At 50.9% G+C, this 71,567-nt stretch overlaps 1 pseudogene; it reads right to left on the reverse strand.

Annotated features, from left to right (window-relative positions):
- Positions 1 to 434: 434 nt before the first annotated feature.
- Positions 435 to 51,642, reverse strand: LOC147412355 (axonemal central pair apparatus protein HYDIN-like; annotated as a pseudogene).
- Between the last annotated feature and the right edge of the window lie 19,925 nt (positions 51,643 to 71,567).

Consider the following 71,567-nt stretch of genomic DNA (forward strand, 5'->3'; position numbering starts at 1 on the left):
CGCGCTTCGGCCACGCGGCAGCGGCGCGGCCCGAGCGGGAGGGGGCGGCGAGCGCGAGGGACCGCCCCGCGGCACAGCGCTGCCACGGCGCATGCGCAACGGCCGCGCCGCAGCCGCGGCCGTCGGCGCTTTGGTGTCCGGGCGGCAGCGTCGCCTTAATGACTCTTTCTCCTTAATGACTCTTTCTCCGTGATGAATGACCCCATCCGAGCGCCCGGCCGGGCGGGAACGGCCGCTGCCTCAGCCCCGCCGGAGCCGCCGAGTCCCGGCCCCGCTCGCAGCCCGGGCAGCGGCGGTCCCGGCCCTGCCCCGCACGGCCCCGCGGGGCCGGAGCGCTCCGGCCCTTCGCCTTCGGCCGCTGGGAGACCTGAGGCTCGCTCCTGCCCGTGCCCCCGCCCCGCTCCCTGGGGAGGAGCAGCCGCGCAGAGAACCCCTCACACGGGTTTGTTCCCCCCGGAGCGAGCCCCGGGGGTCGCTGTGTCGGTCTGCAGGCGGCATCGGGGCTGGGGGAGGGAGAGCAGCGGCTCAGCACACGCTGGGGGGGGGAAGGCAGCCCCGGCGGCGTGCTGAAGGCGGGAGAGGAGGGGCTGCTTTCTGGGAGGGGGGCCGCGGTGTTGAGCAGGAACCAGCGCCCCCAGGCCGGCCAGACGCGAGGGGCTGACCCGCCGCGGGGCGAGACGCCGGTGACCCTCGGGCTCTGTGGGGGCGGCTGCGCCTTCCCTCGCCTCTGCGCCGCCTGTGCTCTGCTCTGCCGCCCTGCGCGCACACGAGGCTGCACTCGCACAGGGGACACTGCGCCACGGCACTCACCCCACCGAGGGGCAAAGGGATGAGCCGTGAAGCAGGGAAGGGAAAGAGGCGGCTGGTAGATGAGGTGTCCTCAGCTGGTGCCCGCAGAGCCCTGGAGGCTTCCTCTCAGCTCTGTGCCCCTGCTCTCCTTGCCCCTCCTGCCAGCAAGCGTCGCAGTTGCACTTTGCTGCCTGCAACACGCAATGCTTGGTGGGCTGGACGGGCTGCCCTGCCCATGTGTCGGGTGAGCAGCTCGCTTCCCTTGGCTGCCTGATGCACCTCCTTAAAACAATCGCTTCAACGCTCAGTTTCTTTATTTCAGACCCCTCTGAGTATCCCCTGGCCTGCAAGCCGTTTTCAGCAAGCAACACAGCTGAAACACAGCGCCGGTGTGCGGAAAAATCCTTGCACCAGCGGTCAGTGTTCACAAAGGAGACAGAGGAGTCCTGTAAAATAAACTTTATTCGAATAAAGGGAGAGTCCACTGGGCAGATCCCGTGGGCTCTCTCAAAGTTGCTGGGGTCGAAGCCCCCTTTCTATCCTAATTTCCCGGCCACATAGGACCCTCTCCCGTTCCCCATTGGCTAAGGTACTAGGAAGGCACAGACTTCCCGACCCGCCTACTACATATACTACATTTTTACCCCTTAACGTGTACCCCCCCTTTGCATCATGCATCGTATGTTTCATTATCATGTCATTATGCATCTCCTGGGTGGAGAAGATAATATTAATAAGTCTATTAAGCCTGCGCACTGTTTCCTAAAGTTGAAAAGTTCCAACTTCCCTTGAAATTTTTGAGGAAAATTTTTTTTTTTTAATGATTTTTCTCTTGCAAGTTGTTTTATCTAACAGAGCTTTGTAGTCTGGTTCTTGGTTTCCGTTGAGATTCACTAATTGCTGAGATATATGGCACCTTTTGTTTTAGGAGGCCTGCTGATTACTTCATAAACACATGGCTCCTCTGGATAAACAGTGCCATGTACTTGCAAAAACACTCTCCTCCTTATCTATTCATTGTTTAGGTCTGTGGTATCTTGTACCAGACCGGGTAAATGGTACTATATTTTTGTAAAGACACTCTCATAATCCTACCACTGGTAAAAATCTGTCATCTCGCTCTGATGTCAAAAGACTTTTCTAAGTTGAACCCCTAACCGTTTCAGCATCAAGACTACGAGGCGAGAAATACGCTTCTTCTCGAAGCAGCAGGACACCTGCCAAGTCGCTGGGCACGGTGACACGTGGCTGCTGGTGACAGACACCTTCTTCTCGTGCAGAGCCCTGGGCAGTGCAGAACGGACCTCAGCGTCCCCTGCACCAGGTGCCCAGGGACCAGCGTCTCGGTCTGACGTCTCTGCAGCAGCCTGTGCTCCCAGCCCCTTGCCCTGGAGAAGGCGGCTGCCTGTAGCAGCAGCAGAACCGCTGCTGCCCAAAGGGGAAGGGAATGGCTTGGGGTAAAGCTCTCCAGGCTGTCTGGCCCCCGGGCAGTCGATGGCCTCGGCAGCCCGTACGCAGGGCAAAGCTACAGCCTGAGAAGGAGTCACAGGGTGTAGCAGTTTCTGCAACAGCCACACTGCCCTGCCCAGCTGGGCAGAGCCAGAGGCGAGAGAGAGAGGCTGCCGGGTGCCTCGAGGGGCAGAATTGCAGCAGACTGTGCCGTGGCTGTTCTGCTCTTTGTCTTTGGCAGAGTTACCTTCCCAGAGGCTGGCAGACAGGTATGCTTGCACGGCACGAGTACTGCTCTTAGGGCACAGAAGGCACGATAAAGCAGCGATGAAGAACAAGGCTGGGCTGTCGGGATGGTGGGAATAACATGGAGAGCCTAAAGCGTGAACCAGGCAGGGCTTGCGAGTAACCTGGTGTTGGGGTTTAACCCCAGCCGGCAACTAAGCACCACACAACCGCTCACTCACTGCCCCTCACCCAGGTAGGGTGGAGGCAGGAATCAGAAGGGCAAAAGTGAGAAAACTCATGGGTTAAGATAAAAACAGTTTAATAATTAAAAAGAAATAATGACAGCAACAATAATAACTCGTAAGGAAAAGAAGAAAAAAAAAACAGAGAAAAATAAAGCCCAAGACAGACAAGCGATACAGATGGAAACAACTGCTCAGCACCAACTGACCGATGCCCGGCCAGTCCCCAAGCAGCAGCCCCCTGCCAACCTCCCCCCTAGTTTTACCACCAAACGGTCTGGAACCCCTTGGGTCATGCGGGGTCAGCTGTCCCCACCTTCGGTGCACCCCCAGCGGTGATCCCCGTGGCTCTCTCCAAGCACCGTCCGGCAGGAGCAGGGATGGAGCCCGCAGCCCACTGCGCCCCAACCCCGACAGAGCCCAGCACCGCCCAGGGGTGCCCACAGAGCCCCGCACGGGACACCCTCGCACACACAAGGCAACGTGGAAAGACACATCGAGCAGCTCCAGGCAGAGACTCACAGTTCAACAGCCCGTTGACCCCTGATGAGCACCAAAGCAGCAGCGATCAGCGCTTTGGGGAAGGAAGCTCTGGTCATTTTTAACCCATATATGATGACAAGATTCAGCTCCCTGCTGGGCTGCAGGTATTCCCTGGTTGCAGAACAGCACCTCTAACTGCACCTCGAGCTAAAAGGGCAGCAGCTCTGCTGAAATAAGGTTATAGCCCACGTGGCACTTGCCGATGGCGTGATTCCCTCCCCAGCAGTTTCTAAAGACAAACCATTTGGGGACCAACGTGGCAAATGATTCAAGCAAAGCAGTCCAAACTCAGCTCTGTTCCTTCCTAAAACAAGCTGTTCATAGTCTGACCAACATCTGTCAGTAAAAAGTAAATGGTTTCACATTTTCAAACATTCCCAGGTGACTCAGGTTACATTCCCTGGTGTAAATCACAGCAGGCACTCACAGTAACTCTGTTTGTATTCCTCAAGCACATGGATGGACACACTCCAACCGTGCCTACCTGGCACCGTGCCTATTTGCAAGTGTTCCCCCCACAGTCAAACAAGGCAGATGTTTTACAGCAACCTGGCTGCTTCATTCCCAGCTGGGAAGTCGGTGCCTTCAATGACGTGCTCCCAAATCAATATTTCTCTTTAGCTTTGGAGCTAATTATTTAAGGCTGGTTTTCATATCTGGATTAGAGGCCCTGCTCTTCCTAACCTGAGAAGTCCCACCTGAGTTGTCCTTCCTGCAGCTGCACACAAGAACAAGGCTTGGCCCCGGTGAGGGACCGGGAGTACATTACTGCTTAATTAACAGGCAGAGCAGAAGAGGGAGCTCTCGTAACATGCACAGCGCTAACGAGCCAGCAAAGGGGCTCTGCCAAACCCTCTGGAGCAGAGGCTCCTCTCCTGCCAGATGCTCAGGACCCTCAACTGCTACTCTCTGCAGCAGAGTCAGGTGACTCAGCCTCCGCTGGAAGAACGAGCACCTGCAGGCTCAGGTCCAGCAAAGCCAATTTAGGTGGAGCTGGGTAATTAAAAACTGAAAACTGATTCGGCATTCACGGTTCCAAAAACCTGAATTGGTTCCAAACAAAGAAATAAGAGTAAAGTAAACAGGCAGCTGGCAAACAAGTGGAATTTTCCCCAGAGGAAATGAATTCCACACAGGCTTCGCTGTAATGTCCTTGTTTCTCTGTTATTACAATTATATGCATTGTTAGATTTTCCCTTTAGTTTGGAATTAAACCCTCATCTAATTTACCAGGAGATGACAGCAGCCTCCAAACAGAGCTTACAGCCCTGCTCCTCCTTCCCTGCCCATCTCCCTCCACCTGCTTTTGCAGACCTTCCTCTGCATTTCAGGGGCTGTTCTTGAAGGTGCCATGCATCAAGGGCCACACTAAAGCCTGCTTGTTACTTGGTAAGACCCAGCTGTGCATGGGCTACCCCAGGTCTTCTCCCCCAAGCCCTCCTCGTAGCCACAGCTAATCTCCAGCTCCCAACAGGTCGTCTCCTCTGAGCCAAATCCCAATTCCCTAAACAAAACTCTTTATTGATGATCTCTGTTATTTGTAATAGCAGCACCTCAATGCACAATAGTTAACTTTGCTGGGTTTCCTGGGGCATTATGGAAAAACCATTTGCTACTGTAATTAAAACTGCCCAGACTAGACTTTCGTACTATGGAGAGAGGCCACAGTGGGAGGAACTGCTAGAAATGTGTTTATAGATGTGCCCCAGCACGACTGCCAGATTGCTCTTGGGCTTGGAAACCACAGAGCAGCTCTGGATGGCCCTGGGGATTCCCAGGAATGTTCAGACAAGTGCTCCCACCAACATCTACAGTTGTACCTACAGCCGCAGCAGAACCTGCCCTTTCGCTGTCAAACACTAAGTAGCAGCTTTGTGAACGTGGTGTGCAGTTCGACAGACAAAAACTCACTTCACCGAGGTGGTGTTTGCCTCAGGCCACAAAGGTCTGAGAAAGCAGCTTTCCACACCAGCTTTCCTTCCCAGGGAACCAGCACAGAGGCTACAGCAAAGCAGCAGCACGAGACTGGGACAGCAGCACATCATTCTGGTGGCAGTGCCTGTGTAGGCTCTTAGCATGAGGTGACAACACACAGGGTTGGTAGGGAAGGACACGAGGTCATGTTCTACATCTGCGTGTCCAAGTGCCTAAGCACAGCTTTGTAGCTCCAGAGACTGAACAGGACTCTGGGTTATGGGCTACGTGAGAAGTGTTGGCAGTGTTTCACAGTCCCAGCTTGGCTGGAGAACGTTGTCTCCTTCTGAGAGTCACACCCGTGGAGATCACCTCTCCCCCGAGCACCTAGCCTGACCACAGCCCGTAGGTATTATTTCCTCAAGGGAGAGCTGAAGGTGATGTGTCACACCGCAGGCAAACAGCCTTGGGCTTTGCAAGTTACAAACACGAGATCGGGAAGGAGAAGAGCTTCAAGGAGAGGGCAAAGGTGCACGTACCTCATCTGGCTCACGTGGCCGTCTGTCAGGAACAACCAGCGGTACCGGACGAGAAGCGGGCTGCAGTTGGTCATCTCGACGTAACGCACATCTTCAGTGTCATTCAAGATGCAGCCAAAGTCCAGGGCCGTGGTCTGGATACGGAGATTCGGGAAGCAGACTTCTCCCCGAACGGTGACCAGCTCCTCATGAGGATGCTCAAGGAACTTGATCTTCAGAACCTTCTCTACTACCCGGCTACTCAAGTCTTCTTCATAAGCAGGGTTAAACCTGATAGAGAGATGAAGTTCCTCCCCTATCTCCAGCTTGATGGGCTGCAAGGAGATGAAGAGTATTAATCACCAGGGTGATGAAGTCTCAGGGTCTGATAGCACAAAACATGCCAATGTTCAAAGGGTGACCCCCAGCTCAGGTTTCTCAGTTCATCCCTCATTTTCTTCCCAGAGTGCGCCTGACTGCAAGCACCACGAGACTCTGGTCTGAGACTCTCTCAGGCTCACGTCACTGTGCTCTGCACCAATACAAGAGGGAAATAAATATTGTTCTCCTGAATTCTGGACCCACAGAAGCTACACACTAAATACACAACCAGATCAGCGCTCTGGCACGCCAGGGCCTTTTGCCCGGCCTCTAGAGGAACTCCTTCACCTCACAGCACAAATGACACAGCGTCGCTGCCTCGCCCTTGCAGAGGCTACTCACTGGCACGGCACAGAAGTGGCGGCCATGCCTACAACAACCCGTGTTTAGCAGAGTCCATGTCCAACAGCTTCTACCAACCACGGGGCAGGTGCCAGGCAGCAGCTGGAGAAGCGTCCTCAGCCTCCTGGAAAGCAGGGCTGCCCTTGGAGAGCAAGCTGCTCTGGAGGTTATCTGAGACGGCTGCTGCAGAGCTGGGATGGTTTCCAGCAGACACCTTTACTACATGCCTTGCCCAGACCTCGCTGTCTCTTCCCTTCTCCTCGTGTCTCAGAGCCAGGACGTCTCTTCCCAAGTCAGGTATATTCTGTTTCCTTCGCTGGCTCATTTCAAACCTGATTTAGTTCAGGCCAGTCTACTGCTGACTCTAAGGAATAAATTTGTCTGCTAGAGGACCTCCCCACACAAACGCACCACCACCTTCCTCCCTCTGCAACCCGCCCCCAGCAGGAAGGTCTGTGGCTGCTCACCTGAACGTCTGCAGGGAGGGGCTGCTGGTCCACATCGCAGATTAAGAAGGGTTGCCCTAAGGCCAGGACAATGCTGACTGGCAGGGAGCAGACGTTTTTTAAAGAGAGAGGCTTGTACTGAAGAGTCAGGACATCACTGGGTTGCTACAGAAACAGAAGACAAGGAAAAAATAACCTGAAGTGCCCACGGATCTCCTTCCCCTTCCAATGCATTTCAAATTTTTCAACCCCCAAAGTGCATACATCTCTATTTACTATTTTTATTAGTTTCTACCCTTCAAGAAAGTTCTTCTCTAAGTATATCGGATGTTTTTCATATTCAGAAACCACAGCATCCCCCAGGGGACAGGGAAACAGTCTTGGGTACGGATGAGGGAACAGGACCCTGAGAGGCGGCAGCTGCCTGAACAAGATCAAAACCAGAAAGTGAACCCAGACCCTTTGTCTCCAGTTTTGTATGCTCTCTTGGGCAGAAAGGCACAAGATGATCTTCACTCACAGACAGTCATTTCTTACAACCTTATCGGTTCCAGTAGCCTCATAAAAGCAGTGATGCCAGTCAGAGGAGAAAAGCAAGCAGGATTTGGCCCGTAGCAGAGAGCCTGCAGTAGCCCAAGGTTGGCTTTGAACACTTCAAGGCACATACAGCCAGCTAGAAACCTCAACAGTCCGCTTGCAACGTGTCTCCTGCTGCCCCTGCTACAGCGACAAGGTGTCTGTAGCCTCAAAGCTACCTCAGCCTAAGCTATTTCTTCCTGTTTATGCATTGCTCTGGGCTTCCTGCACGGTTTATATAAACTAAACTGTGTTTGGGAAACCAGTTCTGGATGTCCTGATATCAAACAGCTGCAGTGTCATAGCACTTGAAAAATCGGAGCGTGTGGCATCAAGCAGACCACAGGCAGACATTAGGGGGTGCTGAAAAGCTTCTAACTAAAATCTGAACTGCCTGCTCACAGGAATTTGTGCTTCTCTGGAAGCCTGGGAACCAGAGGACAGACCTGAAAACACAGAAACTAAATAATGAAATATCTTCTCTTTTTTGACACCTCATGGGAGAGGAAAAGATGATGCAGGAGTCAGGATCAGAAGAACAAAGGGCATCTGCTTTGCATTGGTGTCATCATCACTGCAGCTGAAGGACATCTGCAGGTCCTTTGAAGAAAGTAAGGCTTGGGGAAACGCAGAGCCAGCATCCATACCAACAGCAGAGAAGGCAAAGAGGGACAAGAGATGACAGTTTTTCCTCATCAGACTGAGGCGTTGACAGGAATCTCAGTCTGTCTCAGCTTCCCTACAGGATCGGTGTTAAGACATCACCGTGCCTCCGAGGATCCTCAAAAACCTCCCTTTTATACTGAGTACAGAAACTGGTGGCTCTCTAGAAGTGGCCCTGATCCCCCCCATGATCCCTGAGCAGCTGTCATCTCAGTTTTACTTTGGTGAAGTCAAAAAAAACAGTCCCATCTCTGAAAACAACCTCACTTACTTTACAAAGCACCTCAGAAAGGGCAGGAGGGGGTTGAGCATCGCGCAGCTGCAGCGATCTGCTCTCCCACCTGCAGCCCCAGCATTCGAGGTAGCTGTGCAAAGCCCACGCTGTTCTCCTGGGTCCCCACACCTCACCTGGGTCCCTCACCCCGTGCCCTTGGCTCAGCAGCTCAATTCTGTTTCCACATCAAGAAGGGCAGAATAGAGCTACTGAGACTGTCCCTGACCCCAGAGGAGCAAAAGGATGATCTCAGACCAACAGCCAAAGCCCCGCGGACTTGGAGAAGCTGCTTAACTCCCTCCTTTGAACACCAGCACACACGCCCCACCGGCTTCCAGTCCTCAGCCACGCTACTGAATGCCAGGATGCAACCCAGAGACTTACCTTCTCCATCCGGAAAGTGATTTCTCTGGAGGACAGTTGCAGAACGGGAGCAACAAACTCACACGTGACATCCACTTGCATTATCTGTGCCTTCCCTGCCTCGCTCCCCACGACGGTGTGACACAGCAGCCGCTCCTTCACCACCTGCATGCAAGAGTCACACGTCACCCAGAGGGTCCAGAAAACACCCTGCATTTGCTGGCCACCCAACCACGGGCCGTGCTCCTGCCACACAGTTACAGTCCCTGGTCTCCTCAATCGCCCCCTTTTCTCTCCGTGCCGCGTCCTGTTTATTCTGACCCCAAAGGCCCGCAATGCTACACCCCAACAGCCACAAACGGCACTCGCGAGTCACGTGCTGCCTACAGCTGTAATAACCCCTGCCCCAAAGGATTATTGGTTTGGTTTGTCCTGTTGCCAAGCATAAGGCTTACAGAAAGCTGTAGGAACTAGTTAGAAAAAAGTATGGAACTATATTAAGAGAAAGAAGTGATAGAAGGGCCAACGGCAGCAAACGCTCCTTGGAAGCCAAGTGGAAAGCATCCTTGGGAAAAAAAAATAAATCAAATAGCCAGCCAGCCTTTAGGTAAAGGGATCGCTCATTCCTAGGATGAGCTGTGCCCTCCTAGAGCTGGTTTTAAAAGAAATCTCCCCAGGAAAGACATGCCTTGCACTTCACGTGAAAACCCTCTGCTTAAGTGGCATGCTTCAAGACTTTTTCCTGAGTTCGCATGGTTTCACTGCCTCAAAATTCCTCCCTTCATTTCTCACTCTTCCCTCTGGTACAACACCACAACCCAACTCCTCCTCAGAGCCTACAGACTTGAAAATCATCACGTGCAATGCAGGGGGCTGGGCTTCTGGCCAACCTGAAGAGTATTAAGTTCTCAAGACCTCAGGAAGGTGGAAAGCCTGCTCCCATGGTCTTGGCTTTGACTGCAGGAGCCAGGTAGCCACAGCTGAGCTCACAGATCCCCTTTTGGCCTTCCAGGCAAGACACCCTCACCAGTGCCCTCATCACTAGTTTCTTTCTGGAACCTTTTTCCCCTCTTCAGCAAAACCTCTGGGCTCAGAACTGCACAGGGACAGTCCCGCTGCAGGCACCCAGGGGAGTAATCAAGTCTGCCTCAAGCTACTGCTGAGGGAACCCTTTAAGACACCTTTCAAAACACCAGAATCAGCAGGAGCTTAACACAGATTTATTCTGCATTTGCTTAAAACACCTGTGCCCAGTGGTCCTGAAGCCAGGGAACGCACACCAGGGTCAGCTGGCAGCTTCTGCGCAGAGCTGGGTTTCCCCTGGGAAGAAGGGCATCCAGGGACCCTGCTGAAATGTTCCCCCCTGAGCTGCCACCCGAGGGTGCTGCAAGACCCGACTGCCCTTGGGACACTGGGGCAGGCTCTTACGGAAATATTGACCAAAGTCAAACTCTCAGTTATAATGATCCCTGGGAACAGTTTCCCACGTGGACGAACGTCACTCCGATCACGAGAGCTGACACCCTGTGTTCGTTTTTCTCCTCCAGGACTCAGCGCTAGACAAGCCCTCTGCCCATGTTTGTCTACAGAGGAAAAATGATGCTGCTCCCAGACACTCCCTCCCTTCGCAGGTGCTTTTACTCACTGCTCCCCCAGACACATTACTTGGCAGTTTTTCATTTACTTTCTGCCTGTATTCATCATCTCAGTGAACTTATTTTCTCTGCCCTCCCTTCCTGCCTCAGCACACGACACCTTGTAACCCCCCATTTGCCCCTGAAGCAGCAACACTTCCTTCGGCCTATATTTTGGTATCAGCAAATTGGGTTTATGGTAGCTATGGCAACACGAAAAAGCCTTAGCAACTGACAGTGGCCAGCAAGGAAAGCCACTGGGGCTGCCACGGTAACTTGTGGCCTTAAAACAGTTTCTTGAAAGCACCTGCTCATTTTCGCAGGCAAATGTCAAGGGGCTGCAGAAGAAGTCCCAGGGGAGGTGATCTGACGGGGAAGGGACAGCCCTCGTGGGGGACCTCACCTGGGGAGTGCTGGAGGAGCCTTCCAGCATCATCTCCACACTCTTGCCCGGCCTCAGCTCTGCCCTCAGCGGTCGAAGCTTAAACACAGGGCAGGCAGGCTGGGGCCTCTGGGAGGAGCTGCTGCCCTTGGCCTTACTGCTGGCAGGGGGGCGATCACGCTGCCGAAACGGGGCAAAACCTTCCGTTGTCCAGTAGAGCAGGTGGGTGCGTCGCCCTTTGTTCGTTACCTTGAAGCGGTAACGGCAGGGATCCAGGCTAGGAGAGAAGCAGAGATGGAAAACATCACGGGAGCTGCTGTCTCCCAGCGGTCGCCCCGCTGCAGCGCCCCGACAGCGTTCTCTGACGGCACACTCAGCAATAAAACCACCTCCGAAAAGGCTGACCCAGATCAAAGCTTCAGCAAACGTCAGACCTTGGCTGCCCCTAAGTTTATCACCATCCAGCAGCTGGTCTCTCTGCATACAGCAAGAAAAAGCTTCCTCAAGATCACCACCTCAGTTGCTGTGGACAGAGCATCACCAGCCTTTGCTGCTCAATTATCAGAGCATTTCTCCAAGGTGCTTCCTGCAACTCTCACTGCATCGGATGCTCAGCTGGCCTTGTCCTGCCTGCAAGGAGATGGAGCAACAGCTTCACTGCCATCTCACCTTCCCCTGGGGAGCTGCTGCCTCAGGTGGCTTCCTCTGAAGATGCTATTGGGAAGCTGCAGGGTGTATGGACTCATCTGGTGATCTGGGCACCACTGGCCTCGCTGGTGAGGCCCCTGCCCTGGCACCCATGTTAGCCCCCTCATCCCCCCACCCCTTAGGGAGCACCCAGCTCTCATCGCCCCCAACACAGCACCCTTTGCCTGAACGGTGCAGCTGTTTTTGTGTTTTAGGAAGACAAACGCACTGTGAGAACACATGATCAACAGAAACTTCCCCAACACGAACACAGCAGCAGGACCGGGTCTAGCTGCTGAGGGGGAATGGAGTGACAACAAGGGATGAATAACTGGAGCCGATGTAAGCCAAAATGGATATTCAATGGAAATTGATTCCTTAAGGTAGAGAAACACTAACTGCAGGCTAGTCTGGAGCAATTCTTTTACCCTCCATAAATCTGAGAATGGCCAGGAAATGTTCCTGCAACAGTGACTGTTTTTTTTCGAAAGGTACGGAATATGTGGCTGACAAAACGCATGTCTGCCACAAGCAGCTAAATACAAACACAGAAGTGACAGCATAGAACAAACTTGTCCTTGAAACAGACTGGTGAAAATGATGTGCACCAGCTCAGTATGAAATGGTTTATGTTGCGGGCAGCAACAGCTAAAAGCTTGGAGAAGCTTTGGGTAGATGCAGAATTGGTGGCTCTGGGAAAGCCCAACTCGTCTGAGGTGTTACCTGGGTCCCATCTCAGCTCACCCAGTGGCAGCTCCACAGCCAACAGCGATGGCAACAGCTCCAAACCAAGTATGCAGGCAAAGACATGAAGGGTAGCAGAAGACAATGGCACCGATCCCATTGACATTGTCCCCTCTGTTGTGTAGCCAATTTGTGGCTGCACAGAGCACAAGCACCACCCTCCCTGCAACGTCCCTGCTTATGTGGATGGCTTGTGGGTGCACATTTATCCCCCCCGCCCCAAATCTATCCTAAATGCTTAAGGTAGGATTAACCTCCCCTTTCTACCCCAAAATTTCAGTATCAGAGCACTGTGGACCCTCTTTGCAGCCAGGGAAAGGAACAGACACTGACAAGACCATTCTTCTCATCCCAACAGGTCTCCAACACAAGGCAAACAGCACTTTGAAAAGCCTTATTTTTCTCTCATTTATAAGAACGTGCCCACCTTCAGACACAGGCATTAAGAGCAGGGAATCCCCTCCTTCGAGCTAAGCTCTTTCAATTAACACTCCCAATTTATCCCACCCAACCTCAGCGGGCTTCTCCCCCTCTCCCTTTCAGAGCTGCTCCTGCAGCCGCCTCGCCTGCCCGTGCCTCGGGCTGCTGCTGCGGAGCAGACGGCCAGGAAAGCCGGCAGGAGAAAGGAGGGAAGAGCGACTACGTCTGATAAAGAGCAGCCTGGCAGGGGAGCTGGGAAAGAGGAGTGAACTGAAGCATAATGCAGGGCAAAGAAATTCTGCTGCTCCTCCAGGACTGCTGGGCAGAAGGGAAACAAAACAGCACCATTCATTTAGCTGAGGGGTTGCTAACAAGCTACCGCCAAGGTTTGCTGTTGTGGCGAGACGATACTGCATAGCGAACGGAAAAGCAAGCAATGCTATTGCAAAGGGAAAGAGGTTTATACTTGTAATGTAGCATTTTCCAGCCGGAGGCTTCTGGGACCTGCTGTTTTCCTCCAAATTTTTGTTTGGTAGAGTGAGAAAATAAATGGTTTATAACTGAAAACAATTCAGTGACAATTGAGCAACTGCTTTCCATTTGGATGGCTTTTGAGGGTATCTAAGAACTTTCAAGTGGCCATAAAATGTCTCTAAAGGAATCCCTGGGGCTTCAGTGAAACAGAGCCAGGACCTTGAGCACTAAAGAACCAGCCTGAAGGACCACAGCCAAACTCCTCCTTGCTGAGCCCACGGGAGGAGTGGGAGCTGAGAGATACCCTACCTGAAGTGAGGTCCCAAGTTGAGCTCCGGAGCAAATCATTCGTTGGTGACGATCGTGGTGCCGATGCCAACAGCCCGGACAGGGATGACGTAGGTACAGCTGTTCTCGATGTACACGTTCACCTCGTCCTCGAACTTCTCAGTGTCGTCCAAGTTTCCTATGACAGCCACAGACACCTCGGCCTCGGGGGGGATCACTCCTTTACTGGGCTCAATCCTCCAGCACGAGTATTTGCCAGACTGTAAGACAGGGCAAACACTAACTTAGGATGGAACCCAGGAAGCCTGGGGGAGGGCAGGAAAAGGAAAGACTAAAGATTCGAAGGTAAAAACCACAACGGCTTAATTTCCCTAAATCTAAGCTACGGTGTCTGGAAACAGCAGCTATGCAGGAGCTTATACAACCTCTACTTTACCCTCCTTTAACAGACTCACTTCACTGACCCAGTTTTGCCCAAGCCAAGGGATGCTCATCCTCCAAGAAAGTTATTCCCCCTCCAGCCTCTCTTTTGGAGTGTGTGCCAAGAGAAGCTGCTTTCTCTCTCCTGGCTTCCCGACAACAGTGTCCGCATTTGGAAAATTCAGCTCTAAGTGGTTACAGCAGGGCAGTAAAGCCATAAGCACAAAGAAAACTGCAAGACATGTTCTGTGGACATGACCCCAGCTTCCCAAGCCCTCTCCTCCTCTGGTTTCTCTTGCACCTCCCTCTGTAAATGGGGCAATAAGGGTGCTGGACCCCCAGACCATCTAAAACCACAGTCACAGGGAGCAAGCTTGCTCGCAGAAGAGAAGCTGCATGTAACGCTCCTTGTCCAGCACGAAACACACTGGGGTGTAGATGTACGCCTTCCAAGTGTCCATCACTGTGTTGGTGGTACCTGCACCCCACAGTTCAGTGCTGGGTTTGGGACGACAGGCACTACTCACCCACAACTCTGCAGTATTGTAACAGAAGGGGTTTTTCCTTTTTTTTTTTTTTTTTTACTAGAAACCAACGCTGTGCTTGGAGGCCTGACACAAGCCAAGCAAGGCTAGATCCAGGTGAAGTCCGCTCGAGTTTCCATCTGTCAGGCTGGCAGCACTGAGCTTTAACAGGCCACCAGCCAGCCCGGGGGAGAGAAGCATCAGAAAACCAAGCAGCACTCCAACGTCACGGGAAGCATTTTAAATAACCCCCTCAGAACGACCTCTGCTAACAAGGGTAAGACGAGCTGGAGGCCAGGGAAGCAACAACCTGGTGAGCACTCAGGGTCCCCGCAGTGTGTGTAGGTGCCTGAGCTACGGCATCTCCTTAGGCTGGATGTGCCCAGCACGGAGAGCAGGTCAGGCCTGCACGCCTGCATCCCAGGATGGAGCACGCCAAAGGCATCAAAAGGATTCAGGCGCTGGCCAAACTAATAAACTCAGCTCCGTTTAATTTGTCCTCTAGAGCTGCAAAAGAAAGTCTTAGGTAAGAATGGGATGGAGGAAGGCAGTTGGCACAGGGTGAACACTCACTGACCACACAGGATCCCACCAACCCTCTTCTGCTGTCGCTGCATCCCGCCCGTAGCTGATCGCCAGGCCTCGGAGGCAGCCACTGCGCTGCCATCGGCCCAGGGCCACCCAGCCAACACGTTCCTACCGAGCCGCTGGGCGGGAGGTTCTCACTGACATCAATGTACAACTCTTCCTCTGATTCAGGCGGGCACAGGGTAGCTCGCTTGAAAAGGAGACCTGGCAGCTCTGCTCCAGAGGTGAAGTGGCAAGTCTGCTCTCTGACAAAGCTCATTTATCAAAGCTTGGCCACAAGCTGGGCAGTAAGTTGTACCCAAGAAGCTATTACTGAGGAATAATGACAGGCTGTCTCGATGGAGCCAGACTCTGAACCTCCCAGAGTGGCCCAGCGCAGACCCAGCAGGCCCTGCCAGGCCAACAGCCCGCTCCGGAGGAGCACCATTTGCATCGTGTCCTCATTCTTTCAGGTAGCATTTGGTGTGGGTCCAAGGGGCAGCACAGGGCATCGCTGAACAGGAGACCTGACAGGACAAAAGGCTCTGCCGGGCTAGATTCACTCGGGTTTCTAGGTCAGCTTCTGCCTACATCCATCCAGGCTGTGTCCCAGAGACAAGAAATCTCTCAGGGTCACACTAAAAAAATTCCTCCACTTTGAAGACCACGCTCTAACTTCTGATAACATCCCTGCTACTTGCTTAGCCTTGAATGCTCCGGAAAATGATGCAATAGCTGTAGGCACTGGATAGACAAAGACGGTGGCTATTTTTGCCCCTGTAGGGGCTTGCACTACTGGACATCAGAGTCCCTGAGTTCTAGGCAAGCGTTGGGATCAATCACTCAATCAAGAAGTTCAATGCTGAGATCATTAGCTTCTCCCAGGCCAGATTTCCAGTGTGAAGAAGAGCTGCCAACATTTGGTTATAACCAGCGTGCATCTGAGAGATGGCTGGATGGCTGCCCTGAGGGATGACTGAGGAGCCACCGCACTCCGTTCTCCTGACGATACTGCAGCCCAGTTCATTAAAGGGATCCGGTCATTCTGGCCTTGCGCAAGTGAACGAGGAAGCAGAACTCAATATCAAAAATGCAGCTGTGCTGTACCAAGGCCCAGCTCTAGCAAGACAGCATTCACACCTCATCAGGCTGACCCATCGCTCCTCGCAGAGGTTGCACACGAAGGGGAAATAAAGCCCCCTCCTACCTCAGCTGTGCACAGAGCCTTGTCCCAGCAGGCCCAAGGTGGGGGACCTCGTGTTCTTCCTTTCAAAGCTACTCTTTACCACACAGGCTGCCAGTGACAGAAGACAGCCCAAAAGTACCCCAAGCCCCAGGAGGAGGTGGAGATCAGAGCCTGAGGCTGGCTAGATGCTCCCACCAACAACCAGCCTCCTCCTGGCACCTCAGCACCAGCATCTCCCTGGCAAAAGCACAGGCACCACTTTGGTTTAGCCTCTGCCCCAGAGCACCAGCAAGGGGATGTTCTACTGAAATCAAGAGACATGGCCTCTAAAGCCAGCAGAAAAGACAAAAATTGACACTGCTGCCACTGACAGCAGAGCCTAATTTGTCACGCTTGGTTCAGCTAAGAGACCGCCGAGTGAGGGGACGAGGCTTGTCTCCATTTGTGTCCCCTGTCCATAGCTCCAGATCCCACCTGCTCTCCCCATTGGGCTGGGGAGACCAGTGCCACCACTCTGCACATCGGGGTTCTCCAGCCAGGACACAGCTTGGCCGGCTGCGGCCAAGCACAACGGTTAATAACCAAACTCCTCCTGCTTTTCCCCTGGGAAAAGCACTTAGCGGAGTCACTCTTGCTTGCAGGAGCCTAATTGCCTTCAAGACTTCCACCCTTCTTCAGTTCAGCTGGCCAGTGGGTGCAGCACAGTACGACAAGTTCAGTTGCCCTAGACAAGCAGAATAACAATTTCTTTGATTACTGAAATACAGCAATTTTGAAAGGGCATGAACAGCTCCTTCATGTTGACCTACTCCTCCAGACTTTTCTACCCAAGAAAAAACCAAATCCTCCCCTTGCTGGATCCAGACGATTCTCTAATGGGGCTGCCTGGCAGCTGGGAAAGCAACCTGACAAGGACAAGCACATCAGACACAGGATTCAGAGGATGACATGGGATGACACACTGGTCCCAAGGGTCGCAGACCCGCAGACACCCTGGCAAGCAGGGATAAGCCAACACAGGCCTCAGGTATCAAGTCCTTCAAACTCCTCTTCAAACCCAAAAAGCCCCATCTCAGCACACAGCTTTGGAGGTTCCTTACTTATTTCCTTCTGGTGGCAGAGATGCTCAGTGCTGCTCCCTGCAACTCGTCCAACAGAGAGGACAGGGGGATGGGAAAGCCTGTGCACGAGGGGTACTCCAGGTAATCCCATGTCGCTATCCCAAACTGAAGTTATCCACCAAAACCATCTCTGCTTGCTCAGATAATGCTCGGAACAGCAATTTGCACATGACAGTTAAGGATATCACCGAGGTGGCAGCGTGGCCATCTGCATTCCAGCATTTGCCTTTGGACAAGACACCAGCCCTCTACTTGCCCTGTTGCTGCCCCTTCATTTAATCTCACTCAGTTTGTCAAGCTGCCAGTCAGTGTGCTGTAACATTGCTGATCCAACATCACTGTGAAAATTTCAGTCAACAGCTCTATCTTTCAAGTGGGGACCGTGATCTCTAAGCCTGACTGCAAACAGCCACAGTTTCCAGATGAGCCATCAAACGGGAGCTGGGGAAATCCCACCTCACCATCCTGCAGGGATCTCCAAGCAGGAAATCAAAGCAGAGGCTTTGGCATCTTAGAGAGCACAAGACTTGGGTGCAGGGGCACAAGTGAATGAAGGATGCCCAAGCCACCCACCAGCTAGGCTAAGGGGCAGCCGGAGCCAGTTCTGCTCTCGGATGTACGTGTGCAAGTCACCCTGACACCCCACTGCATCTCAAATTTGAGTTCTAAAATTATCCAGTCCTCTCTTCTTTCCATCAATAATCTGCCAGGCAGCCTAAGGCAGCGGCAAAAGGGCAAAACTTCAACTGAGGCACCAAAACAGCACCAAAGCAGGCAGCTGCTGAGGGCAGGGGAGTAGCTGGAGCACACTTCACCTCCACAGTGCTGCTCCCGCCCGGCAGGCTCAGCGTCACCGTGTTGAGGCGTCTGAAGAGCCCTCGTTGAAACAACTGATCGAGCAGCTTCTCGGGACCTGCCTGCTTGAACATCTCCATGACAGCAGCAGCTGTCCTGAGAAGCGGAGATGCTCACCAGGGGGTAACTCAACCCTGGGGAGTCAGCAGCAGGGACTATGGAGCAGCAGAGCCCATCTTACTGCAGGGAGAGAAACCATCCCCGAACCACTCCTATTATTGTTCTGCTTGTCGATTAGGCACAATATTGGCGGAGCTTGCAGTGAAGTAGGACAGGATTTATTGCTCAATCCCATACAATAGGGCCCTGAGGCAATGGAGAGGCACACCTACTCCTGCCAGCCCCCCCGGGTACACTGCAAGCTGCCCAGGGGAGGGAGGGAAGGCATCACCCCAGGACAGCAGTACCTCAACAGCTCTGCCTGTCAGTGCCTGGTACAAGCATGCAAAACTCAGCATTTATACACCAGCACCACCCATCCGAGGTGGCCTGCTCTCTGCAGAGATGGAAAGTGCATTTTCATTGTGGAGTCAAAGAAAGCTGCCCTGGGAATCCCCCACTTGGAGGTTACATTTATCCCCCAAACAGCTGGAAAAGCAGCAAGAGGGAAATTCAGCCCCTTCCTCCTTGGCCCAGGAGGCTGAGCCCAGACTCTCACACACTGCCTGATGCTTTATCCACAGACACAGCCAAGCCTGCCGTGCCAGGGCTGGGTTTACCAGCTCCACAAGTCCAACCCACCTAGCACGGAGAACAAATCTCTCCCGAGCCCTGTTTGCAAGCCCCTCACAGCAGGGAGCACATCCCACCCAGCCTCAGCACACGAGCCGTTCCTGGCTGCAGCAGCCTTGCTCTCCCTGCCAGGGGAGCAACCCAAGCTCTTTCTGCTAGGCAGCTTGGCACACGAGGCAGCCTCCAGGAATTAAACAGCCTTTTTCTGCAGCCGGTCTCCAGAGAGGCTCTGCCACACGACGGAGTCCGCAGGCTGAAAGTACACAACCTTGAAAGTGTATTTTTCTGCAACAACCCAGCTGGTTTGACCCCCAGTAGGTGTGAAACTCGCCTCGCCAGGAGCAGTTTGAGGACAGACCTCACACCCTCGTTTCTACCACTAACAGCAGTTTGACACAAAGTGAATGCAGATGCAAGAGGCAAACCGTAGGGAAATCCGTGCTCTTTCAGGAGCAAAGGGGCACAGGGTTCTCTTGAGCTCAGAGCTCCAAACCCCACGACTCTCACAGCTAAATACCTTCCACAAAATAAAGGGAGAACTTGTAAAAATGATCCAGACTCTTTTCTGCTCAAAAATCTACACAAACTCTACTTAACTGAGGGGCGCCCCAGCTAAAACTGCCCCAGAGCCAGGCTCCTCGTGCCGCATTGCGACGGAATAGCTTGCCTTCTCTCTCAGACAGCAATATGGAAATGTTGCATGTAAAAATCAAGTCACAGGCTGCTACAGACCAGTCATTTTCATTGGAAAACAGCCCCACAGCTACTTACCATCTCTGCCCGGAAGGACGCAGGGATGACAGTCTGATTGGAGAGGCGGAGAGTTCGAGAAGCATCTTGTAGAACTTGGATACTGCCGAAATTTATCTTACTCGGATGCATGTAGACAACCGGTCCTTCTCCAATGCTCACTAGATGGATTTTCTGCTCCAAGAAGCAGGTGGGAAAGATAAAAAAAAACAACAGCAAACGTTTAAAAAGACTAGACAGCTCTAAGGGTACTCCTAGGCTGGGGATAACTACATCTGTTTGGAGTTTTCAGTGTTGTAAGACTGAAACAGAAGGCCTGGAGCAAGTGTGGAAACTGGAGTGATCCCATCTGAAAGTCACAAGCTCCCGTTACCAGAGGATAAAGAAACCCTGTTCCCCACGCTGCCTTCTTCACACCTCTCCCACACTGTTACCTTCAGGAAAGCTCAAATCCAGCCTTGCACAAAACATCCCCTCAGCATGGTTTCTTACACAGCGCTTGCTTTAGCGGCGTTCGGGGAGGTCCCTGGGTGCTCCTGAACAAAAGCCCCAACGAAGCAGCAGTCGCTGTTCATCTAATGACACAGCAGAGTACGAGACCCAGGGACTGTGCTGGGTTTCACACTGGGCTTCTTATGGCATCTCACATATCCACCATTACATGCTGTGACACTTAGATCACCACCGAAGAGGACACCATCCTTCCTCTTCTCTAGGCATTAGCTGTTGCTTACGCCATGAATCCCTCCTCCTCTCACCCACACCAGCCATATCAAGTTCTTGTTTTCCCTGGAAGAAGCCCTCTACACTTCATGCCCCACCAAGATGAGTCACACAAAGGCACACTTTTCCCCTCGCACTCACCAGTGGGGATCCTTCACTCCCAAACACTGCGATACGAGCGATGGTGTCCTGCTTCCCCGTCACCTGGGCTTCCAGTGTGAACGGGACCTCCACCGAGCTGTGAGGCTGGATGATCCCACACGGCACAGGGCTGCAGTACCGCACAGCAGCGTCCTCCTTGCGTTTCTGCAAGGGACAGAAGCAAATGCAACTTCAGAGGGATTTCTGAGGAAACTTTAGACTCCTTAACATCTACCACATTGGCAACTCACACACATTTTTAAAAATCCCTAGGAGAAACGCAGAAAGGCACAGCCCAACACAACATGCAAGACTTGCATGGGCTTAGCACCCTCAGGGCGTTCAAAAGCTGCTGCATCCACAACCACCCACTCCTGTGCTGGCAGCCTCCTTGCAGCAGCTTTTCACAACCCTCTAAGTTCTCCTGCATGAAAGCATCCCAAAGACCAGAATATCAACTGCTTCCTGAAGTTTATATTCAGGTAGGCTCCTATTTAACTGCTTCCTAAAGATTATACTCAGGTAGGTTCCTGTTCTCAGCAAACCTTTAGGTTTGAATATAAACTAGCAAGGTCTTATCCAAACCACTTTTTTTCCTTAATAAACCCCTCGATAACCTTTGAGGGCAGGAGGCGGACGCGATGCCAAACCTGAGGAAGAACCCTGTAGCAGCCTGGAAGATCGCTGTCGTTCACAAGGGTCAGCGTCTGCTGGCAAGGGACTTTCAGTAGGCACTGTTCAAACGGCACGACGGGGATGAGCGCTCGCAGCAGAGGTACCACGCATCTAGGCAAAGAGATGGCTGAAAGGGAATTGGGCACACTGAGAGAATGTAGAATGTTCACTCCCCAGATAGCGTGAAACGGAGCCTAACACATTTGTCACTGTCAAATAGACCTTTAATACCCCTACAGTGATAAATCACCTTTGACTTCGTTTTACTCAACAACCTCTTGTAAAGGAGGGGCAAACCCTGAGACTCAGCATCACAGAGGCTGCCAAGGGGCCAGGCAGAGCACGGTGCCCTGTCCCACAGCTGTCCGACCAGCTCTGCCCCTCCTCTGCCCTAGGAGGCTTGCAAGGACCCTCCCAAGGGTCCCAGCAAGGCACGACCTCTGGAGAAGCCTTCCCACCGAGGACCAGGGCTCGCCAAGACTCAAGGACACAAGACTCCAGTAAAAAGACTCCCTCCTCTCCCACACCACTGTTGCCCTGCCTGAAAGCTCAGCCATTTGCCCCAGCGATGGAGGGCACAGGCCACCACCTGCCTCATGCAGCGGGTGATCATCCTCTCCCAGCTCCTACAGCTACCTTGGCCCTTCACCCCCACGGGTCCGTGCGCTGTCTGTGCCCACTTGCTCTTGTTCTACAAAACTGCAGCCCAGGCGCTGACTGGATGACTCTGCCTGGGCGAGGGAACAGCACCAGGGAACTGCACCCCTCTTGTCATTAAACTGACACCCACTGCAGCCCAACAGGACTGAGTCTGGCTGCAGCAAGAACAACTTCTGGCTGAAGTCTGAGAACATTGATGCTCAAAAGAAACCTGAGCTCACTCACCTTCCACATCAAGGACTGCTTTCCCCTTCATAAGATCTTGCCTTTATTTTTCCCTCACCAGTCCTGCCATAAGCCCCTTTCCCATTTGCATGTGTCTTCACCAACCGAACCAGACACCAACTTTCAGCAGGCTGCTCGCTGCATCCCAAACAAATGTTGTATTTCGGTCACAGCCCAGCACAAGCCCACCACTTGCAGGGAGGAGAGGTGGCCCTCTGGAAATTTGTTACACCTCAAGCACCAAAACCAAGGCCAATAATGAGTATAATTACTGTTCCCTCTCAAAAAAGGCTCAGGGCCGTGCCTGTCCGCTGAGCACGGGTGCTTCTCCACACGGGCTGCTTTCAAAGCCCTGCTGTTCTCGTACCCAGCTGGGCAGAACTCGCTCATTGAGCAACACTTCTCATTTGGAGCTGGAGCCAACAAACCAGGTGCGAGGCAACGTGCTGGTGATGGATGCACAAGGAGAGACGAGGAGCTGCAAGGAAAGCGCTGATACCTGGCTGTGAGGAGCAGCGCCGACACCTCCTTGCCCACACCATCCACGTCCACCACCAGTGCCAGCTCGTAGCTCCTCACGGTGTTGGAACACAGGGTGACCTGGTGGAAGAGAAGAGCATCAAACACTTCATGACTCCCAAAAGCCATTATCCAAGGGTGGTGCCCTCCGGTTCTCGTTCCATGGTAAGGAAAGGGACAATTTTGCCTTAATTCTGCTGCTGGCCCACGGGTAGAACACTGCCTCTGGGAGGAACAAAAGGCTTCTGACAACATCTTCTGTGTTAAATACACCTTGCAGTTAGCAGGACACATGCAAGCCAAATTAAAGCACAGTTAGACTAACGCTCTACCCACCACCGTATTAAAATCAAGGGATGAGTTTTTAATCTCAACTCCAACAGCAAAAAAACAGAGGAAATCTGTTGACTTCAACAGAATGAGTTCAGCTTTACAGCGGGAAGCAGAGGGCAAAATGGGGCCCAGCAAAAGTCCACAAACAGCAGGAAAACACAGAAGATGTGCCACTCATGGCTGCCAGAGCTTTTGTAGTCCCCGTTGGAGATCGCCGCAGTGAACACAACTCATTCTGCACAACAGGAGAGGAGAAATAAGACCGGGAAGAAAAGCAAACTGCTTTATACAATGACATCTCTTTTTTTTAACAGCCACCTTCTGTCCTCATCCTTCCTCTGCCCACTCTAAATCAAAGAAATTGCTCCAAGCAGCTCTCAAACACATGAATGGCTTCTGTACTTGATCACAGGGTGCACGGTCTTCAGCTTATGATTTTGGAAACAAAACGTTTCTCCTTCAGAAAAGCCCCACAGTAACCCAGCTAACAAAAGCCCAACGCTACTGCAGGGATATCACGCGTGTTATGCTCCAAGCCAGCATCACCAAAGCCCTCCCATACATCCATGAAGCTTCAGCTCCACCTGCTGAAGCACGTACGGCCGGACTCTTCCCCTACCTGGATATCCAGGTGTCCCTGGGAGCGGAGGGTCCCTCTGCAGGGCGTTATGGTAAATTCCGTCGGCTTGACATGACTTTGGGCTCCTCTTCTCCAGGATGACCGAGTGTTGTCCACCACTTGAACAAAACTGCTGACACTGGGCTCTCCTGAGCCATCCCCAGGAATGCGAAGGTTGAAGGTCACGGGTACCGAGGACGTGTTAGTGAGGCGACATGACAAGGTACAAGGAAAACCTGGGAAAATAACACAAATATGAATTTATCCGCCAGTTATCCCATGATTCCTGGTGTCAATATTCTGTTATGATCAAACTGCACTTGGAGTTCAGCTCTTTTGGATCTGAATTACAGCTGATGGAGAAGCTAAGCGAGGAACTGGTCGTCACTTAAGTTCCCTTTTACGCTGATCACGGATTGCTTCATTGGAAATGCCCTCTCTTAGCGACGTTGAACACCAGTTTTTCTCTCTCTGACTGTGAGGAGCACTCTCACCAAAACTAGCACTAGTTATTTCTCATGTAGGAGTCTGCACCCAGACAGACTATTTCTTCTGAAAATTCAACCCATAACATTCCCTATTAACTCCACAAACACTCCTCCCACAGTTTTCAACGTATAAAAGGAGTGTATTGTCATCGAGGAGAAGCTACAGTAAGAGAAAGGAAAGATGAAATTGGGAACTACAGCATGATGCAAAGCAATCTGAGGCAGCTTCTCTAGGCAGGATCCTTAAGGCACCTCCTGGTGTAATAGGTAGCATATTGTGCTTTGTTCATTAAACCTGTATGGGAAGGTATGGATGGAAGATTTCTGTGCCCGCAAGGCTTGATAGCCCAACTGAAGGACATCCGGCAAAGTAAACAGGACCCACAGCTGAGGGGGTTGAGTAATCACATTCTTGCATAAGTCCACCCACAGGGCAACGAGGAAGACCTTCAGCCTTCATCCTTACGATCACCAGGAGGCAGAGAAAGACCCCCCAGCAACAGAAGGAACATGCGCAGAGTATCGACCTGATTGCGACATCGCGAATGCAGGAAATGAGACTGTATATAATGTGCTTACACGAGGCGGGAAGTTGCGAGCCGTTGGCAGAGCGCAGACTCCCCGGCTGCCCAGCGCTGCCTTTGCTCTTGTTCGCTTGCTAATATAATAAAATTCGCATTGGATTTTGACACTTTAAATTGTCCGTGTCTCTACCTATCACAATTTGGTGCCGTGACTCAGATCGCGACTAGATTGTGGCCTGCGGCTGCATTGGGGAGGCGCCCCGCCAGCCGGCGGCCCCTGCAGCCCTCAGGTCGCTTCTGTCTCGACCGACGAACCTAAATTGAACACTGAGCAAAGGAGAACCGGTAACCCTGTAATCTTTGTGCACGAAGCTCTGAACGAAGACGCAGGACGCGTGAGTATAGGCCGGGAATCCGTTCGGTTTGGGTTGGGTATCCTGGGGCACGGTGTATGAGACGTCCTGCCAGGGCGAAGTGAGTGCGGACCCTCTAGTAGTGCGTTTCTCGTAGCCCGCGAGGGAGCAAGCCACAAACGAGGGGAGCGGTTGGGGTGTGTGTGTGAGTGCCTCAGAAGATGGGACAAAGGAAAAGCAAGCCCTTTGAGCCCATGGGAGAGGGGCCCCATGTGAAATTGCCCCAAATACCGCCCGATAGTCCCCTAGGGCTGATGTTGAAACACTGGGATAACTTTCCCTCTAGGCAGGGAAAGGATAAGGTAAAAATGATCCATTATTGCATAGAGGTCTGGGGCGGAAAACAGATTCGAGGAGACCATCTGTATTGGCCTGGTTTTGGATCATTTGAGGATTGGATATGTCAGGCGCTAAACATTTATGTTAACTCAAAGGAACCATTTAATTTGGAAGAAAGTGAATATGCCAGTCTGTGGATGGTGGCCGACACTAGGGTAAATTTATACCCTTTAAAAGAAAAGGGGGGTGGCTACCGAGGGAGGAAGAATAGAGAGGAAGAATTAATAAAGCTTTCAAGGAATATCAAGAAGCAGATGAGTCGCCCACTAAATGGTTAGAGAGACTACGAAAGAGTCTCCAAATGTATTCCAGTCTGAATGTAGACACTCAGGAGGGGCAGGCCCTGCTGAAAATGCAATTTGTAGCAAACGCATGGGAAGATATTAAAAGAAAAATTGAGAAGACAGATGATTGGCAGAACAGAGGTTTGGACGGGCTATTGAGGGAGGCACAGAAGGTGTTTGTCAGAAGGAAAGACGAGAGGTTTAAGAAGCAGGCAAAGGTGATGGTAGCAGTGGCTCGGGAAGGACAACGTGGAGGTGGGATTAGATCGACTCACAAAACGGACCCAAGACCCGGGGTGGAAGGAACAAGGAGAAAGGACGTAGGGTGTTATTATTGTGGGAGGAAGGGTCATATGAGAAGGGAATGCAGAAAGCAGCTGCAGGATGAGAAAATATTCAAGGAGGATTAGGGGTGTCAGGGGCTCTATTTGCTGGGGGCTAGACGTAAGACCGAGCCCTTGATAAAAATTAAAGTAAGTCCCCAGCAACAGGAAATCGAGTTCCTTGTGGACTCCGGGGCCGAAAGGTCCACAGTACAAGAATTACCCCGGGGATGTCACTTGTCCCCGGAGACAATGCAAGTCATTGGAGCAAAAGGAGAGCCTTTCGGGGTTCCAGTAATAAAAGACGTTGTTTTTGAAATGGAATCTAAATTTGGGGTGGGATCCCTATTGTTGGTCCCAGAAGCAGATTATAACCTATTGGGACGAGGTATGATCATCACACTGGGCATTAATTTGGAAGTTACAAATAATGAGATGCAAGTAAAATTATGTCCCCTTAGGAGTGAGGATGAAGTAAAAATTAACCCCGAGGTTTGGTACACTCCGGAGACAGTGGGCAAATTAGATATCCCACCCTTCACTGTAACTATCAAGGATCCGGAAATTCCAATAAAAATAAACCAATACCCAATCTCACGAGAAGGCAGGATGGGGTTGAAACCAGAGATTGAAAGATTAATTAAACCAAGGCTACTGGAACCATGCATGTCTCCCTTCAATACACCCATCTTACCCGTAAAGAAAACTGATGGGTCCTATAGATTAGTCCATGACCTACGGGAAATTAACAAAAGAACACTTGCAAGGTTCCCAGTTGTGGCAAATCCGTATATTTTACTCAGCCAGCTGGGACCTGAAAGTAAAGAGACCTTACTAACCCCATAGTGGGATATCCTGGTTTACTTACTACAGAAACCTCCATACGAACAGCTGAAAGAGGGTGGACTCACGCCAGCCGAATCAAAGGACCCGTAAAGAATCAACAGTGGCAAGTGACCAGTGTACCCGGGGACCTAAAAATAAAATTTCAAAGGACCTGAATGAACACCTTTAAAATTGAATATAGTGAGAATCCAATTCTGACTGAAGATGGGCATGTAGATGCTGAAATCAAGTGTGGTATATTAACTGTTACCCATTCGTGTGCTTTGTGTGTAAGGTGTGTCGGGAACGGTGGTGGGCCCATTGCCGAAACGGAAGACCCCAAAGAGTGTCTGCCGGATCTGCTGGGAGTGGGAAAGGGAACTCACAGAATTGGCATTAAAATTAAAAGAATCACAGGGAGAGATTATTCTTGAATCAGAGGAATGGTGGGAGATATTTGCTAAAGGAATTCGGCCCGAAAATTATTGTTACCATTCGAATGAACCAATTCCTTTTGTCGCTGAAATAGTAAGAGGGCAGTGCCGGAAGTTCCTGAAAGGGGTGAAGTGCAACGCACCCCAAGTTAAAGATACCAACTGGAGTTCATACATCCTGAGGCAAGCTGCTAAAGTAAGCACTAGCCCTCCTGAAGAATACCCCTGCTGCCGAGAAGACGGTACCCCTCGTGGCTCGAAGCAACCGAGTCGACGAGCGAGGCAGAGGAGTAAAAAAACTGTGGAGGAATGAACCCAACGATTGGGACCGTAAAGCAGTGCTTGAGATCCTGCCTCAAGGATGGTAGCGAAAAGGCGAAGCCCTGGAGTGCAAACGACAAAAATCGGGGACGGGTATCAAATCGGGGTAGGAATAAGCAATTGGTATATTACAAAAACCACCACTTTTCCCGATACGTATTTATAGGGGCAATCTGGGTAGTATTATGCATCCCTGTTTGTGAGCCGTACGCGCATGAACCTTTTAAATGGACCCTGTTTAGATGGGAAGACCAAGCTGTAGTACAGACAAAAATAGTCTCTGGACCTCCCAGTTTTACTCCCACATTGTGCCAACTCGTGCCAATACAACCATGCTTAAACCTGAAAGGGTTTTATTTTTGCCCTCGTTCAAATCCAGGAAGGACCTATTGTAATTCACCAGGACATTATTATTGCACATACTGGGGTTGTGAAACCATAGCATCGGACTGGGCTCCCGGGGGAGGGAATGACAAGTTTATTACAGTAACATGGGGACCAGTGGGATGTGCACCCCCTCAGCGTGATAGTTCTGGTGGTATACTATTGTCTGGAAATTGCCAGTTTGTATACATGAATATTTCTCAAGACCAGAACCCTACATGGTTTGTGGGAAAAACTTGGGGAATGCGTTATTGGGAACCGGGAACTGATAGAGGAGGACTGATACTAATAAAAAAAGAGACCATTCCAAATGATCCGGAACCAATTGGACCAAATCCCGTGCTAACACATGAACAAACTCTGGGACCCGCGAATGATACTGAAACTAGCAATGATACCCAGTTTACTGGTAATAGTACTCACTCTGGTATAAGCAATGATACTTAGTTTACGGGTTATAATACTCACTCTGGTATAACTATCTCAGAAGAAGAAAACTTAGAAGGAAATACCCTATGGAAAGTGATGCAAGCTAGCTACCGAATACTAAATAAGACTAACCCGCAAATAACCAGCTCCTGCTGGCTATGTTACAGCATTAAACCGCCCTTTTACGAGGCTGTAGGAATTACATCCAAGGCTAGGCAGGTAAATGGGACAAACCCTGCACAATGTTTATGGAGAAAAAGGAAAGGATCAGGTCCAAGGTCTCACCTTGGAACAAGTAACGGGAAAAGGACGGTGCGTTGGGACAATTCCACCCACAAAACAACATTAGTGTAATGTAAGTATTTCACTCACAAAGGAAGCTCCTGCGGATTGGTTAATACCAGCGGCAAACACAAAATGGGTGTGCTCAAGCATCGGAGTAACACCTTGCTTGAGCCTCCAAAATGTTAATAAAAGCAAAGATTATTGCATACAAGTAGCAATAATTCCAAAAATTGTATGTCACTCAAATGAGTTTGTCTACAATTATCAAACCACCCCCGAGCACCATCTTGCTAGGAGGGAACCGTTTACAGCTCTGACCATAGCCGCCCTCCTTACAATTGGAGGAACCGGAGCGACCACAGGGATGACCTCTCTATTAATCAACAAGCTGAATTTAAGTCACTTAGAGTAGCAGTGGATGAGGATTTGAGCAGAATAGAAAAATCGACAGACGCATTGGAAAAATCACTAAGATCACTATCAGAAGTGGTGCTTCAGAATAGACGAGGCTTGGATTTATTATTCTTGCAGCAAGGGGGATTGTGTGCAGCTTTAAAGGAAGAGTGCTGTGTGTATGCAGATCATACCGGAATAGTACGGGACACAATGGCAGAGCTAAGAAAGGGGTTGGAACAACGAAGGAGAGAGCGAGAATCCCAACAAAGTTGGTACAAATCATGGTTTAACCATTCTCCTTGGCTTACTACTTTATTGTCAACATTGGCGGGACCATTAATACTGCTCACTTTAACGCTTGCATTTGGACCTTGTATTTTTAATAAAGTTATCGCGATAGTTAAGAACCGTTTAGAAGCCGCTCACCTGATGCTTGTTCGAGCGAAGTACAAATCGGTATCCAATGAGCCCGATTTGGCAGAAACCCTTATTTTGAGTGCTCAAGAGCTACAACGGTTCAATGAACAAAATAATGGACAAAAGACAAAGGGGGGATTGTAATAGGTAGCATATTGTGTTTTATTCATTAAACCTGTATGGGAGGGTATGGATGGAAGATTTATGTGCCCGCGAGGCTTGATAGCTCAACCGAAGGACATTCGGCAAAGTAAACAAGACCCGTAGCTGAGGGGGTTGAGTAATCACATTCTTGCATAAGTTCACCCACAGGGCAACGAGGAAGACCTTCAGCCTTCATCCTTACGACCACCAGGAGGCAGAGAAAGACCCCCCAGCAACAGAAGGAACATGCGCAGAGTATCGACCTGATTGCGACATCGCGAATGCAGGAAATGAGACTGTATATAATGTGCTTACACGAGACGGAAAGGCGCGAGCCGTTGGCGGAGCGCAGACTCCCCGGCCGCCCAGCGCTGCCTTTGCTCTTGTTCGCTTGCTAATATAATAAAATTCGCATTGGATTTTGACACTTTAAATTGTCCGTGTCTCTACTTATCACAAACAGAATGAGTTAAAAAATTTAAACAAAACAAGGAACAAAGTCTGAAATACAAATTACTGGGATAAACCTATGTTAAGGCAGGTTTATTAAATGCAGTTATTCTGTCACAGAACAGATTGACAGAACAGTCGAGGTTGGAAGGAACTTCTGGAGACCATCTAGTCCAACCTCCCTGCTCAAAGCCTATGACCTCGTCTAGTCTTTCAGTGGCCTTTGGATTTTTTTATTTGACTTCAGTTTCTACACAAAGGTATTCTGACAAGTGTTCAAGCCATCCAATCACAGTTAACCTTAAGCCCAACAACAAAGAAGCAAAAGAAAAGGTAAGTGAAGGTAGTTTTTCTTCAAGGCAATAAATACTATTAAACATCACCAATTAACATGTGTACGCCCTGCAACTGAAGCATCCTGAATTGACAATAATTATAGCAGTAAGTCTAAAGTTTTACAATACTTACTTCAGAAAAAACAATTCCAAATCTAAGACTTTGCAGCTGTTTAATTTAATATCCACCTACACCTGTTCTTTTACTCATTTTATTGACTCTATCAGCCTGTCTGGGCTCTACATTTTTCAGAATGCAAGATGTATATAGATATGGTCCTACTTTCTATCTCAATGAACAGTGACACAGTAAAGTACTTGGACATTTCCGATCATCACTCCAAGCTGGGCTAAAAACTGGCTGGATGGCCAAGCACAGAGAGTGGTGGTGAAGGGAGTTCAATCCAGCTGGCGGCCGGTCACAAGGGGTGTCCCCCAGGGCTCAGCATTGGGACCGCTCTGGTGTCACATCTTGATGGATGAGCTGGATGAGGGGATCGAGTGCTCCTGCAGGGAGCTTGCAGATGACACCATGTTGGGTGGAAGTGTCGATCTGCTGGAGGGCAGGGAAGCTCTACAGAGGGATCTGGACAGGCTGGATCGCTGGGCCAAGGCCAGTTCCACGAGTTGCAACAAGGTCAAGTGCCGGGTCCTGCACTTCAGCCACAACAACCCCCAGCAGCGCTACAGGCTGGGGAGGAGTGGCTGGGAAGCTGCCCGGCAGAGAGGGACCTGGGGGTGCTGGTCGACAGGCAGCTGAACGTGAGCCGGCAGTGTGCCCAGGTGGGCAAGGCGGCCAACAGCATCCTGGCCTGTGTCAGCCATGGGGTGGCCAGCAGGAGCAGGGAGGTGATCGTGCCCCTGTACTGGGCACTGGTGAGGCCGCCCCTCGAATGCTGGGTGCGGTTTTGGGCCCCTCAGGACAAGACAGACACTGAGGTGCTGGAGCGTGTCCAGAGAAGGGCAGCGAAGCTGGTGAGGGCTCTGGAGAACAGGTCTGATGGGGAGCAGCTGAGGGAGCTGGGGTGGTTTAGTCTGGAGAAGAGGAGGCTGAGGGGAGACCTTACTGCTCTCTGCAACTGCCTGAAAGGAGGCTGGAGTGAGGTGGGGTCGGTCTCTTGTCCCAAGTGACAAGCCATAGGACAAGAGGAAATGTCCTCAAGTTGTGCCAGGGGAGGTTTAGGTTGGACATGAGGAAAATTTTCTTTACTGAAAGAGTGGTCAGACATTGGAACAGGCTGCCCAGGGAGGTGGTGGAGTCACTATCCCTGGAGGTGTTCAAAGACGCACCCACGTGGTGCTCAGGGTCCTGGTTTAGTGGCGGGCTTGGTAGTGTTAGGAAAACGGTTGGACCTGATGATCTTAAAGGTCTTTTCCAACCAAAATGATTCTTCTATGTTGCGCCAGGGAGGTTTAGATTGGACAACAGGATAAATTTCTTTACCGAAAGGGTTATCCAGCATTGGGACAGGCTGCCGAGGGAAGTGGTGGAGTCACCAGCCTTGGAGGTGTTCAAAAAACGTGTTGATGTAGTGCTTCTAGACATGGTTTAGTGCGCATGGTGGTGTTAGGTCAACGGTTGGACTTGATGATCTTAGAGGTCTACTCCAGCCTAATGATTCCATGATTCTATGATCACTACTGGCACAGTTTTAAGAATGGGTCAGTTCATACCTGCAGAGCTATTGTTTTAAGCTCTCTGACAGCTCAAGCAGACAGTGTGTTACTGGATTGACTTGGTTTTGGTGTTGAATGTTTCCTGGCAACTACAACTACAGAACTGGTTCTCATTTGAAAACAAAATCAAAAACACAGGTCTACCTCTGTTCCCAAGATACTTTCTTTTATGTCCCCTGGGATTGCTGCTATTATTCTAAGAAGTTGGGCTTTACACAAAATCCTGCTTAAATTGAAGATGGCAAGGAACAGCATGTATTACACAAATCTGCACACAAAGTTCCACCAACAGAACTTCATTGATTCAGGTTGTGAAAATTTATGGCTACTGATCACCATGTTCAGAAAAAGGAATCAAATAGCTACACAAGTTCACTACAAATATTTCAAATCTTACTGTATTAAGCCTTTGAGTGGAATGGATCATCAAAAGCAACAGGACTACTTAAAGAATGGAAGAGAACTTGCATTTCCAATGCACTGAGAAAAAAAATAATAACCACCATCATCATCATTTAGTCGGATCAAAGTAAGTCCTCGCTTTTTATCTGTTATCTGTTTAAAGGCTCCATATTTAATAACAGAGCTTTAATAAAGAACAGAAGACTTCCCACATTTAAGATACCCAGAGGACTTCATTAAGCTCCTCAGTACAACCTGACACCTGAAATAACAACATCCAAACAAAACACAGACATCTCACTGCGTTACTCAAAGGTCCATGGGGACTAAGGGTTTCTGTACAAAAGCCGGGGTAGTACAGATCTGGAAAAAAACAAAAACCATAAAGCACACTGGAGACTTTTTGGACTAAATAGTTGCCAAAGGAAGGTGCAATGGAGAGGGGATAAAACTAAACAAAATACAATCCGTTTAACTCCCAGGACACTCTACACTTTGTAAGTGAACAGGACAAAGTCTCCTTATCACAGTAACAGGTAAAACTTGGGGATAACACTATAGATTAGCCATGAGAGGTAGTTTTATGCATTTTATGCATATGAATATAACTTTTGATGAAGCTATTACAAAGTAAACATTTGAAGCCAGTTTATTCCCTACTAGTTGGTTTTCTGTAGTGGTTTTATTGCTTTTTACCCAAGGGCTTACAGAAATAAACATTAATTAGGTCTTTTTTTTTCCGCTGATGGCAGAATACACACATGGTAATCTGCCCAAACCATTGTTTTCCCATGCTACAGCTACTGGCATAGTAGAAGCTAGCCCTAAAAGAAAAAAAGAGAGGACTAGAAGCTACTGAATATATTTTCCTGTTCATTGTCAGAGAAGTGATTGTCTCGATCTCTTTCAAAACAGACTTTGCTTTATACCCGTGTGTTTAGATACCCTTGCAGCTGGTTACCCTATGAAGAACTCCAAAGATTAACAACCAAATCTGAAGACCCAGGTGAACCTTGTAAAACACCATTCAGTGATTCTGCACCTTCCATACTGGTTTTGTTCAGCCATGTGCCTCTAGTGGTATATTCTACTTTTTGTAGTGAGATGCTCTAAGAGCTTTTACCGGCACATTATGTCAGCTTACGTGCCCCGTCATGACAAGCTTGAGTAAGGAATGCACTTGAACGCCAAGCTATGACTTTTCCTAAAGTCACTGGACGTGACCAGATCCGAAAGCACGCAGGGTGTTAACGTCAACGGTGTGATACACTTTGCAACAGCCCTACTGCTCATTGCTTAGTGAAGACACACCTCAAAAGAGCACTTAAGTCTTCCTCAGAAACTATCACTGACATTTCCAAGAACTGAAAAGACAGGCTGTCTTTCTGAAGCCGTGCAACAACTTCATGCTAATCATCCAGTGTCAGGAGACAGATCAAGAAGTTGTACAAGTTCAGAAGTACACTGACAAATCATACCTCCAAGTTTTTTGTCCCCGAGGTCGGTTGGAGAGTTATCGCTGCAGTGAACTCACAGTCCACAAAGATCACTAGCTAGTAAAATGTTTTGGGGCTGTTGAACTATAAAGTTGCAACTGTCTCTCACTCAAAATAAAAAGGTTGTCAGGACGCACTCAGTTTTGTAAAGCAGTCAGAGTACTACTTAACTAGAGGCTCTAGTTTGAGACTGGAAAACTCTCTGTGAACACCAGTATCACAGAACACAACTATTCCCGTTCTCGTGTTTCAGATTTGGAAGTGTTTGCATTTTATTTCCAGTACTAATGGCATCACTTTTGTTCTAGCCAGTTTTATTATTTTGCTGTCCTGGCTCCCGGTCCTTTTGAGAGAAAGGTTTCATTCAATCCTTTGAACAATAACGATGGGGTTACTAACAGTGAGTTTAAGAAAGAACTGACACACACAAACTTGTTCAGGCATCCAGAACAAAAGAACCTGGAAGTATTGAGAGCAAAGTTCAGGACGATGAAGAAAAGGATCTATTTTTCATTTGTAATTAGACCAAGAAGGGAAAATGCTATAAAGTAGATTCAAATCATTCAGATCAGATTACCAGTGCAGCACTGTGCCAAATTATAAATTAGGACTTTACTTCATTTGACATTTGTATCGATATTAGAAGCATTTTCCAAAGCCTCAGTAGAAATTGATGGAAAAACCAAAATCTGAACTCTCACACCCTAACCATCAGACTGCTCTTCAGTCAACACTTACTCTTCCAGTGGTCATTCCAACACTTGGGACAACTGAAATAAACAGACTGTAACCAGGAATAAAAATCTGTGCTTTAAAAGTGTTTTGCATAGTTAAGGCCAACACTTGACTGATTACTGCAAGTCCTGGCCAATTAACTTGAGTATATCAAAAGTAAAATAAACACAAAGTGCATTGAGAGCAAAGCACAAACCAACAGGAACTTCTCACACAGGTGACCGCCACAGCATAGTATTAATAGCGATGGCTGGGGCTGGGACAACCACCTGAAAACCTCCTATTGACAGAAAGTAAGACTAAGGCTTGTGCAACTCTACAGAGAAGCTGGCCATTCAAATCCCTGGGGCTCTAGCCCTTTAAGAGACAAAGAATTCCTTTATTTCTAGGAAAAGCAGAAAAGAATTGCCATCGAAACCACCAGAAGACCTTGAGATCTAAAACCACAGGTCAGGCTATTTATTTTGTCGTGGCTTTGGTCAGAAACTTATTCATCAGTGTCACCGGGGTGTTTCTGCACTGTCCTGTTCTAAAATGAATGCTCCAGCAAACTTCATATTCATTTCTTCAGAAAACAAAACAAAACAAAAACCACCTTTAAGAGAAAACCCCACTATATTTCTAGCTCTTTGATGACAAAGGCAGACTTCCAAATAAGAATCATTTCAACCCTGTGCCTGTAGAAAAATTGTTCCTCTGCCTCCTCTGTTGCTATTCAGAGACTTCTAAGCAGCTACGAGTCCCGACCACACAAACGTAACAACTTCAAACACTCCTGGCAGAGGCCTGTTTATTATTTTCCAGTATGACTGTCTGCCAAGTTTCCCTGTCCAGGGTTTGGCTTGGCTTTGTTTGGCTTTTTTTTTTTTTTAAAAAAAAAAGAAAGGAACTGTGTGAGCTAAGCTGTGTCAGGGACTCTCCTTTCAACAGTTCTTGCAGAAAGTGGAAGTGCACCAGCACGTATGCAGACTTGTATCTGAATACGGTTCAAAACCATTACAAGACACAGCACAGTCAAAACTTTAGTCTTCAAAAACCAAAATGCTATGCTGTGAGTCTTGGAAATCATTCACCAGTACAGAATACTCAAAGTTGTTCTTAACACTTGATGAAAAAAGCATAAACCTTAATGAAATCAAGCTGAAATTGATGAACACAGACATCTTTGGCTCCCCTCAAAACACAACCTTTTAATAACACCTTTGGTTTGATGACTTTTCAATGCAATTCTACAGCGCCTGTTTCTAGTCTATTGCCCATCAGTTTAGCTGTACAAATCTGCACACAGCGTTACAGCACAAAGGCACAGATCTGGTGAGGGTTTCTTAGAAGCACTGCTGCACACTGTTATCTTAAATGATGGTCTTGTGATTAAGGCACCTAAAGGCAAGAAAAGGAGGACGAACCCCCCTTCAAATCCCTCGCGACCCTGTACAGGTCATCCAATCCCTCGCTCTATATTCCACATCTAAAATACCAAATTAAGAATTGCTCAAATATTTTAAATTTTTTAAAATCATTTGCTAACTGCATACGTGGCACTCAGACACAAAGGCAGTCAGGCAGTCTGTATGGGCGATAAACACTGAAAACAATTTCTTTGCAGGAGTAGAATTAAAAGCAAGAAAAAAATCAAGAGCCTTTGCAAAGGTTCTGCACACAATTCTCAGCTTTCAATCTGAACACAGTCTGGAAAGGCCAACGTGAAGGAATCATCCTCTGGCGAGAGTTTAATCCAATTTCAAATAACTCCAGTAAAAGCACCCAACAACAGAGATATTGCTTAAAAGGGCAGGGGTTTGACACGGCAAGCCTTTTGATTACTCTTGCTATTAGGAGGTTTTCAGGTCTTGAGGTACAAAACTCTGTTCAGGACATGAACTGGGGAGTTGTGGGGGAGACAAAACCCTGAAGTTATGACTGCATGAACAACAGCAATCACTTCAAAGTTACCATCCTGAAGAACTAAAAACTTAAGCCCATACACGACTCACAAATGAGACCGTGGGTTCTGCTGCTTCTCTCCTACAAATAAGTAACTCTCCTTGACAATTATGCATTAGAAAAATGCAGGGCTCCAATTATTGTTTCTAACTAAAAACATTTGTAGCGTATTTCTAGGAAAAAAGGATTAAGGGTGGAACTCCTGGAGGCAGCCAGACATACACTGATTTTATAGGAATTGTGATCATTCTATACTTTTGAAAAACCACGTTCTCGATGTTATGGAGCCAGACCAGGCAGATCATCTCCTGACAAACTTCCTTGCACCCAACGGAAGGATTGCCCCTTGAAATTTTAATCATGTCTCAACTATTAAGAAACTGTCTTAAAACAAAAAGATAGATCTAATACATGATTTCCCAGAACAACGGCAAGCTAACAAAAATATTTAAATGTGACATTTTTGACACATTCATCCTGTTATTGTGGCTGCTACTGGTCAATAGCCAGGGATCAAGGTCTCTGTTAACACAGACAACTCCAGAACATAATCCTCACATGAATACACTACCTCTAGTGCTAGCAGTACCCTGGTTTGAGGAGCTGAAACAGCAGAATTCCTCTGCAGAGCTTCAGTGTGTGCAGCATTTCAGGACACACAACTGGTAGAAAATCCCCTGCCCTTCTTTAGTTACTCATCGCAGCATCCACAGGCAGCTCACAAAATACTCTGAAACAGTAAACTACTTTCAGCTCCAGAACAGCTCAAACCTCCATTAGGGCTAACAAAGAACTCAGTCATTTGAGGACAACAGACTGAGTCGACCTCCAGAAGAAAAAACCCGAACCAAAACACCCCCCAGCCCTCCTCAGCTCAGCAAATAAATCGCATCAGGCTTTCCCCTCTGCTTCCCCCTGCCCCACAATTCTAAGTGACTTTCTAGTCTAAAGGCACTCACAAATAGCCACACCGTGCCTTTGTCCAAACAAGCCCAATGAAATCAGACGGCTTCAGAAAGCAACATTTACGCCGTGTGACGGCTGCTGCATCAAACCCTCGCACTAGGAAACTCCTGTTCACTATTGCACACCACGAAACATCTAGGATTATTAACAAAACATAAAAGAAAAATCATGCAAGCTACTGGATTTGAAAACTCAGCCATCCACCTTCGAGGAAGGTGCAGATTCAACTGCATGACCAAGCTTCCAGTTTCAACTGATGGCTGCTGCAAAGCAGCTGTAAAAACGGCCAAAGTTTTGTACTACTCAGTTTGAAGCATTACCTGTGCTTCTCCTGACCCTTCTACACCAAATTATCTATCTTCAGATAATAAAAGCATTACGCTGCAATCTTAGTCGCCAAGGTTTCTCCTAAACCAACTTCTTACTAAAGGGTCTTTGGCCAACGCCACTCTGATCTACTGTTACTTTTCCATCACCATTTTATCTCCACAACTTCATTGTCAAATGTATAAGCTTTGGCCTCTCGCCGTCAATGTTCTGCTATCAAAATACCAAGTCCCTGGTCATGAGGGTACTACAAGTAAAAAAATCGAACCGCTCAACCTTTAAAAACTACAGAATTCAAACATCCAGTGAAATTAAATGGTTTACTACGAGACAGATGACTATTGACAGAAACCAGATTATTAATAAAATTAAAATATCGCATTGCTAGTGGTTTCCACAAGAGAATGACATTCTGAAAAAGCCAAAGACTATCTTGGAAAGAATCAGATGTTGCTAAGGTTTTCTTTCAGCAACTCAAGCTCACACAAAACAAGTAAGGTATTTATGGAAGCAACTGAAGAACATGACAAACAAACAGGCTACAGAAAGCCTCCTGAGCCTAAAGAAGAGATGATCAGTTGAAGAAGTGACCTGTTTCTCACTGTGTTTGTGTTTTGTTCTGTTTTTTAAATCTGCCACATAGGCACCTAGATTAGGCAGCTCCACCAAGCTTTCTCCGCCAGCAAAAGTATTTTCTTGTGCACGCATCACCCTGCAGTCAGGCTTGAAGTCTGGCTGGTTTTAGTTTATTTCTGCTGATACACGGGCAAGATGAACACTAGATATCTGGAATTCATTTTATTTACATTTTCACGTCCCTTAACCTAAATATAACCACCCAAATTTTCACGAAAGCAGGCAACACAAAACGTGCTCATAAACTGCACAGTGCTCACGAGAACACTGTCGTTCTCCACTATGTTCAACACCTCTTGGACACTTCTCAGCCAGGGGGACTTTGTTCTCCTTCTCTCCTCTCCCACTGCACAGAGCAATCAACCTCACCTAACACTTCATCTACTTCCACAAGTCTGGAGATAAGAAATTCCAGGGGATGAGTCAGCCCCGTGAACCAAAGCAAGCGAAACCAAAAGGGAGCACCTTGGATCACTGGTCCCTGTTGTTGCAACTCCCACGTCAGCATTTTCTGCAGCCCTGGCTCTCAGCACTCTCTTCCTCCAGCCACCCCCACCCTCCCCCCCACCTCACCTCACATGCTCTGCATCTCCCTTTCCGCTCCCAGCCTTCCTTTCAACACATCCTCCCCTCCTCCTGTTTGTCCACTCGGGCAATCCCTCCTACAAAATCCCACTTCAAAATGACGACTAACAATATTGCCATGCCATCTGTTTTCGTAATATATCACTCTTCCTACACCTTTTAACTCCTCCTTTTATAGAGAACAGAATTCTTTTGGAGTGAGGACTATCCACCATTACACTGTCTAAAACAACTGGTTTCTGTTCTTAAGTCTTTCATCTTTAATATAGCCGTGGTTAAAAACGACTATGTATTTCCTTGATTAGGTTTCCAACTGCTGGCATAAGAACACAAGCTCACCAAAACCTGACATGCTGGCACAACCTCTAAATCCTTAGCAGAGCTTTAGTCTGTTCTTCCCACCTATCCTATGGTGGGTGGTTTTGTTGGTGGGTTTTGGAGGTGTTTCAAGCACCAGACTCAAAACAGAAATCTAGACTGTAAAGGTACTAAATCCATCTCTGCACGGGCATTGCAGGTTCACAAACATACATGTGAATGCACAAATTCCTTAAGAACCATCCATTAAAAAAGAACATAATAAAGAATGACCTGAATTACCATGGCAAGTTAAATTACTTTATGCACAACATATGCCACTCTTCTGAAGTAAAGAAAACATGGGACAATTTAAAACTGTATTTCTGGTACAGAACACCTTCTTAGTCAAATGACGACTTATATTCAGTTATTTTAGATCATTCCTGTGTTTTCTGTTCAGGTAATACATACCATCAAAAATCAGAAAATACAGACCCAGGATTTGTCACTATTACTTTAGTCATACCATACCCAAGATATCTACATAAAAGTTTTCTAAAAGCTACAAAACAAGCCTTGCTGTAATCAGAAATGAAATGCAGCGCGTACACGTTCACCCCAGAGGACGACATGTTAAAAAAAGGAAGAGGTAACAACAAAACACACCCTGGAGAGCTCTAAACCAGATTTGGCTGTTATGCAGCGGAGAGAGAAATGAAACTGAAGTGAGGAGAAGCAGCCTTGCGGTAATGCAACACAGAGGCCAGTCACTAGTGGTGCTCCAGAGGTCAACACTGAGGCCAGTATTGCTGAACACCTTCATTAACGGCCTGGACAGCGAACAGGTGTACCCTCAGCAGGTCTGCAGATGATAACATTTGGAGGAGTGCCTTACACACCAGAGGGTTGTGCTGACATTCAGCAGGACCTCGGCAGGCCGGAGAAACGGGCAGAGAGGAATCTCCTGAAGCCCTACAAGGGGAAATGCAAAGTCCTCACGCGGGGAGGAATAACCCCGTCCCTCACTGCGGGCTGGAGGCAGACTGTCTGGAAAGCAGCTCTGCAGAACAGGACCCGGGGTCCTGGGTGAAGCAGCCAGCAACGCGCCTCGGCCACAAAGGCGGCCAACAGTGTCCCGGGCTGCATTAGGAAGAGCACCAGCAGGTCGAGGGACGTGACCCTTTCCCTCTGCTCAGCACTGGTGAGACACATCTGGAGTGCTGGGCCCAGGTCTAGGCTCCCCAGTACAAGGCAAACACGGACATACTGGAGCCCGATGAAGGGCTTGGAGCATCAGACATACAAGGGAAGGCTGTGTGAGCCAGGATTTTGTAGCCTCAAGAAGGACTGGGGGCGGCGGGAAAGAATCTTATCGATGCGTATAAAAACCTGATGGGAAGCAGTAAAAAAGAGTGGGTCTGACTCACCCAAGTGGTGCCCAGTGAACAGACAAGAGGCAACAGGCACAACTGGAAACACAAGAAACTTAAAAAGGAAGTTTTGGGTGGGTTTGGTATCTTTCTTTCTTTTTTTTTCCCCCCTCTTGCTGTTTGTTTTGTTTTTCTGTGAGGGTGGTCAAACACTGGAACTTACCCAGACAGGCTGTGGCGTTTCCATCCCTGGAGCTGGTCTAGGTGACCCTGATGGGAGCAGGGCGCTTGGACTAACTAAATGATCTCTAGAGGTCCCTTCCAACCTGAACATTAATCTGAGGGTAAAAAACCCACTTCTGTGGTAGGAAACAGAGGAACAGATAATACTCGCAGCAGAACTGGGTTGGTTTTCCTGCTGCTATTTACACCTAACAGTAAAGATGATTAAGCCTCAGTACTACAAAGCTAATTCAAACAGCCTAAAAGTCAAAATAGTTGATACCAAGTATTTATAAAACCAGCTTCATTTTACCTCAATGTAAGAAACTGCCAGACAACCTCAGGCTCTACAGTTTTTAATAATGAATAGTTACTCATGCATTGCATAAATATTATTACATCATATCTCGTATGTATGCAAAATCAGAACTACAATAAAATAGGTTCCTCTGTTTCAATATTGTATCAATTAACCCACTCATCTACTTAATTTGGAGCTGTAGATGCATCAGGTCACAACAGCTTTAACATCTCACATGCCTCTGTGTCTAAACAGGGAACAGACAGACCATTCTAAATACAAAAAAACCCAACCCAACAACAACAAAAACCCCAACAAAAAAACTTGCTCTACTATAATAACTGGGTGAGAGGGAAAGATACCATTACTGTGCTTTTCTATTATGTTTTTGTCCTGCCTAACATCTAACGTACATATCAACACCTCACTTTCAAGATGTAAGTCAATAAAACACGCAGAAATACCTTCATCCCCAAGGTCAGCATTACACAACGTGAGTATAAAATGGATCACAACAAGGATGCTGAACACGGCTCACATCTCAAAGAACACGGCTTTTTTTCCAACTCAGTAATTAATGCATGAGTAAACTACAATAAGTATTACATTCATTTTCCTAAATATTAAACCCATTAGAAATTTGTTCTGACGGTCAGAAACACACTTGAGACACGGGAAGACTGTAACCCTGAGCCCATGGAGAAGGGGCAACGAAGAAGTGGGATGTGACATGAGGAAGTCTCGGGGGCAACACGGGCCAGGGGTTAGGACGTTCCCTTCTGCAGCGCAGCACCAGTGCCCGCCGTTGTAGGCAGTTTGTACCACGCTAGCGTAGGACCACCATAAAACCCCCACTTTGCAAGTCCTGCACAAGTCTCCCTTGTGACTACGCCCAGAGGTTTCCCCTCGCACACTCACCCCTTCGCCACCCGCCCCGCAGGAACACACCTCCTGCTGTGCCGCCTCCACCCCCGCGCCCACAGACTGACCCCCCAGGTGACAACCCAGGAATCATTTACAGCCACATGAAACATCTGAATTCGAATTACTTCACATCTCCAGCTTCTGACTAGCAGCACGAAATTCAGTGGCTTTAATTGTGAAACAACCTTTCCTAATTCTAAGCTGCTGAAATAGGCTGCTGAGTCAGCACCATGTAAAAACTTAAGTCTTACGCTAAAGGGGGAGATGAAAACACAGGAATTTGTGCCCCCCTGTGCTGCACAGTAATCCCACCCCGAAATTCCACTCCCCGTGGCTGAGCGTAGGCTGTATCTAACAGACCCCAGCCTGGCACGAGCAAACCTGTCCCCACGGCATTCCAGAAGTCTGGGCAGAGACCGACTGCTGCTCCTGGCCCCGGCAACTCGGACCCAGGGGTCTCCCTCTTCACCACCTGACGTTGCCCTTGGCAAGCGAGCCCTGGTTTGAACACCTCCCCAGCAACCCACCAGCACAACTGGTCTTGTACCAGACAGCTGCCCTTTTTCCTCACAGAAGCAAGGGGCTCAAGGAACTGGAAGACCAGCAGCCAATTATCTTTCCTAATCACAAAACAACCCCGCAGACCTTTACTTCAGCTGATGGCAAACTCCTTCCATTCACAGCTCAGTCCTTGCACAGTCCTCACCATCCTCCAGGAAAGTGGGTGGGCCTGGAAATAACTGGGTTCTCTGGACATACACACACTCTTCACCTTGAAGGTGTACTGATAGCTACACCCACAAGGTACCCCAGGGGTCACAGCATACAGGCCTGTTCTTCTGCCAGAATAAAACACACAGCGCACACCCAGAAACCTGTACCGTGAACTCTGGTCTGAGAATCAGAGCTTTTAAAATCCCCAGTTGCTGACACTGCTGAACTGGTAAAGCACGGTAGAGGTCTAAAGCTTTTCCAAGAAACTTCTCTGCCTACGTTGTATTTACGTGCACAGGCTACAGGTATTTAGAGGTTCTTATTCGTGAGTGCCTAAATTTTAACCAAACCTTCTGAAGCACAGCAAGTTCTCCACTACTTCAGGGTTCTTTGTTTTCGAGGAGACTTTCACACTTTGAATCAGCCTGTCTCTAGCTAGATGAAGCTAGCCATTTCTATACCCCTTCATTGCCAAAAAAGCTTGTTTCATGTCCCCCCGAGATGAAGGTGTTTGTTAACTGACCTGCTCCCGTCTCTCCAATCCCACACGTGGGACCAGTCCATAAGTATCGCCTCGGGGTTGCTCAGCCACAGCTTTCCAGGCTCAGCTTCTCCTCGTCCACCAAGCACCTCGTAAAAAAAGACGTAATTACAAAAGTTACTGCCTTTGCAAAGTTGTGGGATTCTAACTGGGCAGAAAAGTTCCCCAAGTCATCATACTACCCAGTGTTACAGCACCCTCAAACACAGGGCTCAACTGGCGGTTCACAGGAAGGCCGAACACTCCTGCCTCGAGCACAGCCACACTCAGAAGCACCAGGAACACCTTTGGGGGCTGTAGCAGTTTGGGCTGTCTAATTGCAGTCCACGGGCCTCAGTCCGTTAGAGTTTGCATCCAGCAGCGTGCCTGGCTACGTCACCCCTGAGCCATGACTTTTCCCAGTCCTTCCCCCTCCACCTCTACCAGGAGAGTTGTTTCAAGGGACACAGGAAAAGTTGTGTTTAAAAAAATCCAAACAAAACCACAAAACAAAATAAAACAAGAGATAATTCTAAAGCCTCACTGATTGATGTGAGCGAGCTTAAAGCTTTGCAGAAACTTCAGGCAAAGCACCTAGAAACTGAAATGGCTATTTTTATCTTCTTTGCTGGAGGCACCTACACAAAACTGTTTAGAAACTCCACCCAAAAGGGAGCGATTCCTAGGTACTGCCTTTTTATTTGGGTTGAGGTTTGGGAAACCGTAGAACAGTAGGTACACCAGAGACATCAGAGAGGACTTCTCTGAAGGAAGGTGAGGCTAAGAACGCTTCTGAACACACTGCGAATGGTCAACACAGCATCAAATTGGGACTGCAGACAGTAAAACAGTGTTGAGTCCTTCATACCAAGTAAAATACCATCTCCCCTCAAAACCCACACCGACAAGCAGCAAGGGTTACTGACACTGGCATTACTGAAGCTACAGAGAACTGTGCCTGCTGCAGCTCAACAGCTGAAATTTTTACCTCACCTACAAAGCCAAAAGCTAGAACATTATCTTCCCATGGAACATACTTATTTGCCACTTAAGAGGCCACCTGAATGCAAAACCATCGGCTCCGTTCCCGCAGCTTTCAACAGCGAGGGTTCTCCTAAGGAAAACCCACTGTGTGCTGTAAGAAAGCACAACCAGGGGCATTGATTGTCATTTTGCTTCAGTTAAACACAACCGCATCTCCGAGTCCAACGATTCAGCTCTGCCCTCCCTCGCTTCCCGGCGAGGTGACCTCGAGTACGGCGTCACGGCCAAGGTGACAAGTCCCGAAAGCTGCGGCTTCCCAGTTCAGCTCCCAGCCCCCACGGTCTGCAGTTACGGCAAGGGCCGTCAAGCACTTCCCTCCCTCCCTCCCTCCCTGCCTCCCCCCCCGGCAGCGCCGAGATGAAACCCTCTCACCTCCACCCCGCCGCGGCCGTCCCCGGCAGGCGGCTCTCCGAAGGCACGGGGCGGCCAGGGAAGGGGAGCGGGCCCGGCGGCAGGGACGCAGAGAGCGGGACCGGAGGCCCCGCGGGCGGACGCCGCGTTACCTCGCTCCCCTCCGGGGCCCCGCAGCGGCGCTCCCGCCGGGAGAGGCCTCCCGGCCGCGGGGCTGCAGCTCCCTCGGCCCGGGCCGGGGCTGGTGTCGCGGCAGCCGCAGCGCCGGCCCCGCCGCCGGACGGCGAGGCGGCCCCGGCAGCGCCTCTTCCCCCGGGCTCTCACCGCAAGTGCGAGCGGCGCAAGAGCGCAGGCGCCGGCGCGGCGCGGGGAGGGCGGCCCGGGGCGGGGGGGGTCGGGGGTCGGGGCCGGGGCGGCCCCTCCGCTGCCCGGGGGAGGGCGGGCGCGTCCGGGCCGCGTCTCCCGCCGTGCCGGCGCCTGCGGGACAACGGTCCCGGGGCTGCGAGCGTCCCGCCGGTTGCTTCCGCCTTCGGTCCCCGCTGCGGCGATGAACGCGCTCGCGGGGCGGCGGGCGGGAGGCACGCGCGGCTCCGAGACAAAGCCGCGATCGGGCACAGGGTCATCGGCCACCGCCGGGGCTTGGGGCCTGACCCCCCCCTCTGACGAGGCTGCAGAGCTGGCAGGTAGGAGGTGCCCTTGGGCCAGCGCCTTGTAGCTCCTTTTTAGCTGTTTTTCATCTCCAAACGGAGCGCGCGAGCTGGGGAGGCTCGTGTGGCGCCGTGGGGGATGTGGCTGGGGAGCTGACGTAGGCAGGATCTCCCTGCGGTTCCTTCCCTCGGGCAGAAATCAATCTGAAACTCGACTTTCCCGGGTGAGTTCGCCTTCCCGGTGGCAGCGTGGGATCCAGGAGCAGCGTCGTGAGTGATAAACCTCATGTTCGCCTCCGTGGTCAGAGCTGAGGCTTCTGCTTACCCGCTTCAAACACCCCCCCCGCCCCCCGTTCTTTTTTACCTTCCAATCTAGAATTTATTTTCCTCTGTGAGAGAAGGGGAAAGTACTGTTTCTGGGAGGTACATAGTGGTAAGGGGATGGCACGACTTGCAACTGACGAAACGGTTTCAACCATTGAGTCTTGACGGTGCTGTAAGCCTTTGTGTTCTGTCTTGAGGGTCACTGCTTTTTAAACAAGATCGAGCTCGTTTTATACTTTAGATATAGGGAGGAAAGGATTGTAGAAGAGTTGGATTAGTGGGACAACAAGAGGAGGTAACTCATCCTACTTCTACTTACGGGAGAGGGAGTGGGGAGAGGGGGTGGTTTGTGGGGGTTTTTTTGTACTTGATATTGATGTCCTCAACTTGATCGTCATTTAAAAATGCAGCCAACAAATGAACCAAACCCAAAATCCACAACCAAAAACAACCAACAACAAAAAAAAAACAAACAAACCCAAAAACCCAAACTGGTTTGGATTTTGCGTTTCAGTGGGGTTTTTTTCACTATGGTAAAAATTCTTGTTTTAAGACAGCTTATAGTAGCTTCTCAGTACCTCCCTACTTCTGGCAAATTTGGAAAATTCAAGCCTTGTTCTACACCTATTATGTTCTTAAGTTTAGGCTGTAGAAGTTGTAGGCATTTGAGCATCTGAAACTTGGGCCATTTTTTGGTTTAAGTGTATGTTTTAAGAAAGTTTTAGTCCTGTGTTTAGTGCCATTTGTGTTCAGAAAAATCACAGAATCACACGCTCTGCTGACTTGTGCGTCTGTGTATCTCTTTAAATGTGTGTTTTGAAGCTTAATTTGCCTCTGCATAGTTAAAATCTTGATGTTTACCCAAACTGAGTTTTTCGTGAGGCCACTTCACCTCCAGAGCCTGGGAAGCATTTGCTGAAGCAGTGCTGTAACTGACTCAAAGAAAACTCACTGACAACTCAGTGTTATTAAGCAGGGATTCTGTATTACGGTGCCGGGCAGCACGGGGGATGGCTCCTTCCACCCGTGCTCCAACGGGTTAGCAAAACACATCAGTTCCTATACACAAAAATCGTATGTTTGTGAAAACGAATTTGTGAAACATACCTTTGTGTAGAAACTGGAGTCAAATTAAAAAAATCCAAAGCCAACTGAAAGACTAGACGAGGTCATAGGCTTTGAGCAGGGAGGTTGGACTAGATGGTCTCCAGAAGCTCCTTCCAACCTCAACTGTTCTGTCAATCTGTTCTGTGACAGAAGAATTGCATTTAATAAACCTGCATTAAAAGAGGTTTATCCAACTAGTTTGTATTTCAGATTTTGTTCCTTGTTTTGTTGAAATTTTTTAACTCATTCTGTTGTCTTCAATGACAAGAAGGAATACCTGAGTCATTTCCACGTAGTAGAAATTAATGGAATCAAAACTAAAACCAAGTTTTCAGCTCTTCCTCAGTGTTGAAAGTTTTACAAGACCTTTTTTAAAGGTGTTTTTTTCTTTTATTTTATTAAGCTATCTTGAATATTCCATAGTAGACTAAACAAATCTAAGAGGGAGATGGTCATAGACCTAGGGATTATTAGTCAGATGACTGAAGAACTTGCTGAACACTAGAAAAAAGAAAACAAAACCAACCCAAACCCCTCGCTCTTGCCAGATCCGGTCCCTGAGCACCTCATCACACACCTGAGCTCAGCACTGGACACAGCTTAGTGCAAGGCAGCAGCAGCAGCTCATGCTGCTGCAGAGCTACACTTTCAAACCCCAACCTGTTTGTGAGGTAGCAGGGTCTGGTTAAAGCTGCTGGTTCTCTGAGTTCATTGATAACGTCAGAGTTAAAGAAATTAGACCGAAGCCATTCAGTACAATACTTGAATGTGTAGTGCGTCAGGCAGAGGGCTTTTGAGCCGTGATTGAGTTGCTTACAAAGAACAGAATCAGGATTACATGGGGCTGTTCTTTGATATTTTGGGATTTTCAGTCCTTTGCCACCCATGTGTGTAATTTTCAGCTATTTTCTTTTTTATTGTGAATGGACACAGTGAATACCTGGCTATCAGTGCTTTTAAAGCCTTACTAAAGCATTGAGTAATAAATAAATAGGGCTGGTTTTTCTCATGTTGCTACCTCCACATGCAACATTTTGTGATGTCTCAAACAAGGTGACAGTTCTTAAACTTTTGGGTTTTTATGCTTCCTATACTACTTGTGGCATCCTCAGGCAGAAAGCACGATACCCAGAGCAAAGCAGCAGACTTTTGAACTGGGCTAACTTGGATTCTTCCCTTAGTTCTCTTGCTGCAAAGCACGTTCTAGTTACTCCTCATGGTTAAAAGCTTGGAGGCACAATTACCAGCTGACACAGCTCCCGTGTCATTTCTCTGTTTTCCCAGATGTTGAAATCATAATGCAGTGCCTCATTCCTGGAATGATGACCGGGAAAATGCTCACCAGCTGCATGTTATACTGTGTTTTCTTCAGTGTTCTGCAAGTCCAACAAAAATACAGTTCAGTAAACGCTTGTTCCCTGACTGCAGCATGGCCATCCGCACATGTTGTTGCAGCCTGTTGGGTGTTTATTTTTCCATAGGTAAAAATTAGAAGTACTTGATTTTCAGTTATTAGGGCTAAATGATGAGGAAACGCATGGAAAAGTTCCACTGTATGTGATAGAAAATGTACCTTAAAAGCGAGAGCGTGGCTGTTTATTTTGGAAAACTGGTTGTCTGTGCTTTAAATTCAGGAAATGTGAGTGTGTACTCGCACAGTTGGATACAGCCGTGTTTACTCTGCATTTCTGAAATTACAGTGACTGTATCCAACCTGTTGTGCAGTATCGTGTGGAGTCCCTGGTGCTGCGTATTGCAAAGCCAACGAATTGTGTTCCTGGGACACCCAGCACCCAGCAGCGAGCTCAAGGGAAAGCCCTGCGACGTGCTCCCTCAGTACCGGAGCCAGAATCCCGCTCCTGCAGCAGTGCTGTTCTCGTGTGAGCCTTCCAGCCGTTAGAGCCTTCCGCTGGGATAGCGCACAGCTACTGGTTTTCAGCCTGCCTGGGACAGGTTGAAAGCTTAGGGAAGTGAGTGGTTCATCTTTTCTCACAAACTTGAATTCCCTGGAGACTTTAGCATCTTTTCAGAGGTACTGAGAACCCTTGGGTGTCATTGGAAACCAGGGGCAGGTGTGAATAGCACCATTTTCTGCTACACAATAGAGATGATAAAAGTCTACCCTGTGGGTGTGTGCATGCACACACACATACCTATGCACATCAATAGGTATTTTTAATTAAAAATAGAATTAGACTCTGTTCTGTTAAAAAAAAAATCAGCTCTGTATGTCCATGTGTGTACAGCTGTCCCATTCTTGTGGTGAGGCCGGTTTTCCCTGTTGCTTCAGAATAACTTAGAATGTCACATAAATGTACTCCCTGTTTTCCAAACTGGACTGGTATTATTCGGCTGTATGTTAATAAATGATTGTTGTTCTCTTTTAACAGTTGTAGTTCATTCTGGTCTTAACTATGCAAAATGGAAAGATACAATGAGTTACTCTGTGTGGCCTCTCTTATGGAGCTTAACAGCGATTCTGTTGATTGGAAATCTCATGGGTCATTATAACGTGTTATTTTTAATTGTACGTTGCTAAGAAATTTTGAATGACAGTATGTTTGTTTATAGCTGAGATTATAATTGTGACTGTATCCTTGCTGGTGTTACCAGCATTTAATGTGAGTTGGTGGGTTTCCTTGCTCAGGCTGTAAATGAAAGAATTGTCTTCATATTTCATTTTCCTCTCTGTCAGACAGGATGCATTCCAATCTGGCCGTGCATCTCTCAGAGCACTTCCTGACTGACTTTACCAGATTAGAGATGATACCCCAGTGTCACCCAGTGGAGGAGCTTTTGTCAAGGTGACGCTATCAGGGCTCTGTGACAGGCACTTTCCCTTCCTGTTGGCCGAGCAGCTGAACATCAACTTGATCTTGTAGTTTCTATTTTGCTGCATTACGAGCAGACAGAAGGGGGGGAGGTTCAGTCTCCCATTTCCCCATGTTTTTTGGTATTTGTCAGACAGCTGAACTTCTGGCAGTTCAGGAAATATTTACACTTTATGCTTTCATGTACCCTGAAGGCTCATTTCATCAATAATTAAACTGTGTTTTACTTGTGCAGTTTGGGGATCAAACAGTAATTATCTGTGTGTAACACGTCATTCTTCTTCTGCCTGTAGAGCAGAATGTTTTCCTAGACAAAGTGTCGTGGTTCGGGAGATGAAACTCCCTGACCTCTTTCTGTTGTTCTCATTTTATATGAGGTGTCTGCTGGCTGCTTGGTAAGGAAGTAATAAATATGGCCTGGAGCTCTTTCAAATAATTAGCCAATCACCAGCATACACCTATTTAATGTAAACCAGAAACTTCAAGTAAAGAATATTTGCAGAATTTTTAAACAGTGTTCCTTTAGCATTTAACATTTTGAGAATGAACAGGTAAGTCTTGAAGTCCCGTTTCAGTTAACAAGGGTATCTAACCAGTGGGTGAGTGGGGCTGAGGAGAACAAAGAACAACAAGCTGTTTACCCTGCCCTTGAGAGCTTTGCCTGCATTCGGGGTTGCTCGTGGTAGTTGTGGGAAGAGCCAAACCGTTGGTGCCTGAGGCACCTTGCACATTAATTTGTCCTCTGAACAGCGATTATCTTAACAGTTCTAGGGTTTGCTTTTACTGCTCACTCTTTAGGTTGGGCTTTTGAACGTGATTTTTTCCTTGGTTCCCTTTGTGGCAGCCTTCAAGAAGAAAGGGTGTGCTGGCGGGAGTGCTGGGAGGGATCTTGGAGCCGAGGACGGCGGTGAAACGGCCCGTGAAGGCTTATGAGCCTGACAAGGCTGTGACTGGAATGCCTGCAGCTCGGCAGTCGGGTCTGGAATTTACAGCTGACGTCACGTGCGGTGCCAGCGGTGCTGATGGCTCTGGAGGAGGGCCGGCGGGGGCGGGGCGGCGCTGCCGCGGCGGGGGCCGCCGCTGGGGAGAGCGGGGCCGGCCCGGGCCTGGGCTGGCGGCCGGGCTGGGCGGCGGAGAGCGGCGGAGCCACCGGCTGCTCGCTGGGGGCTGCTGGGGAGCGGCGGCCCCGGCCCCGGCGGCGTCGCGGGGCTCCCGGCGGGCGGGCGGTGCCGGACTCCGCTGCCCGGGGTGCGGGCTGGTGCCCGCGGGGCAGGAGGAGCCGTCGGCCGAGCGGGAGCGCCGGGGACCGGGGCAGGCGGGGCCGCGGTGCCCGCGGCGGGGCCGGGGCAGGGGCGTCTTTGGGCTTCGGGTAGCGGCGGGGGGGGCGGTAGGCGGCGGCAGCGACCGTGCGGGAGCCGCCCGGCCCGGCCCGGGTGCGGGGAGGGGAGGGGCCCCCCGGGTGGCGAGCGGTTTCGCTGCGGGTGTGGAGCGAAGGGCGCGGTAGAGGTTTCCGCGAGGCTGCCCCGTCCGTGCGGGCCAGGCGGTCTGGGAGCCGTTCCGGCTCGGCCCCGCTCTCTCCCGAGCCAGGGCCCCCAGGGGTGCGCCCTGGGGCTCCGGTGGCTTCGCGTCAGGGTCGGGACGGGCCGTGGCGAGGAGTGAGGCGGCTCCGACATGGCCGGGCTGGAGCTTGGGTCAGCCCGTCCTGCTCTCCCCGCCTGGGAGCCTTGTGGGGGAAAAAACAGCTTGTCCCGCGCTTTTTTCTTTTTCTTTTTCTTTTTTTTTTTTTTTTTTTTTTTCTTTGATGACCAAAGGACGATGGCTTTGTGCTGGCATCAGAGCCGATAATCCCGGGAAGTTTTCATTCCCGCTGAGCAGTGCTCGCACAGCGTCCGGGTCTTTTCTGCTTCTCCCACTGCCCCAGCAGCGAGCAGGCCGGCCGTGCGGAAGAATTTGGGAGGGGACAGAGCCGGCACAGCGGGCCCCAGCTGACCGAAGGACTGTGCCGTACCGTGTGACGTCATGCTCGGCAGTAAAGAGCTGGGGGAAGAAGAAGGAAGGGGGACACGTTGGGAGCGGTGGCGTTTGTCTGCCCAAGTACCCGTAAGGCGTGGTGGAGCCCGGCTCTCCTGGAGGGGGCTGCACGCCTGCCTGCCGGTGGGAAGGGGTGACTGGAGTCCTTGTCTCGCTTTGCCTGTGTGCGCAGCTTTTGCTTTGCCTCTTAAACGGCCTTTATCTCCACCCACGAGTTCTCTCACTTTTACCCCTCCGATTCTCTCCGCCGTCCCACCGGGGGGAAGTGAGCGAGCGGCTGTGTGGGGCTGAGCTCCCGGCGGCGGTTAAACGGCAACTGTGCCGACGGCTGCTGTTCCTGCCCAGAGGAAAAGCCGGCAGGGGATTAGGTCTGGAAGAGGCGCGGGCTGTTGGTTTTGCTGTTCAAAGTGCAGGCAAGGATAACGAAGGGGTTATGACTGCGAGGGCAGAAGCAGGGTGGGGGCGCTTTGGGAGAAGCCCCGGGCTGCGACACTGCGAAAGTTGGGCAAGTTCCTCCCCGCGGGGCAGGGGGAGGCTGCAGCCGCTCGCCGCGACCCTCTGCGTGAGAGCCCGGCCGGGAGCCGCTGCGCCTCGCCTGCTCGTCGCTGCGGGGGGAGATGCTGCAGCCCAGGAGGTCCCGTCGGGTCTGGTTCAGCATCGGCTGGGGCAGAGCCCAGGCGCTGACGAACCTCCTTTCCCCGCGGCGAACGCGCAGAGACGCCCCGGCCCCCGCGGTGCTGCCGCTGGTCGTGTCCGTCTGAGCGAGAGGGGTGCGCAGCGCGGTTCCCGGGACAGAGCGGGCCCCCGGGGAGCCCCTGCTGGCGCCTGGTCTGCCCGTGCGTGAGCCGGGCTGTGCCGGCGAAGGACGATTTGAGAGAGGCACCTCTGTCTGTCAGGGATTTGAACTCTCCCTCACTGTCAGCAGTTCTGACTGAAATAGCGGAGCTGTTGCGTTCCAGGGTGCGGAGCGAGGGCCGCGGTAGCTGTCTGTGCTGCCCCGGGGCGCTCCGGTGCTGGTTTCTGCCGCCCGCCGCGGTGGAGCTGCGGGACCGTCCCCGCTCCGCCGAGGGGAGCCTTGCCGGGCCGGAGGCTGAGCACGGGCCTCGGGTGCCGAACGGCCGGAGGAGTGACAGGGGGTCGTGGCTGTGGAACGCTCCTGCGGCGCCTCGGTCTGGTCGGGGGCGTTTCCAGCCCCCACAGCCCAACACCCGCCCTGCCGGTCTCCTCCCTCCCGCCCTGCCCCGCCCGCCCCCGCGCTCCCAGCGGAGCCGCAGCCGGCGGGGACTCGCCCGGCGCCCGGCACGTCCCGCCCGGCGCCCCCAGCCGCCAGCCGGGCTCGGCTCTGCCGCGGGCGGACCGGCCCCGGGAGCGGCGGGGAGCAGGGGCGGGAGGCGGGGGCGGCAGCGGGACCCCCCGAGCCCCGCGTCCGCGGGAGGGGCCGGCGGGAGCGGCTGCCGTGAGCGGCTGCCGTGAGCGCTCCGCTCTCCGCACGCCTCCGCGGGGCGCGCTGGCGCGGGCGGTTTGCGGGCAGAGAGCGGGGTGTCTGTGAGGGGCCGAGCGCGGTTTGGGGGGAGGTGGCAGCCGCTCCGGCCGGAGTCGGTCACTGCCGAGCCGCGCCGTCGTTAAAAGGATTCGGGCCTCGGGGTGCGAGCCCTCGGCCCTGCCCCCTCGGCGTGTCCCCTGAGCTCGGCCGTCCCTCGCCCCCCCCCGAGCGGGAGCGCGGCCGGGGACGGAGCGGAGCGGGCTCCCCGGCACCCCGCGCCCCGCAGGCGCCTTTCGGGTGCGTCATTAGTGAGAATAATATCCGTTCTTTTTGTAGCGAGATTGAGGATGGATGGGGGAAAGCGATGGGAAATAATCGCCTTTTTTCCGGTGGAAATAAGGAAACGTGAAAATCATGCACTGGGGCGCGGGGGCGGGGGGTCGGGAGGGAGGGAGGAGAAAAGCGTTTGTAATTTGAAACAGAAAGAAAAGGCTTTTATTGGGAAAAATACGTCTCTGATCAAATCTGTCTAAATTAAATGCTGTCTACAAACCAGAAGTCACCAACCAGCAAAATGTATACGCGCTCAGTTCGGTTTCCCCTTAGTTTCATAGTTTTGCTTCCGACTCGAAATTTCCAAGTGATTACCGCTCCTGATGTCAAGGCTGAAAGAGCATTTTCTGTAAACGTTCGGTTTATAAGTACAGGGAGAAACACGTATTTGGGGATCCTGATATTCAGGCAAAGGCGCCAAGAAGAAACCAGCTGCCGGCGGCGGAAGAACAAATGAACGGGAGAGAAAGATGCGGGGGATGCCCTGAGAATAAAGCAATCGCTACAGAGATATTTAGATGTATTTAATGGGATGCGTTATTCAAAAGCCCTGCTGACTGGTCTAATCATTTAGAATCGCCTGTTTTCCTAAAAACTTTACCAAATATTTACACTCAATAAACATTAATCGATTAACAAGCCGGTCATGCTCTTACAGGACCTTTCCTGCGCTCCCGCCATCGCGCTGTCCCCGCACGTCTCCACCGTTTTGTCGTTTTGACAAAGTATAAACGGAGCCCTTCAGGCGGTGGTGTTTATAAACCGGCTCGTCTGGGCTTGGACTGAGTCTGTCCGTCCATCCACATCACCAGATAGAATAATAGTAACGAATCAGACAGGGAAGATCCGGGCTGAACCATCGGCCTTTTCCTTTTTTTTCCCCCAGGGGTACTGAAGTCCCGAATCACCAATTCTTTTGACTTTCTGGCCGTTGATCCACGGGAATTCGTAGTTCAACGACAAAGGTAACAACAAAACAGTATTCGACTGTTCGACAGCTGGAGGAAAAGGGTAACTCCTGTGTACGAGCTGCTGCTGAGCTTGGCCAGATTGAGGGGAAAAAAGGGCGAACAGCCCGGCGGGGTGACGTCAGGCGCACCCAGCGCGCTGTCCGGGCTCCGGGGCTCCTTTCCCGGCGGGCCGGCAGGAGCCCCGGCGGGCGGCAGCCGCTGCGCTCTCTCCCCCTGCGCAGCCCGCGCCCTCCCGGCCCGGCCTCCCGCTCTCCCCCGCGGCTCCTCTGGCTGCCGGTGGCGGGACCCGGCTCCCACGGCCGTTCCCGGCTCGCTGTCCCGGGCAAGGCCGGCACCGCGCGCGGGCTCCGGCGGCGGATCCCGCTGCCCCTTCCGAGGCGCGGTGAGACCCGAGTCCTCCGGCCGAGGCGGGGGAAGCCGCGCTCGGCGCCGCTCCTCGGGGCCGGGCCGGGGGCCGGGTGCGGAGCGGAGCGATGCTCTCCCTGAGCCCGCCCGGGGCCCCGCTGCTCCTCCGGCCCCGCTGCCAGGGGCGGCCCGGAGCCCCCCGGGAGAGCCGAGCGCTGGGCGGGCGGCCGGGCCGTCCCCGCCGCTCGGGGGAAGGGAGGGGAGCGGCGGGGCCGGCGGAGGCCGAGCTCCCGTGGGAAGACCCGCCCGTCCCCGTCTCCCCATCCCGGGGCAGCGCCGGCGGGGCTCGCTGCTGCCCACCCTGCCCTCCCCGGGCGTTTGCGGGGCGGACGGACACCCGCCGCCGGGGATGCTCCCGCCGCGCCCCGGTCCCGCCGTGCCCGGGGCGGGGGGACTCTCGCCCCTGCAGCCCCCGCAAACCCCCTCTTTTCTTTGCCCCCCCGGCGCCGCCATAAAAGGTGGAGTTCTGCAGGGGGTGCGGCGGGGACGGGCGCGGGTGCCCCCGAGGGAGAGGCGACTGCTGCCGGGCGGCCGCTGGCCTCGCCGGGACCGGCGAGGGGCCCGATCCCGTCCGGCCGCGACTTGCCGGCCGAAGCTCTCCCCTCCCGCTGGCAGCGCTTCGCCGGCGCTGTCGTGCCGACCCGGCGCTCCGCTGTGACGAGCTTTAGCGGCAGCGGCGCTTCCCCGCCCGCTCGTCCCCTCTTCCCGGCCCCGCCGTAGATTACCCCGGGCCGGCCCGGGAAACGCCTGGAGGGGCAACGGCCGGGGGCCGGGCCGGGCCGCGGAGGGTGGGTGGGCTGCTGCGCGCCCGATCCCGAGACAGCTCCGGGACTTGATTTTCGCGGGGGCCACTGCCGCCGCGGAGCCCGGGAGAGCGGCGCTCCCCCCCTCCCCTCCTCGCCCCGTCTCCCCGGCACTGGTTTCCCCTCGGGAGAGGGGAGCAGTCGGGCCCCTCTCCCCTCTCCCCCGCGCCGCAGCCGGCGGCCCCGCGGCTCCCCGCCCCCTCGCCCCGACCTCCCCGCTCCGCTCCGCTGTGCCCGCTATCCGGGCCCCTCCGGGAAGGGGCTCTGGCCCTGTCGCCCGGGTCCTGCCGCTCCGGAGGAGGGCAAGGAGGGGCCGGGGGAAGGAGCAGGAGCGGCGAAAGCGGCGTGAGAGGGAAGGAGGACACTGCCCCTTCCCTGGCTCTCTCCCTCCGCCCCGTGGGCAGAGCCCAGCTCGGCCAAGGCACGGCCGGGCCGGGGCCGGGCCGGGCGCTCTGAGGGTTCCCCCGCGGCGGCACCGCCGCCCGCCCTGGCAGCCCCTTCCCGCGGCCCCCCGGGGCCCGACGGCGCCGGCCCCGAGCCGAGGGAACCGCGCGGCCGCGCTCCCGGCGGCACCGGCCGCGCGGGCAGAAACGGCTCCGACCGGAGCGGGGCGCCGGGCGCGGGGCCGGGGCCGCTGCGGGGGCGTTTGCCCTGCGGGACAGCGGCGGGGCCGGGGGCTGCGGGGCGCTTCCCTCCCGTGAGATACGGGGAGGAAACTCTTCCCGGGAGGGCGGCGAGGCGCTGGCACAGGCTGCCCGGAGCGGCTGGGGCTGCCCCTGCCTGGCAGGTCTCCAGGCCAGGCTGGACGGGGCTGGGAGAGACTGGGCTGGTGGGAGGTGTCCGTGTCCAGGGCAGCGGGTGGCACTGGGTGGCCTTGGAGGCCCCTTCCAGCCCAAACCCTTCTGGGATGAGCCTGGGAAAGAAGCAGCGCAAACACACTCTAAGCACCAAACTAGTATATGTTAATCCAGCTTTGTGATGAGAACGTACACTGCAGCCTCTGCCTTCCTCAGTCAGTACACATGCATTACATCAGCTGCATACATTAAAATTAGGGAAAAAAAATCAATGTCAGACTGGTGACTTCAGCTCTGTTCGCTGCACAGATTCGTACAGGAAATGTGTCTGTTCTGCGAGGGAAACAAACAAAAAGGACAATAAATCCAGTAAATAAACCTCACACACAAGTCCTTACACCAGAAAGAAAACAACAACAATTCAAACGAGAAGAAAAATGTCAAATGATTCAATCTTCTGGGGATATTCTAAAACCTGATGCTTTGGGGTGGGAATTAGCTTTGTATTTGTTCTGGCACCATTTACTCCAAAATATACCACACTAAAGCATACAGCCCTAGTGGGGGGGAGGGCGGGGAACAACACCCCAAAACCAACAAACAAAAACATGTCTCTGCTTTTATTCACTTAACATCCCGGGGAAGTTAGATAATGGAAAAGTAATTCTGTGGAGCCTTGCTAAGTTTTAATGCATTTGTAATCATTAATTATTCTTCCAATACATTTAATTTCTTCACAGTGAATGCGAACAGTTTAAACATCTTGTCTCTACAATGGAAAAATCATATGTTTATCACAATTATTTGTCAATATTAGAAAATTGTTTACTCTTCCTCCATATGCAATCTCTCCAAGCGGGCAGAGAGATCATTCTTTCTACTCTAATTCTGTTTAGGATGACTGAACATCTACACAGAACATTAAATGCTGCTTCCAAAGTGCTCTCAAAATATAAGTAACCCTCTTCACCACCTCTTGAGTGGGTAAATATTGCACCTTTTTTTAAAGGGAGTAAATAATGTCATTTAAATCTGTTTATGGTAGTGTAACCCAGGAAAGATCTCAAAGGAACTACTTTGGTATACAAGCAACAGGTACCCAGAACATGGCTCAGCCCAGTGGGGTCGGTAATTTTCAGGAATTCTGACTAACTGTGATTATTTGAGTGTTGGATGCAGTTCACTCGGCTGCAATGAAGAGAGCTCACGCTTCAGTTACCACACTGACCTAACTAAAGCTTCGGACAGTGTTAATCCGCAACTCGACCGAAACCAAACGGCTTTTTTCCAGTTTTTGTTCCCACTTGGTCCACTTTGGGAAAAAGGCCACTTTTTTTTGATTTGAGGACTTGCCTTTTCCTGAGCTTCTTTTTCCTGGGATGAAGGCAGAAAATTTTTTCTCATCTTTAGAAAAGGCACCCAAACAAAGTGGGCTCAGAAGGAACTTGTGTACCCCTTCAGTACTGCAACTCGTGATGCCTGACATTCCTGAAAGTGTTACAGATTATTTATTTGTTTATTTTAACCTGGATAATGATGATACTGGCCACTAGCTCCTCCTCGCCCACGGTCTTTATACTACCTCTAAAGTCAGGATCTCTTGAGGTAGAAAAGAAGAGAAAGAGATGAGGAGATTTACACTAATCAATTTCCCTAAGTCAGAAATATCTTTTTCTTTTCTGACTGTTCTAGTTACACCTATAGCTCTACTAATCAGAAAAATACATTTCAAGACGTCTCACTGAAATCTTCCAGAAATTATCTCAAATTTATACTTCCACGAGGTAAAGGGTTCTCGCTCACCACCTGCAGCAAAGCTCACCACCAAAGCGCACCCATCTGCCTCTCACAGGACTGTGAACTCCGCTCACAACCACAAGAGCTGTTTCCATAGCAACAAGCGAATTGTTCAGGGTTACAGATGACAGAGCTCCTGCATCCCTCTGTCAGCAGGCTGACAAATGAACCAACAGAGCCTTCAGTCAAAAAGCTGCCTCTCAGACCGTGAGGGACAAAAGGGGAGACGTTAAGTTTCTGAAGTAAGTAGGAACACAGACAGCAGGACTCCAGAAGACCTGCCCTGGACCGTGGAATCCATCACCTCCACCTGCCCCCAGCATCTCAGGTGACCAGGCCCAGCATTCCCATCACACAGTCCTCAAACTCCACCTTAAACACGGACTTTGGCTTTTCCACCCACTCCAGCCAGGCTTTTGCAGTTCAGGCTGTAAACGAACGACCAAAGCCACCCACCTCTGTCCACACCAGCGTGCAGGCATGTCAGCAGGCCCTCTGACACCAGGCTTTTACCAAGAGCACCTTTGCAGATCTCGCTGATTTCCTGCAGCCACAGTCACTGCCCTCTGGTTTGCCCTGACCTGGAAGGCTTTGGGGTGCTGCCTCCTCCGTTGGGGTCAGGGCTTCTACTTCCACGCTACCAGAAGTCTCATGTGGTACTTCCCTGCTGGCTGCAATACTAAGGAAAGCAGGAGGCTCTGGTTCTTTGGTGGTCTCCATGGGTTTTTCCTTTGATGTTTTCTTCTCTGTCGAGCCAGATCCCCGCTCGCGGTGCCTGGAGGCAGTTTTGTTCCTGCCCGGCCTGGCCTGCGTAGCTTTGGGCTGTCCCCGCTCGGGACGTCTGCTCCAACCCCTTGTTCCTGCTCCGCGGGCAGTGAGTCTTGCTCCTGCCCCGACGAGGCAGCTGGTTGCTATTCCTGCCCCACTTGAACTGGCCGGTTTGGCCCCTGCCCCAAACTGAGGTCATCCAGTTTTCCCAGTGTCCACTCGGGGCAGTTGGTTTTCCTCCTGCTCAGCTCAGGGCAGTTCGTTCTGCCCCTGCTCCACCCGGGGAGACTTTCTTCTTTTTATCCCCCGCTGGGGCATCCCGTTTGGCCACAGCCTTGCTCGGGCGCCTTTTGCTCATCGTGTCCCCCTCGGTTCTTCCCCTCCCTTGCTTGGGGAGGCTCCTTTTGCCCCTTCTCCACACAGGCTGCCTCGATTTACTCCAGCCCTGCTCCGGTGGCTCTTTATGCCCCTGCCCAAATCAGGGTGGCTAGCTTTGCTCCTGCCCCACTTGAGGCACTGAGTTTTGTCCCTGCCCTGCTCCCGCCCTGCTCGGAGTGCCATTTTTTGTCCCAAAAGCCTCATTTTTATGCTCCAGACCCTCCTTTTAGGGTACAAACTCCTCCCTTAGAGAACAAAGCTTCATTTTCTTCATGTCCAAAGCCTCATTTTTAGGGTCCAAACGGTCAGCTTGACTTGCAAAATCTCACTTTCAGGCTCCACAGCCTCGTTTTTAGGATCCTGCCAGGCATTTTTAGGGCCCAAGCTGCATTGTGAGTCCAAACCCGCATTTGGAGCGTCCAAATCCCTCTTTTAGGGCTCAAAGTCTCAGTTTGAGTTCTGAAAGACGCATTTTTACGGTCCAAACCCTCCTTTTAGTGTACAAGCTTCTCCCTTAGGGCTCAAAGCCTCATTTTCTTCATGTCCAACGCCTCAATTTCAGCACTCAAAGACCCATTTTTAGGCTGGAAAGCCCCATTTGTAGGGCCCACATCCTCCTTTTTAGGCTCCAAGCCTGCCTTTTAGCACCCATAGCCTTTCCCCATCTTCCTCCTCCTCACTCTGAAGCTTTTAACGCCACAGCCCTGCACACAGTAGAGCAGCAGCGCAGCAATCCTTGCTGCACTCCAGAGCTCACCTCAGGAAGAGCCATTTGAATCTCTCCACACTGACCCCCGTCTCTGCTGGATCGCATCAATATTTCATCACGTGAAACCAGCTGCACCCAGGGCACCTCATCCCGCTGCTTCTCCCGCTTACAAAACAACAGGAGCTGCAAAATGGTGTCAGAATGAACAGTCCCGAGCCATGAGCATTTTTCCCTGTTATCCAGGGTATCAGGTGGCCACCAACCATTCCAATACAGAATGAGGGGGGGCCCAGACATACACACACACAGAGCCCTGCAATCAAAAGCTGGTTGGGGACATGGGGAGTGACACACGTGGGACACGGAGGGACAGGAGGGGACAGAGACACAGAAGTGAGTTTATTGCTTAACTCAGCGAGCGCTCGGCTGGGACGGTCACTGTCCAGGCACAAGCACCTTGTGAACAGCTGAATTAATTCTGCGGTTCCTTGCTGCAGGCAGCGTTCAGGCTTTAGGAGCCTTCATCAGTTGCTTCACACCTTGATGTGGACGACTCAAGGCAGCGGAGCACCGTGCTACAACACACCACTGAATTCTGCCTCGGTCCGGACTACAGCTGACCACAGACCCCCCGTTATTGCTGGGTCTCCGTCTGTCTCACTGCTTCAATTACACTGGAGTTGCATAAAACCCGGATTGTGTTTGTGCCTTCCCAGCCTTATCTTCCTCCCCTGATGCTCCTGGTTTCCTAAAATACCTGTCAGCCTAGGAAAGAAATCGTGTGTAAAGACAAAGCTTGATTTGAGGTTATGCTCCATGCCCGGTGTCACTTCAGGACACCTCTCCTAATGAAGCTCATGGGTCACAACCACCTGGACCTGCATATGCAGACAGCGAGGAGACACGGCCAGAAATGAGAGCTTGGCCCTCTGAAACTCCACAGGGCAGAGCTGTGAAAGAGGAAAGAGCAGGTGAGTGCGATGGCTCGATGCTGACCTCTCCGTAATGTACTCGTTCGGTTGAAAAGGTTGGGAAAAATGCCGCTCAGCCCCTGTTTTTCCCCAGTGGGACATGGAAAAAAGCAGGTCCTGAGGGGCAGACCGTAACTACGACCTTCTTCAGTGGGGTGTGAAGCAGTTACGCCTGATCCAACAGCAGCGATACCCTCCGTCTTCTGCATTTTTCTATCGGTATTTAGGCACACGTGGACACACGCATATAAAATTTCTCACCAGTTATGTCAAATCTGAACTGGTTTCTGCAGAGTTATTATTATGCTGAAGCTCAGACATACTCTGACGGCTTAGAGGTCTTGCAGTTTCCAAATGGACGAATGGGAAAGAAATCAGCCAACCCGGCCACTCCTCAGAATTGCTGCCCAGATACACACCTGCATAAATCAGCATATTGTCCCCAAAGACACTTCAGAGAAGCATTTCCTGATGGCAAGAAAGAAATTACCTTCCCTGATCAAACTATGAAGAATTATTTAGGGATGGGCAAGAAGAAAGTGTCTTTCCAGACAGCGCTGCTGTTCATATCCAGCGGCTTTACCTCTTCAGGTGCCCGAGGCTGCTGCTGGGAGAGGAGCAGTTTGGGCTCACTGACAGAGGCAGGGTGTGGTGACAGAGCCAGCTCGAGAAGTTCACACTGGAACATACTGCACTGTAAACATGGATGTACTGCTGGAAAGTTGGATTTTGATGTTTTTTGATAGCTTGGAGGAGACATAAAGGCTGAATAGCCGTGTGTATTTCCTCCTACCCTAATCTGAGGGATTTTTCTCGCTTGTGCATAGTTCTGGAGAACATGGGAGAACCAAGGTGGTGCGGCAGGCAGGTCTGACGGACAGCTGATAACTGACAGCACTCAAAGCATCACAGTTTACACTCTGCTTGGCCTGCTGCAGCAATAGACTTAGTGCAGAAGAGGTGTGGTAGAGGCTCTCAAGTATAAAGAAGTCAGGTCAGTTTTGCAGAAACAGGTTTTTGAGTACCAGCCAGCTGGGATGACACTTAACAGGCTTTTCACAAACATCGTATTTTTAAGTTCTTCCTTCATTTAGGCTTGCATATTGAATGTTTTTTCTGAGATTAAGCTGAAGCCTATATATAGTCCTTAATTTATTTTTTTTTTAATACTTCTACGCATTTCTTTAATGCAGAGATGGAAACAAAACTATGGAGCTCAGTAATGGCCAGAGAGAAGTACACACATCACAGTTCAAGAGACAGGAGCACCCAGAGGGTGCTGTCACGACTGTACCTGAAGGGACAGCAGGAAAGTACGTACGGCTCTGGGAGAGTCATGGCCAAGGATGGTGATATCACCAGGGGCACCGATTGCGGGTAACGTCAAAACTGTTGGGAGTGTTGGCACATCAGCAAAAAGAACGTACATTCCTGTAAGCAAGAGGAGAAACCCCTTTAAGCTTGTTGTGTATATATTGTTTACATTTTTCCTGAAATAAATTTGTTTTTCAGTGGGTGTCAATCTATCAGAGCTTTTCCTATTTTTTTCCCATTTCTACTTTTAAGCAGCAGTTTATTGGTTCAGTGTTCTGTCACATGTAGTTTAGAGGGTGGAGTCTTTTAAATCCTCAGCTGTCAGTGGAAATCCATCAAACAGCTGTAGATTACCTTCTTTCGGACATCTAAGAAAAAAGAATCTTCAATCCAAGGGAAAAGGTTGTGCTGTTGGAATCCCTGCCATGGTGAAATACAGCAGGTGGCCAGCTTTAAGCGTCTGGGTATCAGCTTACTTGTTGCTTGACTTCCTCTGCAGTTCGCCTTAGGCGATTCTTCTTCCCTCAGAATCCCATTTTCTCTCCCTCTCACAGTCAGGAGGCAGCAGCATCAGCAGACCCCAAAGTCTGCTCTGCCAACTGCTCCTCTACGTTCATGAGGCCAGGACAGGGGAGGCTGGGGGACAGGTTCACGCTCCGAGCTACTCAGAAATGTGGGAGGAAACACAGCAACAGCACAGCTCATCTCACCCCGCTCTTCCACCTCACGGGCACTTTGAAGCTGACTTGTCTTTTAAACTCCCGCAGTACCTACAAGCTCAGTGCTGCTGCCAGTGTCTGCTCCAGCTCTCCAGTGCAGTGGGTGCTGGGAAATGTCACTCTCTCACACAGCGGAAGGCACTCGCTTTCTTCCCCTTGTTCCCGCGCTTCTCCTCCGGGCAAGCGAGCTCTGCCCTCCCTGTGCCTGCGCCTTGTTACCCCAGGGGCACCCCAGCTTGCAGCAGTGAGACCTGCGCTCACTCACAGCTGGGAGGGGCTTGGGGGGGCGGGTGGGCAGGTCCTGGCACCCCTGAACAGCAGCTCGTAGGGAACGCAGGGCTAAGTCCCTTTCATGAGCATTGATAAGCAAGTCCTGTTTTGTTTTGGTTTTTATTAAATGAAAATAAGGAAAGAGAGACATTCTGAAGCCAGCACGCGACAGCTCTACTGGGCGTTTGCACCAGCACACGGCACGTGTCTGATTAACCCCAGAGGGTGCCCTAAAACTGTGAGGGGGCCCTTCCGCTACCAGCACAGACAGGCTGGCCACCCCGCAGCAGCCTGAGCAACACGCCTGAGGGCAGTTTTGCACACTTCTTTCACGTGATCTTGAGGGAAGAGACGTACATAAGGGTATGTGTGTACGTGTGCAGGAATGTGCACACACCGAAACACAGGAGGTTCCCTCTGAACATCAGGAAACACTTTTATACTGTGAGGGTGACCGAGCGCTGGAACTGGTTGTGGAGTCTTCATCGTGCCTGTTTTTTCCCTGATAATGTGGGCAGCGTTCTCTGTGGGGAGACCGAAAGGGGCTGAGCCGTAAATGGAAGGGAAATACTATGTAGGAGTAAGTCAGAGGCGACCTTTGGAAGCCAGCCAGGCACGGTTGCTTTGGTTGGCGGGAAGCCGTGGGAACGTTAACAGTTACCAGGGCTCGCAAGAGGGTATAAATAAGTTTGTTACTAAATAAAGTATCTCCGCTGGGTATAAGTAGGTTGTTGCTAAATACAGTATCTCAGCTGGGTATAAATAAGTGTGCCTGCTGAACAAAGGTGTCTCCGTGTGAGCTTTCACCTCAGCCTGAGCCCGTGCCTTCAATTGCCACAATACCACACTAGTACAATAGAGACATCCACAAGAGCCCTGACACACGGCAGCAGGAAAGGAACACAAGCTTGCAGGCGCAGGCTGAGAAACCTCCTGTCTACTCCAACACGTTCCAATGAACACTGCAGCTCCCGGAGGAGGAAGGAGGTGCAGGGACACCCCAAACACATCCACCTCATCACGACTGAAAACAGAAAACACAGCAGCAACGCAAACATGTTCAGAACAAAGGCAGTGACACTCCCCTACCCCCAACGACTCACTCCCAGTTCCAGAAGGGTACTGCAGAAGTCTGTCCCCAAACAGGCCTGAAACACAAACAAGAGTGACAGCACAGTAATGAAATCGTCACCTCCCCTCCAAGCCTTCTAACAAGACACTAGAACAAGAGTGCCCAGCACCAGCTGTTTGTCTGTTTTGTTCACAAACTGACTCCTTGAGACGCCCCTCTTTCATCCTACAACAGAAATCACAAGCTTGAAGTTCTGACACCCAAAGAAATGACGGAGATGGAACAGGGACAGGTTTCAATGGAAAGATTTGGCTCAATCAGAAGGCAGCTCGTCCTTTTCTAACCGCTGGGAGTTTTGGCAGTTTAGCAAACATTTTAAGGAGCTATTACTAAGAGCAAGTGAAAAGTACCTCTTCAGAAACATGGGTATGACACCTGCCAGGCAGTACCTATCCAGATTATTCACAAAAATTTTGGTCTCGAAATTTTCATCAGTTTAAAAACTGTTTCCCCAGCCTGACTTTGATAGATCAAAGCATCTATTAAACAAAACAGAGCCCCAAGAATATCGCACAGCGGTGCACTGCAGAGGTTAATTCCACTTTGCCTTCAGAACATGTTCTTTGGTGGGTTTTACGTGTGTCTCAAATTCAACTGCCCGCACCTTCAATTCTGGAAAATACAACAAGGCAAACAACCCAGGACAACCCGGGTTTCCTTTCAGAGTTAAGACACAGGGGCAGCTCCCCACAGAAACAAACCAACCCACAGTGGAGCACCCACCGCACAGAGGTGTTTTGTGGGAGCCCCGCCTGCACAGCGCTGATGCAGCCCTACATTTCTCATCCCGATATCCAGGACGTGTTCTGGAGGAAGGGGTGCCAGAGCCTGCTGCTGACTCTGCCCGGGAACAGTTGCCTGCAGGGGGTCGTCCCACTGCTCATACCGAATGTCACAGCCCTGGCCCATCCCCACAGCGCTTCCTCAGGGCAACAGCAGTGCAACCACTGGGGGAGGCCGGTGCTGGAAACGGGGGTGTTTCAAACATTGCACAGAACAGGGTGTTGCAGAAATCACCAGATTTAGGATTTTAGGATACTGCTTAGAAGTCCCCTTACTTTTCCCATTTTGATTTGAATATCAAGAATTCTAATTAGTGGATATTAGTAGGAGAGACTAATGATTATTTTGGGAAAATAAGTCTCAAACAGAATAAATGATCAAATTGTCTGTACTGCTAATGCTGCTAGGATACTCCTGTAAAGTCCCAGACCTGAGGTATTCATTAACCAATGATCTGTTAGTGGTTAGAAACAAGGATAATGTGTTGCAGTCCAAGATGTCTGCTAGACAGGATTTATGATGGTACCCACTGTGCATAATCTTTGAATCGCGACCAAAGGAGGTATGAGCCAAGAGCCTACGAGCCAAGGACATGTTCCTTGACCACACACGGTCAATTCGAGGAGTGGTTGAGACCTCTGACTCACGGACCACCTACCCAAATTATACCCCCTACTCACAAGGGAACAACAGAAGACTACAACAGAGGCTGCGTGCTAATTTGCATCAGAAGCGAGAGAAGAAGAACCAATCATTGAGAGGATGAAATTGAATATGCATTGTATAGACAGAATCTGTATGAATTTAATGTATAAATATTTGTTGATTGCAACGTGCAGGCAGACATCTTTGGGAAGGATCCCATGTCCCCGGTGTGCATCGTTAATAAAGGACGTCTCTACTGATCTCACTGTGTGTAGAGGAGTGTTTCTTAACCACTGCAGATTTGCAACAGGGGTGATTCTTTTTCCATTGAAAATGTTAAGAAATGAATAGTCTCAAGCAGAGCACAAAGTGATTTTCAGGGGTCTGTCACCTACCAGCTGGCTGGCGATTGACCACTTGTGTAACACGAGGATGGCATATCCAGTTTTCTTTTCGTAGAACTTTAACAGCAAAATAAGAACACAATAAGACACTGTACGGCCCCTCCCATGACAGCCCATGCAGGGCTCTATTATAGGAACCACTGCCCCATAGGCACCCCACAGACACCCCCTGTGAGGGGCCCTATAGGCACCACCCCCTCATAGGCACCCCACAGACACCCCATGCAGGGCCCTCAAACGTCATAGGTGCATGATACGTAACGTAACACACGTGTCTTTTTTAAATAATTCTTTGTAAGGGCATAGAGAACAGAATGTGAAGCTGTAGTTTCATGAGTTTTGACAAATCCATAAGGACGAAATGATAACATGAGCGTTTGTTGCTATTGTTCACTCGTTAATTAAATGGAGCTGAAGTTGAAATGGAAGCAAGGATGAGTCGTCTTCCCACCAAAGAGCTCACTAGGCCTAATTAGGCTTCTCATCCCAGAGCTCGTTAGGCTGCTCTAGAGTAGACACCGCCGCTTTCAAACGGCGTCCAGCCCTTTCACCAGGACAACCCTCCCTGCCGCTCCCCGTCCCCTGCCACCCCCACAACAGCTCTGCCACCGCCCACCCTGCGTGTCACCGCCCGCCCTCCCCCGCTGTGCTCAAACCCGGACCTCCGCTCTCCCGCCCGGCAGGGAGCGATCGGGCCTGGCGGCGTCTCGCCGCCCGCCGCAGCCCAGCCCCGCCTCAGGGCGCCAACATGGCGGCAGAGGCTGCCCGTGAGGGCCGCGGCAGCCCCCGCCCCCGCCTCACCGTGATTGGCTGTCATGGGAAGGCGGGCCGGCGAGACGCTCGGTGATTGGTGGCTAGGTCGGGGAGGCTGTTCTGGCGCGCAGCGGTCCCCCGGGCTGCTGCCACGAGGCTGCCGTCCGTCCGTCCATCCGTCCTCCGCGCTGAGGGGAGGCGCGTCCCGGCCCGGCCCCGGCGGCGTCGGTAGGTCCGTGCTCGAGCCTCTTCCCCGGCGGTGGTGCTCTGGGGCCGGCTGGGAGGGAAGGGGCAAAAAGGGAAAAAAAAAAAAAAAAAAAAGGGCGGGGACGGCGGTGAGGAGAGACCGAGGGGAGCCACGGGGCCGGGCAGCGGCTGGGGAGGGGAGCCGGGGCCGGGGCTGGCGGGGGTTCGCAAGGGACTCGGCGGAAAAGAGAAGCGATCGCTCGGGGGCACGTGGCCGGGGAGGGGGTTTGCGGGGCGGGAGCGGCGGGTCCGGCCGTGCCGGTGGCGGGGCGGGAGGGGCGGAGCGGCCCTGGGGCGGCGGGGGGTGCGGGGCGGGCGAGCGCGTGCTGCGGGGAAGGGTCGGCCCTGCGGGGAAACGGGGGTGCGTTTGGGGAGGGTTTGTGTCTGCCCGCTGCGTTTTACTGTGTGCCGGGGGCTGGGAGTGACCTGCGGGGCGGCTCGGCCGCGGAGTGCGGGGGTGCGCCGTAGGGAACTTGCCTTTGGGGTTTTTTAAAGTCACGACACCCTCGTGAGTGGAAGGGAGGAGTTCTCCTGGGTGGCTGACGGTGATGAGGAACTTAACAGAAGAAAACTGAAAGCTCTGTGGTGCTTGAATTCTGAGATGACTCCAGTGGCCTTGATGTTTTTGAGTTCTGACCGTGTTGTTACTAGGAAATAGTGTTGAGAAGGTGTAAAAAGTAATGTTTGTGTTCTGCAGTGTTGCAAGTGTGATGAGTCCATTTGTACGTGTTATTTGTGTGTGTAAAACGTGCAGTTTGTGGAAAGCTCTAGCATTTGCAGAAGGTTCAGGGAAAAAGACACTTTAATTGTGTCTTGGGATGTTGTCAAATACCGGGTTTTTAGGCTAAAAATACCTTGTGTTGATCTGTGTGTATATTTTATAAGCAAGTAAATCAGCGTTGATCTATTAAATACGCTCGTAGTTAAATAACGACAGAATGACTGTGATTGAAGTTGATTGTATAACATTTCCTCGCTTCTGGTTCTAGTTACCTTAAATGCTGCACTCCTAAAAGCTCTGGCACCGCCTCTGTGGGCGATGAGCTCAGTGCCACAGGGGCCAGTTGCTTCTCCTCCGGTGATTCCGCTGTTTTAGGCAGACTGTTTTGTGAGAGGCTTCTGTGAGAGCTGTGTAGAGAGCCTGTGTGTGCTGTGCAGAAGGGCAGGTGTGGGGGCCCGTACAGCGGAATTGAAGAGCCTTCCTGGGAGGTTGGCAGTGGGTGGTTTTAGTATAATCTGCCGTGTGTTCTAAAGGTTTTAACAGCCCCCTCGATATCTGATGGGATAGCTAAAAGAGAATAGTTGGGCTCAAATGACAAATGAATCCTGGGATGTTACCGGCCCTGTGTTTTCCTCTCGCTGAGGATAAATATCACTGCCCCCTCCGAAGGTTTTGTTCAGCCTTGCCAAAACCATCGGATGACAAACAGTTACTAGAGATGAGTTTGCAGATGGTGCTAGTAGGAAGGAAGCTTTCTGAAAAAGGAGGTATCTGTAGTGTATGTTGCAGTGTGAATTGTACTGTTTCAAAAATAGCCGTGTGTATGTGTTTAATGACAGCTTTTGAAATCCTCAAATGCATCTGAAGTGTATCTGTGGGAAGTTTGGTATTTCATGTAAAATGTGGCTCTACTTTTAGCTTCAAATTTAGAGTTTGGATGTGCATTTGACCTTCCTGTTTCTGGGTGAGCTTTTCGGTTCGGTTTTTACCTCACCTTTAGACTTGGGGTTTGCATCTGACCTGCCCGTTTCTGAGTGAGGTTTTTGGTTCGTCTTTTAGCTTCAAATTTAGAGTTTGGGTTTGCATTTGACCTTCCTGTTTCAGGGTGAGGTTTTTGGTTCACGCTTTAGCTCACGTTTAGAGTTTGGGTTTGCATCTGACCTGCTTGTTTCTGGGTGAGCTGTTTGGTTCGGCTTTAACTTCAAATTTAGAGTTCAAGTTTGCTTTTGACCTGCCTGTTTCATTGTGAGCTTTTTGGTTCGGGCTTTAGCTCACCTTTAGATTTTGGTTCTGCATCTGAGCTGCCTGTTTCTGGGTGAGCTTTTTAGTTCAGGTTTTAGCTCACATTTAGATTTTGGGTTTGGATCTGATCTTCCTGTTTCAGGGTGACCTTTTTGGTTCAGGTTTTAGCTCACGTTTTGACTTTTGGTTTGCATTTGATCTGCCAGTATCAGGGTGAGCTTTTTGGTTTGGCTTTTACCTTACATCTAGGGTTCAGGCTTGGATTTTACCTTCCTACTGTAGGGTGAGCTTTTTGCTTTGGGCTATTAGCCTGCGCTGGTGTCACTTTATCCTTTAGCCTGCGCTGGTGTCACTTTATCCTTTAGCCTGCGCTGGTGTCACTTTATCCTTTAGCCTGCGCTGGTGTCACTTTATCCTTTAGCCTGCGCTGGTGTCACTTTATCCTTTAGCCTGCGCTGGTGTCACTTTATCCTTTAGCCTGCGCTGGTGTCACTTTATCCTTTAGCCTGCGCTGGTGTCACTTTATCCTTTAGCCTGCGCTGGTGTCACTTTATCCTTTAGCCTGCGCTGGTGTCACTTTATCCTTTAGCCTGCGCTGGTGTCACTTTATCCTTTAGCCTGCGCTGGTGTCACTTTATCCTTTAGCCTGCGCTGGTGTCACTTTATCCTTTAGCCTGCGCTGGTGTCACTTTATCCTTTAGCCTGCGCTGGTGTCACTTTATCCTTTAGCCTGCGCTGGTGTCACTTTATCCTTTAGCCTGCGCTGGTGTCACTTTATCCTTTAGCCTGCGCTGGTGTCACTTTATCCTTTAGCCTGCGCTGGTGTCACTTTATCCTTTAGCCTGCGCTGGTGTCACTTTATCCTTTAGCCTGCGCTGGTGTCACTTTATCCTTTAGCCTGCGCTGGTGTCACTTTATGTTTAGATGTTACAGAATTAGATGTCTATATGGTGTGTTTCATTTTTAAGTGTAGACTTTACTTTTTACAGTTAGGTTTAGTTTTTAGGTTTGGGTTTTAGGTTAGGATTTTACATCATTTTAGAGTTAGGTTGGATGGGTGGAACCCATCGAGGCACAGGCTGCTTTGCCCAGGCCCAAACCCCTGGGGAAATGGAGCCAAGGCAAGAGCAGAGCTCGCTCCCGCTACAAACTGCAAGGGGCACGAGAGCCAGAGAGAGAGCCAGGGCACAAGCAGCGTCCGGGAGGTACAAGAGCCGCAGGCAAGAACTTGGCCAGAACGGCCCAGAGGAGCCCTGGCAAGGGGCTGTGCTGCAGAGGAAGGCAAAAAAACCCCGGGGACACTTGCTAGCCCACCTCGGGGGAAAAAAGCCTTCCTCTGCCCAGCTGCAGGGCCCAAGAGGCCATTGTCTTGGGGCAGGAGCAGCAGGCAGTGACCCAGCCAAACCGGAGCAGAGGGGCCCTCACAAGTGGTGGTGCTCAGTGCTGCAGAGGAAGGCAAAAAACCCCCGGGGCCCAGTGCCAATCTGCCCCGGGGGAAAATTCCTTCCTGACCCCAGTGCATCCGCTACTCCCTGAGCACAACCTGCCGCTGCCGCCTCCTCCTCCTCCTCCCACAGGCTGGGAGAAAAATCGGGATCAAAGTTAAGCCCGGGAAAGGAGGGAGGGGTGGGGGAAAGGTGTTTTAAGATTTGGTTTTATTTCTCATTACTCCCCTCTGAGTTAATTGGCAATAAATTACATTTTTCCTTTAATTGAGTCTGTTTTGCCCGTGACGGTAAATGCCGAGTGATCTCCCTGTCCTTATCTCAACCCCACAAGACTGTTGTCGTTTTTTTTTCCCTCTCTCCTGTCCAGTTAAGGAGGGGGAGTGATAGAGTGGTTTTGGTGGGCACCTGGCATTTTGGCCAGGGTCGACCCACCACAGCCTTCATGTGCTCTGAAAAGAAACCTGGAGGTCTGCTGGGTTACAGCAAATTGGAAGCGCTGCGATTCTTAGTTTATCCTGTGCCGATGCATGTAGATGGGTACTGAAACGGGAATGAAGTCTTGGAATTCTGCAATTTCCTAAATACTGCAAAAGCGGAGCCACGGTCGTTTTTTGCTTGTCTGCAGAGGTGGCTACAAAATCTGGACTTCTTGCCTGAGGGCATGTGTGATTTTGAGGGAGGAGAAGAGAAAGACTGACTTGAGTCCGAGTCGGCTCTGTGTGAGTAAGGAATAGTCTCCATTTTGCTGTCTTCCCTGCCTTGCACCTGCTCCCTGTGTGACTGAGCAAGGGCCATCCTGACTTAATTTCAAAGCCTTTCTCCA

Source organism: Leptosomus discolor, unplaced genomic scaffold (genome assembly GCF_034619465.1).
Source record: "Leptosomus discolor isolate bLepDis1 unplaced genomic scaffold, bLepDis1.hap2 HAP2_SCAFFOLD_43, whole genome shotgun sequence".
Lineage (NCBI taxonomy): Eukaryota > Metazoa > Chordata > Aves > Leptosomiformes > Leptosomidae > Leptosomus > Leptosomus discolor.